This window comes from Ptychodera flava (assembly GCF_041260155.1).
Source record: "Ptychodera flava strain L36383 chromosome 23 unlocalized genomic scaffold, AS_Pfla_20210202 Scaffold_24__1_contigs__length_23054250_pilon, whole genome shotgun sequence".
NCBI lineage: Eukaryota > Metazoa > Hemichordata > Enteropneusta > Ptychoderidae > Ptychodera > Ptychodera flava.
In genome coordinates, this window is record NW_027248278.1 from 9,261,809 (window position 1) to 9,333,897 (window position 72,089).

General features: G+C 37.6%; 2 protein-coding genes and 1 long non-coding RNA gene across 3 annotated transcripts; all 3 read right to left on the bottom strand.

The window, feature by feature from the left end:
* Nucleotides 1-21,466: 21,466 nt before the first annotated feature.
* LOC139124789 (uncharacterized) lies at nucleotides 21,467-23,885 on the bottom strand. The gene is made up of 2 exons (XR_011550037.1): nucleotides 22,578-23,885; nucleotides 21,467-21,689 (listed from the first exon to the last, which is right to left on the bottom strand). It is a non-coding gene; the product is annotated as an uncharacterized lncRNA (long non-coding RNA).
* Nucleotides 23,886-29,696: 5,811 nt separating this feature from the next.
* LOC139124881 (uncharacterized) lies at nucleotides 29,697-31,875 on the bottom strand. The gene is made up of 3 exons (XM_070690984.1): nucleotides 31,715-31,875; nucleotides 30,829-31,001; nucleotides 29,697-30,100 (listed from the first exon to the last, which is right to left on the bottom strand). The coding sequence occupies exons 1-3, from the start codon at nucleotides 31,810-31,812 to the stop codon at nucleotides 29,970-29,972; spliced, it is 402 nt and encodes a 133-aa protein (XP_070547085.1). The 5' UTR covers nucleotides 31,813-31,875; the 3' UTR covers nucleotides 29,697-29,969.
* A 16,097-nt stretch (nucleotides 31,876-47,972) lies between these two features.
* LOC139124648 (uncharacterized) lies at nucleotides 47,973-52,249 on the bottom strand. The gene is made up of 3 exons (XM_070690774.1): nucleotides 52,120-52,249; nucleotides 51,716-51,870; nucleotides 47,973-48,963 (listed from the first exon to the last, which is right to left on the bottom strand). The coding sequence occupies exons 1-3, from the start codon at nucleotides 52,166-52,168 to the stop codon at nucleotides 48,598-48,600; spliced, it is 570 nt and encodes a 189-aa protein (XP_070546875.1). The 5' UTR covers nucleotides 52,169-52,249; the 3' UTR covers nucleotides 47,973-48,597.
* Nucleotides 52,250-72,089: the final 19,840 nt, after the last annotated feature.

Genomic DNA, 72,089 nt, shown 5'->3' on the forward strand with positions numbered 1-72,089 from the left:
AAATATGGTTCAAAAGATCCTGCTACATGTGATGAAATGTGTGTCAGTTGGCAACAAAGTCTTCAAAAGTTTACCGATTTAATAGTATCATATACCTTAGGTGAAAGTTTCGACGCATCCACCGCTATGCTGCAAGCCTTTCCTCTAAGAATAATTCATTATTTTACAATCCTTCTAAAGTGTATCAGAAGCAAGGGAGCCACACACAGACAAAGTATTATAAATTTCGGTCCAAAAGAGGAGACGATTTCGCTACATGTATTGATATACTTCAAGAAATCGACTATGGTTTTAAAGCAGTGAGTCGATTGAAAGCCAGAGAAAATCCTGCTATTGTATCTCGTAATATCTGAAAAGGTAGTAAGATAGAATTCTTGGCATTTAAACCGCGTTTAAATAAGCGTAATCTTTCTTTCACTATAGAGAGATTATTTTGTGCCACGCCTTATAAATCAGAAAATCAAGACGCGGAAGAACTAGTCGACTTAGAAAGATTAGACGAGATATATAAACAAATAAATGCTGCCAAAAATATTATATGGGATTTTGATGACTGAGAATAAATATTTTTCTTTTTAGAATTTTCCTAGAAGTATATAGGAACAGTTACGATGGAGCCAGTCGTGAATGAATATAAGATAAGCCAATTGGCCGATATACTTAAACTCAATTTAAATAGAGAGCTAGACACTCAGAATTATTTATGCACCATGACTCACACAGATTTAACATATTCTTCAGGCCAAGGATTTACTCTTGAAAATCCCTTCGGTAAAACACCGAGGATAGATTTCAATGATCTTAGAGAAGAATTAATAAAGAAATTGGAGGAAATGGTGCCGCCGCAGTTTATTCCAAGGAGACTTACTGTGCATTACAACATAAAAAAACGTCGCTTACGAAAAGCATTCAAAGGTGCATTTATAGAAAAAGATTTTCCCGAAGTCAAGCGAGTCGAGGACATCGAAACGATTGATATCGAAGGTATGACAGAAAAAAGAAAGATGTACCGCGTTTATACAGAAATGGAAGTCAAATTAAAAAATCCAAAAGATCAAAGTGTGCAAACTCGCACATACTATGTTAACTATGTAGGTATATACTCAAAAGAGATGGGAAGATCGGAATCTGATGTGAAACTAAAATTAGTAAAAGACTACAAAGAACAGCTTGATAAAACTAAAGCTGTTGAGGGTTCCGACCTAGTTCTCGAGGAGATACTTTATTTTAAAGTAAGACTGGTAGAAGTTCTACTTTGGGCCGGTGGCTTACGCGACAGCCCGATTCAACTGCCTGAATGGTTAAAAGATAAGAAATGTGTGAGCGATCTAATTCTACCTTTCAGTCCCGAGAACTGCTTCCAATACGCAGTCGTAGCAAGTTTAAAGTTACGTGATGCCGAGTTTTCAAAGAAGAAGGCTGGTCAGACTAGAAGAAACTGGAAGACGTATGGCCCGTTTCTTGCCGATTACTGTTTTGATGGTATTCCCTTTCCTACGCCCGCAGATCTGACTGTATTCAAGCACTTCAAGGAGCAAAATCCAGAGGTTAGACTTCAAGTATTTCAGATCTACGAAAATGATCCTGATCCTAAGGAAGTATGTCAATTGGAAGGACATAAGAAGAAGGTGTCCTGCCCCTACGTCGTGTATGCAGATACTGAGGCAATTATTGAGAAGGGCACTGGCTGCACATTCCAATTTGTATTTCTTACGTTATGATTGAACGATGGTCGGGCCCTAACGGTTCCAAGCCGAAAGTTTTTGATAAAAGAACAATCACAGGTATAGATTGTGTTACAGAATTTCTAAAGAATATGGAGAAAAGGGCTGAGAATTATTCGAAATCGTATTATTGGAAAATCAAACCGATGAAAGATAGATCTAATTACAACGATCCAGTCTGTATTGCATGTAAAGATCAAGCCGGATACCGAATAGTGAAGGATAAAAATACTTTTCATTGTGAAAAGTGCCGCCAATCAAGAACCATTCCTATCACAACCTCAAGGGATACGATGGTTCTTTTAGTTTGAATAAGTTACATGAAATCGATCCTTCGGAACAGGACGCTGGACAAGAGCCAAATATCATAGCTAAGACAGGTAATGGTGGAAATATGTGTCTTATTAAAACATTTATTTTGGTAACTCAATTGTTGTCGATGGTGAGACAGAGAAACGTTTCTGTTCTGTAAAGTTTATGGACAGTGCTCAGATGATGTCTGGCTTGCTCGCGAAGTTGGCAAAGACTGTGCCAGAGGATGAATGGACGGCAGTACCACTTTCGTACCAAGAGATTCAGCGGGCAAAAGGTTTCTTCCCGTACGAATATTTAGATTCTCAAGAGCGATTGGAAGAAGAGGATCTCCCACCTAGACACAAATTTTATAGCAAATTAACGGAAGAGGGGATGTCGGAGTCCGATCACGAACATGCATTGCGAGTATGGGATGAAGTTGGATGTCGGACGATTCGTGATTATATGGAATTCTATTGCGAGACCGACGTTCTCCTTCTTGCGAATATATTCGAAAATTTCCGTGACACATGTTTAGAAGCATATAAGTTAAATCCAGCCCACTATATGTCAGCGCCTGGCTTGACATGGGATGCTATGTTACTTTACACAGGTAATAAATTTAAACTCATTCAAGATGCTGAGCAGATGAATTTCATACAGAGACGAATTCGAAGTTGTATCAGTCATTACTTGAAGACAAATCATCCGGCCGTCGCTGGCGCGAATTATGATCTGGAGAAACCATTGTCTGAAATAAAATATCTCGATGCTAATAATCTTTACGGATATGCAATGAGTCAACCAATGCCAGTGGGCGGACTTCATTGGATGACGAGGGAAGAGTGGTTTGCTCGAACGGCTGACTTGCCTGACAGTGGAGCGTATAGCTTCCCACCCTGTTTTCTAGAAGTAGACTTAGAATACCCTACCGAATTACATGAAGAACATTCTGATCTACCTCTCGCACCACATCACTACGAATTTCTGAGGCAGGGCTGTCGACTGATTACAAGTCTTATGGACAGAGAGAGATACGTCTTACATTATAAGTTGCTTGAATCCTATCTTCGGATGGGAATGCGACTGAAAAAGATTCATCGGGCACTTGCCTTCAAAGAGGCGCTGTGTCTCGCGGAATATATTGACTTTAACACTAAAATGACAGCAAAGGGAAAAACTGACTTTGAAAAGAATTTCTATAAGCTTATGAATAATGCAATGTTCGGCAAGACAATAGAAGACGTTCGAAAGTACAGAGACTTTAAATTTGTTTCAGGCCACAGTAGTACGGATAGTGGTCGTAAAAAGATTCAGAAGTATAATCCAAAGATGAAACATATAACTCTCATAACTTCCGAAGAGGATGGCGATTCCTGCGACAGTGCCCTACTCGAACTGAAAAGGGATCAATATGAATATAAAAAGCCAGTTGTCATTGGCGCGGCAGTGCTTGAACTTTCTAAGCTGCTTATGTATGAGACGCATTACAATTACTTTCGAAAGCGATTCAAAGGAATACGATTAGCCTACATAGATACTGACAGTTTTATTTACATTGTACCTCTTCCTTCTGCAGACGTAACTTTCAATGATATAGTTCGGGAAGATGTGGAAAAGAATGGTAAGGAAACGATATATGATACTAGTGGGATGAAAGACGAGATAAGAATCCCGAAGATTAATAAAAAGTTGATAGGTAAATTTAAAGATGAGTTGAATGGAGTACCTATTCTTGATTTTGTTGGTATACGCTCAAAAGTGTATGCTTTTCAGACTCCAACTTCGGAGACGAAAAAAATAAAGGGATAAAAGATGTCTGTGTTAGAAAACATATAATCTTTAAAGACTATAATGATCTGTTTGAAACTGGTGCGTTCCAAAGGAAGGAGACCGAGCGGGCACATTTTGTTCAGTTTGTACGGAAAGCTGGTGAAATCCGTAGTGAAAACCGTAGTAAAATCATGATGGCGGCTAATGATATCAAATGTGTGCAGTTATATAATGAAGACACGGGTAAATGGCAGGCAGAAACAGATCCGATAGGACAGAATTCCTAACGGAGTCAACTTTCTTATCCATTTAATCCGTGATGTCGCATGTAACACTCTAGCGGTGGACTAAACCCTTCTTGTTTTTGTATTTCTATTGCCTGATGAAATATGTCCTGAATAAGTTCTGAGGCGTTTTCTGTTATTGCGCCTTTTTCTTGTATTTGTGTAAGCAGCTGTTTATATTGAACGTAATAATGTTTATATTTCTCTCGCCTCTTTGATACTCCTGTTTGTCCTTGTATTACATAAATAATAACACCTGGTATAGGAGTTAAAGCTAAAAGAACTGCAACTGTCGGAATCGCCGCTATGACAGCTGAACTTACAAGAATTCCCTTAGTCACATTAAGAGCCATATCAATTCGACCCATTAATTTGTAACTTCGCCGATATGCGGCGCTAGTTCTTTCGATATAGTCAGCCAACTGTTCAACGCTTTCAACAACTGAGAAGTGCATTTTTTTACTGTATATGTAAGGGATGATAAAAATAATTGTAGTAATATAGAGAAACAATATGGCAGAAGGAGGAGAAGATATAGAACTCCAGGATTTCGATGATGCAAATTAAAATGATGATGATGATGCTACTGCTGAAACATACTTTATAGACGACGATAATGCCCTTGCAGAAGCCGATCCTTTCCAGGCTGGCCCGCAGGTTGGTCGTTTGACTGAACTAAGAGTAGATAAAAAATTAATATGATTAATCAATTCTTAGACTATAATAAAATTGCTGATCCGGATGCACTAAATGTATTGGCTACGGATTCTGAGATTAGGGATGGAAAACTGTATTATAAAAACCTCAAGCTGTCTAAAGATAGAGGAGGTGGATTTTATAAGCTCATCACATTAATGAGAGAATAGGAGGAAATGAATTTATGAGAGAAGTATTCAGAGGCCGCTCTAGCACAGAGCCTGAATATGTGAGTTGTACATTGTATTCTGAAGATGTGAAAAACGATAAAATACCGGCTGAGAAGATGACACCAGAAGACATGGGTATATACAAAGATGAACTGACATTCTTACGGCAAGATGCTAGCGGTAATGCACATAAAATACAAGCTTTTGAAAATAAAATCGAAAAATGGAACAATCTAAACCCCGAATATAGAGTTGTCAATGACGAATTAAGGATTGCGAATATACGTCTTGACAAACTTAACAATGGAAAAGATAAAATAAGGCTAGAGAAAAGAGAAGTTGAAAAACAGTTAAAGGAAATTCCTGTAGAACGGGTCCAAGCAAAAGAAAAAGCTGAAAAACTACTAGCTCAACTCATAACAAGAGAAGCTAAAATTGATGATCGAATTGAATACGAACATGGTAAGATTAGTGAGGCACGTAAAAATCTGGCTACGACTAGGTCTCTTCGTGATGTAATTTCCGATCCAGAACTGTCACTCAGGCTGAAACTGACAGAATTATTTAAACGAAATGGTATTACAATCGCTGCAATACTGACTGCCCTTGGAGTTACAATATCAACAATTGTCCTGGCTGTAACTAAAGGAGGACGAGGAGGATCAGCAGAAACTGGCGGCTCTGGAGCAGGCCCGCCTAAACTATGCACAAAAGCGAAAGAATTTGTAAAGCAATTTGGCGAATGGTTAAAAACCTTGGCTGCAAAAAGTGCTGCTGCAATACCAGGTTTAATCGGGTCCCTTGTCAGTTTTCTATTAAGGACAGCAGGATCAGTCGTCGGATTTGTTGGAGAACAGCTATGGATATTTTAACTGGTTTAACATTAGTCATAATAAATAAAATTATGTATTGATATATGACCAAGCATGTTTGGTGAAAAGAATATTACAAAGTTTCTTTGTAAATATAAAGATCTGTTTGGTTTCTCTGTCGAATTGGAATTGTGCAAACTCCGACGAGTTAATCGACATATCCTTCGAGCAAATCCAGGTGTCCGACTCAAAGATGATAGTCTATATCATAACATATTAGCTTTCGTGAAGGAATGTCAAAAGACTAACTTCTTTAAGCGACTAGAATTCATAAACGTATTCCAAGAGGTTAATAATGATGAAATGGAAGAATATTGGGTTCTTTGATTGATTCGCGACACAGGTAATCGATTTATCTTTCAGTCAGATGGAAATATTTATGTAAAGATGTGATTTATTTTTGATATTTTTTTCTTCTGAGTTACTATATACATTACACGAAAATGGGGTACGATAGATCATTATTACCAACTTTCAGCAACTGAATACCAAATGGAACGAAGGCAGAAAGGACCTGTCATATGGTTACTCATAATCCAAGTAATGCACAGCCAGGTCAGAGGCTTTACGTAAGATGCCCGAAGTTAGAAAGTGGGGTAGTTTTAGTTCCAGATACTTTCGACCTGGTTTTTGATCTCGTAGTAACGGGTCATGAAAATAATCGAGTAGTACAAAATGTTGCAAAAAAATTACTGGAGCGTATGGTTTTAAAATTTGAGGGAGGGGGGGGGAACTTTTCAATCTGAGTAACTACCACCTCATTGAATGCTATTGTGATCTCTACAAACATAAACAGGAGAGAACCACTGCATGAAAACCCAATAATTCAGATAAATTCACATTAATGAGTAGACTGTATTATAGTATAATACAAGTGAATTCACATGAATCCACATGAATACAGGCTTGCTGAATACAAATAATGGATTCTTGACTGTATTCATCTGTATATGCACTCTTCAGTTAAAATACAGGCAATAATCCATGTTAATACAGTAAGTATTATAGGGTTTTCATGCAGTGAACAAACATGACGCTTTACGGAATTCAGAATGAGAATCTAAGAAAATTGAGAAGTGGTGCGAAAGATGCAGATGTTAATGTCACTGATGATAATTTACTTGTAAATGTATATAAAACAAAATATTCCATTCGATTGACCCATCCCTTCATCACAGGCCATGGGGTAGCCTATCTAGCTGCATTAGGTAGTCATATAGAATGGGAAATTACACTTGCACCCTCTCACCAATTAATTAAATCATCCAGTATAGTCGGCGAACATGGGTATTCTTTGCAAAACATTCAGATGGAGTATGAAACTGTTAAGGATGATACCCTTGCACGAAATACAGCTGGGTATTATAACAATGGGAAAAGTTTTCTCTACGAAGATGTACTTTATTTTAGAACGATCCCATTCAAAGAATTGGACACCATTATCAATGAAAATGTTAATGTGCCACGTCGTAGCATGAGAGGTATATTAATACTCTTCACTAAAAATCAGTTAATAATGGAACGGGATAGCGAATTGTTCCTTAATCCATCTATTGAATCTGTGTCAGTAACGATTGAGGGTATTGCAAATAAAATATATGCTCAAAAGATGTTACCAAGACATTTTTGGTCCGAAGCACGACGGTACTTTGCTGAAGATAAAGATTGGTGTGGAATTGATATGGATGAATCTGACTTTTTGAAGAATAAATTTTGTCGGTTTATCGATCTGCGTAGTTTTAAAGATATTGAATTTCGTGGAAATGGACTGAGAGTAATGAACACAAAAGATGGTATACAACTTGAAATCAGAAAAAAGATATATCATCAGTGAAAGGTACCGACGAAGACCATGATGATAAAATGTTTGCCCAGATTTATGTTATTAGTGATACAATGGTCTCCGTTGAGAATAGTAGATTAAACTCTATACTATTTTAGTTAACTCCCGAGTTCAGAAAAAACCTACCGGAACGATTCCATGATAAAAAAAAAATCATGAAAACTGTAGAATGTCAGACCTCAGTTATGACATCACAGGCTGCTAAGCAATATTCGAAGTTATTACGAAAGCGGTATTGCGAAAGTCCTACTGGAAAGCCCCTGCTGGAAAGGTATTGCGCAAAAGTGTTTTGGTAGGGTAGGGGAAAATCTAACATAAGTGTCGCTCCCGTTCCGATAGGCGCAGGAAAAAACATAGTGAATTCACACAACACAGCCAGAAGACGAGTAAGGTATAAAATTATATCTATATACTTAAATCCAGAAGACAAAAATAGCCTTCGGAACGGGCACGGGAACTGAAGAGTAGCAGCACAGTCAGAATCTATCAACAAATGACTCTGTAGGGAACTCAGCTGTTGTTATTGGAATTCCCCGCTGAGTTCATATATAGGTCACTCAGACTCGCTAGCTATGACTCATCACTGCTCATGCTGTGTAAACACTGAAGTCAGTACTCAACCAGCTGTCGCAGAGGGAATATACAGGTCACTTTATGTTATTTTTTAGCTACAGGGAGTGAATTTTTCCTTCACTCCCTGTAGCTAAAATTGATAAAATGGGTGTAAATATTCGTATTGTCCTGGAAAGGAACTTTTACTAACTACTAGAGTAAACAACACAAAAACCGGTTACTATCAATTTCTAAACCACATAGTCGATTGATTAGGACAAAATCCTGTCAATTTCTGCTTATTTCTGCAAATAAAGGGGAAGACGTCACGTACCACAAGCTGTGTTTTCTTGCATACCGAGGTCAAATTTGTTCACCTTGGAGAAAATTCGACCAAACTCTAAAATGAAAATACTCGTCATAATCAAAGTAATTAGTTGTGTCAGAAATTCTGACTATGACAACAAAATTATTAGAGGAGCTAAAATAATGACTTTGACTAAAAGTACTTCGCACAGCAAGATGTCGCCTAACGTCACTGATGACATACCCAAGTGAGCTTTCACATCCGCAACGCGCTTCATATTTAGGAGCTAAAATAATGACTTTGACTAAAAGTACTTCGCACAGTAAGATGTCGCCTAACGTCACTGATGACATACCCAAGTGAGCTTTCACATCCGCAACGCGCTTCATATTTATAGTACAGCCATTAACACCTAAAAAGAAGAGCGCACGCGCTGTGTTTCTAGACCAATTTGTTGAGGGACTGTGTTGAAATCACTACAACTGTATTTTCATGCGGTAGCTTAATGAGGCTACAGGAGTATATTGTTTTTATTTCATACCTGTAACTAATTAATTCAATGTGTGTAACGTTTATTTCATACCTGTAATTTTTATTCCATACCATGCCTATAATTTTAATTTAATGTAACCATGTAATTTGTATTTCCTATATGGTTAGAGAGAGAGAGAGAGAGAGAGAGAGAGAGAGAGAGAGAGAGATCCCCTTTCGACTCGGACAAGCCATATAGCTGTAGTTTATACTGAACTTTCGGCAACTTTAGGCAACATTTTCCCCTCTGGGGAAATAAACATGATGTAAACAATAAGACGATATTTTACTTGGCCTATTTGATACATGAAAAGATATTTAGATTCTGGAAGTATGCGTCCTATTAATTTCTATTACGGTGGCCCAAAACTACCTGTTCTCCGCATTCAAAGTCTGCGTCGCATTCAATTGTTTTTCTCTCACATATGTCTCCGCATTCAAAGTCTGCGTCGCATTCAATTGTTTTTCTCTCACATATGTCTCCGCATTCAAAGTCTGCGTCGCAATCAAATGTTTTTCTCTCACATAAGCTTATGTCTCCGCATTCAAAGTCTGCGTCGCAATCAAATGTTTTTCTCTCACATATGTCTCCGCATTCAAAGTCTGCGTCGCATTCAATTGTTTTTCTCTCACATATGTCTCCGCATTCAAGTCTGCGTCGCAATCAAATGTTTTTCTCTCACATAAGCTTATGTCTCCGCATTCAAAGTCTGCGTCGCAATCAAATGTTTTTCTCTCACATATGTCTCCACATTCAAAGTCTGCGTCGCAATCAAATGTTTTTCTCTCACATATGTCTCCGCATTCCAAGTCTGCGTCGCATTCAATTGTTTTTCTCTCACATATGTCTCCGAGGTATGCCTCAGTGTACGTTATTCCGCGAAGCATAATTTCTATCGAACAGCGCTCTCAGACGGTCGCTATTGACAACGACGAACATTGTATCAAGTTATTTTCAATAGATTATCGATCGAAAATTTGTTTGGACGCCGCTTGTGCCAGGCGCTCGTGTGTTGAGGTCACGTCATAAACATTTCCACAATAACCCATATATTGACTTATACACTTAAATATCAACATTGAAGGTATCCGTTGGTTTCCTGTACTGAAATTAAATCGACGACAATTTTTTTAGTTTTGGTGATACTTTTACGTACGTTTCGGCACATTTTGGCGCACCTCGGCGTAGTTTGGCACCATTGTGAACGGGGGGGGGGGGGTGAGCGAGACAACAATGTATCAATTTCGGACAAAAGGATATCGATCGATAACGTTCACTGCACGATTACAGTGGAGACTCTACGCCCGTTCGCCTCTGTTCTGTGTTATTCTTGCAGTTTACTGGGATTTTCATAGTTAATATTCGCCAAAATTTGGTATAAATTACAACAACCTGACTGGTATTTGGTCTGTATAATTTAAGAGACGCTAACCGATTTTTTTTCCGATCGCTGAATTTTTGCTCTTGCCCTCAATAAAATGGCGATCTTACAGCGTTTGCATATGCAGAATCAGGGTCTAATATTGACCCATTTTAATCGGTTAGCGTCTCTTAAATTATACAGACCAAATACCAGTCAGGTTGTTGTAATTTATACCAAATTTTGGCGAATATTAACTATAAAAATCCCAGTAAACTGCAAGAATAACACAGAACAGAGGCGAACGGGCGTAGAGTCTCCACTGTAATCGTGCAGTGAACGTTATCGATCGATATCCTTTTGTCCGAAATTGATACATTGTTGTCTCGCTCACTCGCGTGTAGTCCCCCGTTCACAATGGCGCCAAACTACGCCGAGGTGCGCCAAAATGTGCCGAAACGTACGTAAAAGTATCACCAAAACTAAAAAAATTGTCGTCGATTTAATTTCAGTACAGGAAACCAACGGATACCTTCAATGTTGATATTTAAGTGTATAAGTCAATATATGGGTTATTGTGGAAATGTTTATGACGTGACCTCAACACACGAGCGCCCGGCACAAGCGGCGTCCAAACAAATTTTCGATCGATAATCTATTGAAAATAACTTGATACAATGTTCGTCGTTGTCAATAGCGACCGTCTGAGAGCGCTGTTCGATAGAAATTATGCTTCGCGGAATAACGTACACTGAGGCATACCTCGGAGACATATGTGAGAGAAAAACAATTGAATGCGACGCAGACTTGGAATGCGGAGACATATGTGAGAGAAAAACATTTGATTGCGACGCAGACTTTGAATGTGGAGACATATGTGAGAGAAAAACATTTGATTGCGACGCAGACTTTGAATGCGGAGACATAAGCTTATGTGAGAGAAAAACATTTGATTGCGACGCAGACTTTGAATGCGGAGACATATGTGAGAGAAAAACAATTGAATGCGAGGCAGACTTTGAATGCGGAGACATATGTGAGAGAAAAACATTTGATTGCGACGCAGACTTTGAATGCGGAGACATAAGCTTATGTGAGAGAAAAACATTTGATTGCGACGCAGACTTTGAATGCGGAGACATATGTGAGAGAAAAACAATTGAATGCGAGGCAGACTTTGAATGCGGAGACATATGTGAGAGAAAAACAATTGAATGCGACGCAGACTTTGAATGCGGAGAAAGGTAGTTTTGGGCCACCGTATTCTATCGTAATAATCGTTGTTGTCCATACCTTCGTTTACATTCGCTGCACACAATGGATTTGGCAGTGCACATGCACTCACTGCAATTAAGTCTCGGTGATTTTCTTCCACTACAACTCTCTTCAACCTATTATTATCATCATAATCGAAAGCAAAGTCAATGATGTCACCACTGTTGATATCATGCAGCTGAAGAAATTCAGATGAGTCATTCTTAAGTTTAAGTATGTGCTTACCATCAGCTGAGAGAGCAAAAAAACATTTATGAAACCACACGACAGTGCGAATACCATTGAGTTTATCAAGCACATACCATTTACTTGAAATAGATAGACGCACAACGAAATTGTTCTCCACATTTACTCCAACAACTCTCTGCCCAAACCACGTCGCACTGATAACACAACAGCTGCCCGATATCGATGTCCATCCATATGTATCCATAGAATCCTTTACCTGAAGTTCGTATGATGTGCTCACTCCAAGCAACAAATTATTGCCAGGGTCAACATCTATGGTTGCGAACGTGCCTTTAAGAGGACCAATATATCTCTTTTCACGACTTTCAAAGAGAATCAGCTGCCTGTCAGTAGTCACCATAATGAAATCTGCATTTTCATGAATTATTGTAGAACTAGATCGTGACAGTCGACCATTAAATCGCTTTGCGTGCAGGAAACCGTCAGAAACAAGACCTGCAAAGTAATATATATATATATATATATATATATATATATATATATATATATATATATATATATATATATATATATATATATATATATATATATATATATATATATATATATATATATATATATATATATATATATATATATATATATATAATATATATATTATATATATATATATATATATATATATATATATATATATATCTTCAGCAGCGAAGACGACACGAAAACACTGCACCGCCATGGGACCGGCCGTGAACGATGGCAGGTGTCGGCAAATGATACAAATTTTCAATACGTTTGTTTGAATGTTTTTGTTACATCTGTACTTGTACCTAAGTGCAATGCCCATGAAGTGATTGCAAACAACAGAATTTTGACCATAACCATAATGACGTTTCGGATTGCCATTTGTCTTATTCGCTCAGCTATTTTATATGTACATATATCGACGAAGGTCAAGCATACCAGCAAAGGTCAAGCGCGCGCGTCGCTGTAAGTAGTTCGGTTACAGTGAAAATATAATTCGTATTTTTACCCGTTAAAACATCGGTTCTTATCAGTACAGTCTGAAAAACAGGAGAATGGCAATACAGACATAGCATGTATGATAACACAAATTACTTCAAGTACAAAATAATGATTTCTATTGCTTAAGTTTCATGCATTTGGCAATCTTCAGACAGATCTAATATATATATATATATATATATATATATATATATATATATATATATATATATATATATATATATATATATATATATATAATCCTCATTTGGTATAACATTGAGTATAACAGTGATCGACGCCAAAACCGAAGTGTCAAATTATGATCCAAAGTCACAATACCTATTACTTAAACGTTTGTGCATCCTACGATTCTCAGATAGACAGATGTAATTTTTCTCGAGGTCTTGCCTCTTATTTATTTGATTTGGATGTACCGTTATAATACTGTCGTAATTTGCTGATAATATTTGTTTTGAATCCAACTCAGAACGTTTGTTTAACGAATTAGCTTCATCCACCAGGATTACGTGTAGTTTTTCTGATTGGCAAAGATTACATCGCTTGCTTAATTAAAGTATCTTGATGCCCTGAAAATGATTGAATATGATGCATCAAAAATCCCGTCCCGCTTCTTCAAAGACCAAAATAGACCTTACTAGATGGTTGCTGTTCTTATACATTAGTTCCGAAACGATTGCATGTGATTAGCCGAGCGTATCTTGAAGGTCTTTGAAGACTATGTAAACCAGCTAGTTGATCAACACCACGAAGAAGTATCTAAACTATACAAGATCTCCAATGAAAACACAATTACAGTGAGTTACAGTTGCAGGGAGAGTATAACCTGGATCATCATATCGCATAATAAGGGGTAGTATGCGGAAACAAGCATATAGATAGACCAGCTGTTTGTGATTGCCGGAAAAAATCTTCGAGCCCTTTTAAAGCTGACTTACTAGGCCAAAGTGTCAACAGAAGTGGGTTTATATCGTCCTGCCTGATATCACCGTGAATGCATGCTTTGCTTATCATATAAGATCGTTCCGTAATGTGAGTATTAGAAAATTATGAAACAGTACTGAACCATCAAACTTTATTTTGTCTCTCAAGAACAAAGACCTAGGTGGTGTCATTGACAATGCTTACATACGCATCGAGTTACTGTTAGAATCGTAAGACAGCGATGTAAAATTTGTCTATCAGAAAAGCTATACATAATCATTGCTGGTGCATCTGTGCTTTTAAAATTCGCTTTTGGTGATTAACAAATGTCGTCACACAAAGAAATACCATTTGTCGAATTTCAACTCCATCTTAAAATGTACAATGGTAAAAGATTATTTTTGCCTAAACATCATCGACCTGCTTTTGGCAAGACAGAAAAGAAAAGTAACAGACATGCAACACCGAAGTGTTTGAAATACGAACATACAACAGCACCATTCTCATTGTAAGTACTTACAGTAAATACATAGTTATTTATGTATTTACATTACTATATGGATATTGTAGGACATTACCATTTTCGTTGCCTTGACTTTCTGACTGCATATTGTCTGCTGCTCTTACATTCAAAATAACAACGATCAAACGCAGGAGCACTGTAACTTTGGCAAAGTCCATGACGAAGCTTACTTTGGTTGGCTAATAAGAAAAGAACAAAATAAAAGTTTCAATATTTAATGTTTGCAAATTTCCCCTATATGTGCACAAAGCATACTACCCTGGGTCCCTGCAATTGTTAACAAAATATACGTGTGTTTACGCGAATTACTCCGAAGAACCGACAAGAGGTTTAATATCATACCGTCAGCTATGCAGTCCCTGAGTTTGAGTTCACTGCAATTCTACTTCATGAAAGCTGTGTACATGCTGACTTAAATGTGTGTGCTATCAATCTTGTCACTGGTTGTATAAAAATCGTTCGGATTTGATAATCTGACGTTTTAGCTTCAGAAAATGCCGAGACAAACAAATTAAAGAAACTGTTATAATTGCAATTACAACTAAGGACAATGGGATTTTTAGTGCTAATTGTTTGGCCTTACACGCCACATGCGAACTTATGCGTATTGACATTGCGCATGTCTTCGTTCACTGATGAATTTACTTTTGTTCAAAGCTTAAATTCATTGTGATCATCACATCACATTATGTTCATCCCTATGTGAATGATTCGGTGTCGATTGTCTCATCTTTTCAAGATTATTCAGCCACTTTGGTCAGAATAATGATTTACAACAAAATACTTTTGCGCCAATTTGAGGATAATGACACAACTTTCAAGAAGTGTTATTATATTTTGCTGTAAAAAATCTATAAAAAGCCGGTTTGAACTTGCCCTGTTTTTTACTATGTAGAAGTATCGGAGAATACTCAGTCTTAGCTTAAAATTGAACTATCTCCGTTTTAGTTTATCATCTGGCCTGTGTGGCGTCGACGCGTACATGAGGCGCTCACAATTGAAATAGCTTGAATGCATTTGTGAATAATTCGAAAGACTTGTTCACTGGAATACGATGCCTGTAAGAAAAATTAGTCCAACGACGAACATAAGTATTTCACTCGTCTCTTAATCCTGTATGGTTCAGTTATAAACGTATGTCGTCGGAGACGAAATCTGTAAATTAATTCGTATCGTCTATTTTTTTTCTGTGGCGACGATAAATTTCTTCAGATGGTCGTCATACTCTTATACCCCCTTGTCAAATAATTGCCTTATTTGATAAAATAATTTCAAAAAGAGAATAGCTATGCAAGCAAACAGATCATAGATTTAACAAGCAATTCAGAATTTCAATGCGCCTGTTTGTACTACAGGTATAGCTTCTTATTTATGTTTTGTGTTTAGTACTCTAAGATAAAAATCGGTACAGTTAGAACATTGTCCGATAAAATTTAAAAACAAATCTTTCTAACAGGCTTTGATATCCGCATTTACGAATGTTGTTAGTTTAATCAATCTTCAACCGAACATGTCTTTGATGGAAGACACTCCATTACGAGAACTGTAACGGTAGGTGTATTGCTATAAAGTCTATAGTATGTGCTCTCTGGTGTTAAAACAATTTGAATTTAGGAAATAAATGAAACAAGAAGGAAATGAATATTTTACATTTTATAGGCCATTCCTGAGTATAGACTGAAAGGTTTAAATACAGTACCTCGAGACCATGTCCTATCTTAAACCTTGAATAGTTTGGAAATTAACAAGACACATTAGTAGTGAAATCAAGGTGACGAAATATGTTAGCAGAGGCAGGAGTAACGTGGATTGATACTTTCGTGTTGTCACAATAGCCGTATATTAAATATGACTTTGCAATATGGTATAATATAGAATCAGTAATCAATATCATTCAATTTAAATATCAAATAATTTACAGAGTCCAAGAAGATGACGATAACACAAGGGTTATCAGTAACCCCCACTTAGTGGTGGTACAGATGTATGGATCGGGTAAGCCCTGCTAGCACCCACACCGGTCAAGAATGACGAAAAGTGACAAATTTAACAAAAGTGACAAAGTATGTAATTCGGAAAACCATTAAATTAATTAAGCCAGGGTGAACATTTCTCATCATTTTAGAAACAAATGTGCCGTATGTTTATCAAACGTATCCGTATCAACCATGGAATATCTGATGTGAATCAGATTTCAGTGAGTAATACTATAACTGTGACTTTAATTATATCGCAGAAATTGAGATTCACTTACATTCCGTATACTCTTCGTCTTTGAGTCAGAGTTCCAATTTCGTAGTAGTCACCTGTTCGATGTCTATTCGACAGAAATGCCAAACGCTTCACAAATTAATGGCCGTATGCAGTCACAATGGTTGATGTAAGCTACACGTTTTTTCTTCCTTCAATCAATTTAGAGACTGAAGCCTAATAGAGCAGAGTCAGACGACAATATGAATCTCTGGGCATCGGAGTAACTTGATCGTTTGACAGAAGTAAAAGGCAACCGAGAAACAGTATCGAATGAGCAGTATCTCGTTAAAATGAATACCTGGCGATGACGTGGGCACCATCCATTCACCGAAGACATCTGTTACTTTAAATGCTCTGCATTTTTAATCATCACTGGCATTAACTGTTTAATCATGTACCGAGGTTAGCACTCATTTTCTAGTGACAGAATGGTATTGTCGAAAGCTGTCTTATTCCCACAGCTCTGGCTATGAAAAAAATGCTTTGATTTGCGTTTATACATTAGTCCCCAGAAGGAGGTTGATGACAGTTTGTTGTTTCAAGTATTCATAGTAAAGCGACCCCTTCTTTGCTACTCTAAGTAATTTGAAACATAATATAAAATGGGCTGGAGTCCATACAGTAAACTTTACTTTACAATAAGAGGACCTCCGAATGGTTTGTTATCGGTAAACCTACAAGCAAAATTTCTTGGAATCGGGAAACGTTCATTAATATGCCGAAGTTCATGATATATACTAATTACTGTCGAACTGTGGAGGTTCAAGTGAGTGTATTGACGTCTTTTAGATGACACTGAACAGATGTATACTATCTACCGGATTATATTTGAATTTATATTAGCCCATAGCCATCTATTTAAAAACATTAGCGTTTTTTGGTCCCAAAGGGGACGGTTATGAATCTTTCTTGCTGTTCACTTACGTTCCTTATTCCTGAATGATAGCAAGCTTTTTGTACAAGAACACGCATGTAACAACCATACCTAGTACCATTATCCAGGCTAACAAATAATTAAACGTGAATCACACATAAAATCTGACCAATGAGTATATTCTATTCCACTTATATTCTATTCCACTACATGTACTCTGGCCCAGGATCATTAACACTCGTTCAAAACATGGTGTTATAAGTCCAAACCAAATATTTACTGGCATTTAGAGACCGTACCTTGCAAATCCTGAAATGTTGAACCCCTTTCAGTTCATGATCAATGTTGAGTGACATATAATCTGACACCATTCCAACAGCCCATAGACTATTTACAAACTTTAGGCGTAAGCCTCTCTGAAAGTTATCCTGTCGGAGCTTAAAACACGTGGTGGAAACGTAAGGTTGCTTTGCTCTGTATGTTTTTTAGAACAAATTTGGAGATTGTATTACCAAACGTAGCCTTTAATAGTCTGTTTCTTGTCATTCGCTTTAACTGTGTCACCTTATTCAGCCAATCTTTCTATACATGTCCATTTATCCTGGTAAATAGACAGAAATCAATAAAAAAAATCTTGAAAATAAAGCTTCTGAAAATCATAATTGCAGTCAATGGATCCAGACTGGACAAAATGATTGATATACAATCAGTATATTTACGTATATTGACGTATGGAACACAATAATTATATTCATTGCATTCGTAACGTATATCTTTGTATACGGAAAATGCCAATACGTTGATATGCATAGTGTATATCTATGCACATCATGAGTAAACGTAGTGTGGATCTTTGCACACCAAGTGTACATTTTAATTTTCCAGTTTACTAGTATACGTACGAATCCGTGGCACAAATCGGCCAACCAATAAACCAATTTGCATTTTCAAAAAAAGAAAATCGAAATGGAGCTAATTTTCAATTTTCAAATGGTTTTACCATCTTCATTATTAACTTTTAGGCCTATTTCTAAATTTAAAATCTTTGGGCTGAGATTGAAATATATGAAACAGGTGTATACTGCTGTGAGGATGGCACTTTACGGCCATTCAAATTTCCCTCTGAAAAACTCTATTTCCCACAAATCGTATTTCCGGGTTTTTTTTTCAATTTCCAATATACCAAATGTCCGATTTTCACATTTCATTTGGGGCGTGGCAGCTAATAGTATCTATCTTTGGCCTAGCAATGCATCAAATTGTGACAGTTATTTGCGCGGGCAACTCGTTCAATGCATCGAGTAACGAACATACAAACAACAATAGTGTTGCGGCCGCCGGAAAGGAAAGTCCGATATAATCAGTTTGACCTGACCTGCTGAAGTTTTGCGCGTTTCCCGTCAACGTCGCAAACTGGAACATTGTGTAAATTGTGACAGTCATCAGCCCATTCAGAGCGCGGCATCCACATTTAATTTTATCTGATCTATTTAGGGACCGAGCACAATTAACGGCAGGGGGGCCGGAAGAGAAAATGGGGGGCCACGAAAAAAAATGAGTGTTCTTGGGGTGGGCCATGAAAATTCCAGGGAAGGTAAGGGGTGGGCCACCAAAATTTTTTACACCATGACAGACAGAGAATATTTTTCAGCATTTTTATTCCTTGTTGAAGCTGGAGTTCCTTGTTAAACTTCTTGTAGCATGATGAAATACCAAGTCTTAAACCTCACAATGCAGTTGTTATGTGTAAAATGAGCAATATTATTATTGAAAATTGACTTCATTTGTCAACAGCAATAATTGTTGGTAATGATACAGAGGCTCGGTTGAAACTGGTTATTTCATCATGCTATAGGAAATTAACCCTTATAGAACAGGAATGCCTGTCAGTACCATTTGAAACAAGTCATCGTTGATGACACAGTCCCCACTTGTTAATGGGTACTTTGATTACATGTCCTCAGAGAGGATAGAGTCCTCTTCATTAATTAGGTCTGTGATAAAAATACTTTGATACAGATAGCGCTCAATGGCCAAGAATGACCTACATACAAGAAAGACCTACATATGTATGACATAGGTTAATGTCCTTGTACCAACTTTGAATAAAATCAGTTGAGATATGCCTGAGTATTATGGCTCTGTACATGAAAAAATCGTAACAACCATATTGGATCGTATCACATAACAAATTGACATGCATATGTATGACAGTAGTCAATCTCCTTGTACCAACTTTGAATAAATTCGCTTGATACATGTCTGAGTATTATGGCTCTGTACATGAAAACATCGTAATAAAATGGCTGCCTAGCGGCCATATTGGATCGTATCACAAAACAAATAGTACATATGTATGACATAGGTCAATGTCCTTGTACCAACTTTGAATAAAATCGGTTGAGATACGCCTGAGTTTTGGCTCATGCATGAAAAAATTGTAATAAAATGGCCGCCTGGCGGCCATATTGGATCATATCACAAAACAAATCGACGTGCATATCTATGACATTGGTCAATGTCCTTGTACCAACTTTGAATAAAATTGGTTGAAACATGTCTGAGTTATGGCTCTGTACATGAAAAAATTGTAATAAAATGGCCGCCTGGCGGCCATACTGGATTGTATCACAAAACAAATTGACATGCATATCTATGACATTGGTCAATGTCCTTGTACCAACTTTGAATAAAATCGGTTCAAACATGTCTGAGTTATGGCTCTGTACATGAAAAAATCGTAATAAAATGGCCGCCAGGCAGCCATATTGGATCGTATCACAAAACAAATAGACTTGCATATCTATGACATTGGTCAATGTCCTTGTACCAACTTTGAATAAAATTGGTTGAAACATGTCTGAGTTATGGCTCTGTACATGAAAAATTGTAATAACATGGCCGCCTGGCGGCCATATTGGATTGTGTCACAAAACAAATCAATGTGCATATCTATGACATTGGTCAATGTCCTTGTACCAAGTTTGAATAAAATCGGTGAAACGTGTCTGAGTTATGGCTCTGTACATGAAAAATTTGTAATAAAATGGCCGCCTGGCGGCCATATTGGATCGTATCACAAAACAAATCGACATGCATATCTATGACATTGATCAATGTCCTTGTACCAACTTTGAATAAAATCGGTTCAAACATGTTGAGTTATGGCTCTGTACATGAAAAAATTGTAATAAAATGGCCGCCTGGCGGCCATATTGGATTGTATCACAAAACAAATCGACGTGCATCTGTATGACATATGAAGTAATCCTTGTACCAAGTTTGAATGAAATCGCTCCTTGCATCTCTGAGATATCTGCGTGAACGGACGGACGCACGGACGGACGGACGCACGCACGCACGGACACACGCACGGACATGACCAAACCTATAAGTCCCCCCGGACGGTGTCCGTGGGGACTAATTAGCATTCACACGGCTAGTTGGCATGGCGTAATGCATGTGCATAGGGAATAGGCAGTCAGGAAGTCCACATTCATTTCAGAAGCACGTGGGTAACATGTGTATAGGCCGAAATATTTAAATGAGCTAGCCATTCACATACATGTGAACGAATGGTTATTCTGAATCCACTCACATGTATGTGAACGAATGGTTATTTGAATGCATATATGAATGACAGGGTCATCCTGGCAGAAAAAGAGCACCATGAAAAGTACTGATTTGAAACCCGATTTTACTTATTTTGATGTTGCCGTTATGAATTTGGTAAACATTGTTACATTTGCATGTTTGCAAGGTGTAAGCAAACATCAAATAAGTGAAATCAAATTCCAGTAAAATCAAGTACTTTTACACAGCCTCTTTCGGTGAATTATATGATACAATTGGTTGGAGATGTAATTTAACCATATTTGGCCTAAAACTAAGACAGGCCAAACAGAGTTAAAGCAACTCTGACTCACCTGAACACAGCAAACACAAGCAGACTCACCTTTCCAAACGTTCAAATTAAAAAGCACAAAACATATCCGTAAGTCTGATGACCAATTTAATAAATTTTTGGCTTCAACAAATTTCATAGACACAGTGAAAAGTGATTTAGTCAAAGATTAGTTTTTAAAAGAGTTCATTTAACTCTGGCCAAGTCTCGTCTTTCATGTCCTATTTTGTTTTGAAATTTGACATTGAAGACTTCTTTACGTAAGTCATGATTATTCTTGCCAAAATTCTCTTGGGCCTTGGCTGACATGCACACTGAAATGAAACAGAAAGAAGAGAATGAACTAAGCAACATTTATTAAGACAACAACTTCACAATAAAGTTTCAGAAAATGTGTGTAATTTGTTACATACAAATAAAGGAATTTTTTACATACATCTTTGCGAGTGCAAAATTAATACATTGAAAATGTAACATATATGTCCAGAAATGTATTGGGCTTGTGTACGTTGTATTGACTTGACTAGTTGCCACAACCACTATTCTGATTAATTTATGTACATCTTTACAAAGTGAGGGCAACACAATTCATAATTTGAATCAATACAAGAAAGTATGTTAATACATGAGGCAAACAAGTTATTGAACTCATTAAAAATTACAGCTGCTGTCCCTTGAAAATTAAGACGTATCACATTTCTAAATATTTTTTCTGTCTTTCAATACAAGGCTTCTTACCTGGCAATATCATATTAACAATGGTTTTTAAAAGTAACCATGTACAAAAGAAGTAAAAAATGCAAGTAAGACCGGGTGGTACAAACAATCATAAGTTTACATAGCCATGTTCATCCTACGATCTACCGGTAGTTTGGTTTTCTTTTAATATTTTCATTTCGCCTATTTTTTATAGCAGTGTTTTTGCACTGAGTGAGACCATGGACGCAAACTAAGCTTTATAGGCGTTGTTCAAGCCCAGCTTTGTTTTGCGTTAATCAATGGCCACACTGTACACCTCCCTCCGCCCTGTCCAGGTATACAGATACGTACTTTCTTTTCACCCCTAAAGCTCAGGTTAAAAATGCCGGGCCATATACAAAACCAAGCTTCCCAGGAAAACATCAATGTGCAGAGAAAAGCCTCTCTATAAGGCATACTAATTTCGTAATTGCCCTTTATAAATATGCATTTCAAATACTTACCGGATGAATGGAAAATTATCGTCCACGACGACTTGCTATCTCGGTCACTGCATCTAACACTGTCGCGGGGAAATACACTTTACCTTCATGCCAACTGAAACATTACCACTTAGACCTAACTCACTTGCTGTTTTGACTCAAAATGTGTCGTCACTGGGGGAAGAAATGACCGAGAAATCAGCCATAATTCGTAAGATTCAGCTGGTCTGAACAGCCATTACTTCAAAAAAATCTGCGCAATCTCATTTGAGAGATGCAATGTGATCGTGTGGGAACACAAAGCATTGGTCAAATTCGAAAGGTCAAGGGTCGTGTTCGTAGCAAAATTTTGACATTTCAAGTACGCGTAAACTGTTCTTTTAGATTTTTCTAATAAGCAAAAATTGACTTTATATGAATAGATCAGTTAAAATACGGACGTCCAACACACTAAGTGAACCCTGTTGCAATTCTGATCAGCCTCGTTAAATCCAAGCATACTCATTTACGGGACCCTTACGTTCATACCCTGTTGCGTCCCGTCCACTCTTCCAACACAACTCTTTCCAAAGTCACGACATTATACATCGTCAGAACCGTTAGTCCATCCGGCTCGACTTTTGAACGGTTTGGGGATGAACAGTACCTGTACTGCGTTTCCATTAAGTTTTATGTAAGTTGTAATCGCGAAAGTTTTACAATGGCAGATGCAGAACCGTCGCAAGTGTGTTCGTCGTTGTGTGATGATCTGACGTACTACATGTACATGACTGCACATCATAGCCAGTTGCTGACGGACGTACGCGAAAACGTGGACCGTATGAGAAAAATTTAATGACAGATCCAACCATATTACGTCTGGAAATGTGAGTACCTTTCAATAGAATGCAGGTTCCGATCATATGGAATATTTAGCGGTGAACATGTGTTTATTATTGCACATTTTGAAAATAAAAATAAACGATGTTTAAAATTTGATCTGTTCTGATTTAATTTAGAGGCTGCTCACAGACGTTTGCAGCCATCTGCATGACTTCCCTCTTGTCATATTCATTGGTTTATACTGAAAATCCCTGGTCTCGTTTTTTGAATGGAGATGAATGAAACCAATGCTAATTATATTTAAAGGATAGGCTGTAACTTCATAATTTTGGCAGAAATTGTGTTCTTCGTACATCGACTACAGGTTTTTCTCCTTTTTCAAAGTCATGTTAGCCAGTATTGCTAATGTTATTCTATTTTCTAAAACACGTTCAAATATCCAGTCTTCACAACCTGTATTATGTACAGTCAGCATTGTTATTGTTGGTAAACACATTTTGGTCTGGACTAAACTTCTATTGAACACAATAACAGTGAACTTTTATAATATACATGCACACTAAGTGTATTGATAATATCAACGAGCTAATTCAACTTAAATTTGTGAACCAATGAAGTAAGTGCAGTTGATACATAACAAAAAATATTAACAAAATCAAAAAATTACAGCTTTATACTGTCACTTTAAAATGGCAAACCGTTGCTTCTGTAGCCACTAAATATTTAAGTCTATGAACAATTTAACTGGTAAATGTGACCCATGTGGCATTTCTATAGTGCAAACATGAGTAATTTCACCTGAAAAACTTAACCCAAGTAAAATCAACTCTACACATGAGTGCCGCCTAATTTATTTAAATTAAATAGACAATAGGGATGTGAAAATATGAGAATTGACAACAAGTCAGTCCTTGGAGTTTATTTATGCATGTCTAAATTTTTACCGCCACATGTGTAAGCTACCATTCAATCCATTGACAATCTTCCCTTCTATCATGAATTCAATAGGACTGCTAATGAATGGTTACTTAACATGGCTGAGTCTGATTTCACATTCATAGCCAGTGATGAATGTTAAAATTTAAACATGTCATATTTCCAATACTGGCATGTGGCAGGTTGGACTGCTATGGACTGCCTAGTTTTCCTCAAATAACCATTCAACCTGTTCCACACAGGAATGTGGACTGGCTAATAGGCAGTTCAGAACTAGAATACGTAGTGGACACACAGGAAAAAAATACTGAAAAAAGGAGGAAAAAATGGCATTAATGGGTCTTTTATAGTTAGCCCATGAAGGACTATTCCAATGGCAGACTGTCATTACAGTGGAGTAACATTGAATATCTTGGGTAGTCATAGAAAGGCAGACACTGGGTTGTGGAAAGTGCATTGAAATCACAACGGTCATGTTATACATTTTTCCCCAACATCTGAAAAACATCATACAGATACTCAGTTGAAGTAAAGTTATTTTATTTGTTTATTATTTATATATTTATTTGTTTATTATTTATTTCAAGAATGCAAGAATGTTGTTTTCACTAAAGCATATATTATATATATATATATGTGTACAACTTTGTACCTATGTAATCTTTCTTTTTTGGGGAGGGGGGGCCACAAAAATTTTGTTGCCGGTGATGGGGGGCCACTAAAATTTTTGCTGGTGTTAGGGGGGGGGCTGTAAAAAATATATGCACCACATATTTTCTCTTCCGGCCCCCCTGCCGTTAATTGTGCTCGTTCCCTTATTCAGCTGTCAATCTTTGTGCGCAATGATGTTCTCCTCATAACCAATCATAGTTTTAATCCGTATGCCGGCTCACTTTATAAATTGCACCTGTTCCAACCCGATCAAAATCTTGACCTTAAAGGCGTTTGATATATCATGTTTGAGACATCATCGTCTAACAGTTCGTTCAGAGATACCACTTGCCCTGGGCAAAACATTTTGGAGATGAACATCTACTTCGAGGTGACTTCTTCCTTTATTACCCATTTCTTGAATTTCTTGCGGCTGAAGGCACCAACTTAAATTCATTGCCTGAAGTGCACGCGCAGTCTACCAACCAAAGAACAGTTTTTTTTCTTGTCTTCCAGTATGATGTTAGACGATGTTAGGGACTGGCCAGTTTGCTCAGCCTGGCGCACTCTGTACGTACGTGTGTAGTACTAGTACACAACTCCAGAGCTTGTAGAAGCCGTCTGAGATAGCGTTCTACATTTGCAATATATAAATCGGAGGAAAAAATGTTGATATTGCACTAAAACGGTCACTACTCTGACAATTTGTAGCTGTGGAAACGCAGCTATTGTTGGCGCATGGCGGGGTAGCGTGCACCGCTATGAGGGTCATCAAAAGGTGGGGTCGACCTTTTGATGGCCTGCATAGCCATGCACCTTACCCCGCCAACAGATAGCTGCACAGCTAGACAATTTGATGTCCAAGTACAGTGAAGATGTAAGATGTAATAAGATTATCACGAAAATACCGCAAAGGATGCACTATGACATCGGCGCCGTGCATCAGCCTCCGCTTGGCGTCGAGCAATACGCTGCGTCATTGTCCTCGTGCATCCTTTGCGGTATTTTCGTAAACCTCATAATAGAGAGGTTTAGTTACACGTTTTAACGCGTACGCGTACGACTAAACAGTCGCGTTTGAGTACGCGTTGGAACGTGTGGGCGAAATGGTTTAGTTACACGGACCGCTTTGTTTACGTGTGACTTGACTGCACAAAATGAAAGTATTTTACTATCACGTCATAGAGGGCGCATCGGTGTTGAGTTAGCAGACGACAGGCGCAGTAACTTATACTTCCGCAATTTGGTAAGTAAATTTCGCTATTTCCTTTTTTGTGGATTTAATCATGTACTCAAAACTGACACGCTATGGCAATTGCGAAGTTTATTTCAGTACAAACTTTTCCACCGATATAATTTTTAAACTGATATGCAGTTCATGATTTCCGTATTTTGGACGGCAGACTTGTACTTTTTATAGAATCACTGCCCGGTATAGGTCTCTTCGGACTCAAATTCATGTTGCTCTTCTGTTTGTTTACAATTGGCTGTATTTATTTTTTAATCGTCTTCTTGGTGACAAAGGAAATTAGGGAGTGTCCTGCCAGATGCTTCTGTCGCTTCATAGAATCAGACTGTTTGTTTATCTCAAGCGACAAGGTAGCCTTGGTTACAGTGCTGACCTTGGTCACACAGGGTCATTCAGAATTTGCATCTTCTGCATCAATGCCGGTTCACTCGGACACTTTTCATTTAGTCCTTAAACAGGAAAGAATTGTTATAGATATATATATTTATATAAGAAATCACCTTAAAAATTGAATCTTATGTCAGTGAGAAATAACATTGAATGAGATATTCAAAAATGTAATCTTTATTATTTCACTAGCTAACAAACCACCCTAAAATAAGAGCTGAGATGAAAATGAATGTGGTGCAATAAATAATGCAAGATGTGATTATCATGAACAATGTAATTTGAAATTATACAATCTGACAACTGAATTATTTTTATCTATTTATTGATAGAATAATCAAAATGGACCTGTTTTTAGCGGGAGCATTGGATGATGACGGTGACCTTTGTCTGCTTACTACCTTACTGAGAAACCAGCCACCTCCTCTTACGCAATACAGGCTTGATGTTGATTCACTTGATGACAGTCAATGCTTAAGTCTGTTTAGATTTCTCAAAGATGATCTGATTCGCTTGAAGACTGCCCTCAGAATACCGGAGCGGATTGTTGGTCCAAATAAGACAGTTGCAACAGGATTGGAGGGGCTATGCATACTTTTAAGACGGCTGGCCTATCCAAACAGGCTTGAAGATCTAATTTCAGATTTTGGTCGTTCAAAGTCTGAATTGAGTATAATCATCAATGAAGTCCTAGAGCACATATACTCAAATTGTGGTCATCTAATTCAGACACTTGATAAGTCCTGGCTGCAACAGGAGCACCTTCAAGTCTTCAGTGATGCAGTCCATCAGCATGGTGCACCATTGTCCAACTGTTGGGGATTCATTGACGGCACAGTAAGACCTGTCTCAAGACCCATTCAAAGCAAGAGGTTGGTTTTCAGTAGACATAAAAGAGTACATGCCTTGAAATTCCAGTCTGTTACCACTCCAAATGGTCTAGTTGCCCATATGTTTGGACCTGTTGAAGGCAGACGACATGATGCGGCCATGTTGGCAGAGAGTGGCTTGTTACCAGAGTTTCAGCGGTTACCCAATTCTCCACCTGGACACCCATACTATGTATATGGTGACCCTGCCTATCCACTGCGACAGCATTTACTGAAACCCTTTAGTGGAGCAAGATTGTCACCTGAAGAGTTGGACTTTAACAAAAGAATGAGCTCAGTACGGGAATGTGTTGAATGGAGCTTTGGGAAGATAATTACTTATTTTGCTTTCCTTGATTTCAAAAACAATCTTAAAATTTTCCTTCAACTCGTTGCAAAGTATTATCTTGTTGGCACATTACTTACCAATTGTCACACTTGTCTTTATGGAAGTCAGACCGGAACTTATTTTAATTTACAACCTCCTACACTAGAACAATATTTAAATGACTGAATCAGAAATTAAAGCTCCATTGCGCTCATTCCTGTACTGAGCTCTTAACATATATGTATGTTCTGAAATAAATTCTCATTTTCCTCAACACACAAAGCCACATCCTAAAAATCAAGGTCAATGAACTTCTGAAGTTACTTTTATCGTTTCTTGTTTTGCAAAATTTCTAGCCATGTATCTTGAGAACAGCATAAATTGAAAGAGAGCCATGAAAAAAATTGATATTTGACCTTATTTTGAAATGAGTAATAAATATATGCTTATTCTCTGATTTAGAAAGAATTTGTGTTTGCAGAATTGTGAAAATGATAAACAGTGAAATGAGTAACACGTTTATGCTCATATTCTTAGATTTAGAAGGAATTTGTCAGTCATTGCAAAATTGTGTAGATGATAAAGCTATTTTGCAAATACTGACAAATTTTTTCTAAATCTGAGAATGAGTATGTTTAATGACTGTACTGATTTTGATGTTTGGTTTGAAATAAAAAAGTAAAGAGAATGAAACATCTTTGCACGTTTGATAATTTTACTTAATTTTTAATCTTCATATAATCTTCATAACAATCTTACGCTAATTTGAAAATTGGAAAATGGTCTCGTGAAAGTAACATTGGATAAAAGGGGATGGCAGAAGAGGCCAGTGTGACTCGCGGGTACATATGTGTGGAAGGCAGCAAGTATACAGGAATTAGTTCGAAATAATGGAATGTAGTTCTACTATGCACACTGATTCAAAGATTAATTTACTGTTTGCATTTCATGTGGTTAAATCAGTACTATAGGTAAGATAAACATATCACAGAGGTGAAAGGTGAAGAGTATGATTTGTGGATAGCACGAAATTTTGAAAATCACAGCAGATTCAATTAAGGTAGGAGAAAACAGAGAAACTGGTTTACCAAAGTACCGCTGCACAAAATCTGAGGTGAAAATGTTAGCACAAACTACAACATGACTTGTCTGAAATCTTATTACTCACGTAATCTTTAAATAATCATGGGAAAACTAAAAATATAATTGATTAATTCATAATAATATATAAACTTGTTAATATTATATAAATATTCGAAAAACACAGAACTACTTTTAAAATACAATAACTTTTTATAAAAGCCAAGTATAATTAAGTAATAATGCACTATCAGTGATGGTACGCCATGAGATTTTGACAAGTTCACGACATATATGTACGTCGAGCAATAGCGAGTGCAAATATGAAGTGAATGGTCAAAACCGAGTGATATACCGTCGCTGGGTGTGCTTTATTGCTATTATATCATGACAATATATTGAAATTCTGGCATTGAATGTCAAAAAAAAGGATTATACTCATGCCGAGAGCTCGTGTTTGAACCAGCCGTGATATATCATGACTAAACCACTGTTCTTTTTGCGTCTCAACCAATCAGATCACTGTATTTGCACCATCAATACACTGGTATAATATAATATTCATCACATATACCAATCAGATTAGTCAAGACAAAAAAAGAACCAAGGTATGTTCACAATATACCGTTGCTGGTACAAGTGCAAGCTCTCGTCAAGAGCAAAAATCCTTTTTTTGTATTTCATACCAGAATTACAATATACTGTTATTATAACAAAGCACACCAAGCCACGATACACCACTCAGTTTTGACCAGTTCACTTCATATATGCACTCGCTATTGCTCATGCATATATATTGTGAACTGGTCAAAATTTTGTGGTATACAGTCATTTGGTGTGTTTTATTGCTTACATATATTAACTCTTGAATAGTAATAAATAACTGGTGAATGCTAAAATACTTTTCACAATAACTTTTTTTTAACAGGTCATGTATCACATTCCTTTCCTGACTTTCAAGACGAAACCGTTCCTCACGCTCCTTCTTCTCCATTTCCAATCTTTGTCTATCTAACTCAATGCGCTGCCTTTCGAATGTTAGTTCTTCTTTCTTCAATGAAATCTCTTGTCTCCTCAGCTCAGCATCACTTTCATGTTTCTCTTTCAAGGAACAAAAGCACATTTTGTGATGCTGCAGCAGAGGAGAGTCTAGAGCGCTTAGCTTTCCTGGATGGCATCTCGTCATCATCATTGTTGTTGTTGCTGTTGTCATTTTCAGCTCCTAAATTAACATGATATAAGATTTGCATTAGAATGATAGGCAACATTATCTAAAATTCTGTTACAGTTATGTCGCTGAATCTCAGCCAGAAAACAACAGACAATATGTGGATAATGTGTTCAGCCTAATTATCTCAAAATACAGCAAAGAATTGAATCAGAACAGAAATAGAAGTCTACACACAGCTGTAAGGTACCCTGGCATATAGAAACTAATGTATTACTTAGAACAAATATGCATGTAACTGTGCATATGGCTGCACCTACATTCACAGAAACATAGTTGTTTGTAATTCCAGTCATGTCAAGGAGTCGGTGTTACGTGTATGTTATATGCAGTTGTTCCAATCTACATTCTAATATGAACAATCAATAGTACATGTTTTCTTAAAAAGTTGTAAAGTAACATACTTATATTTATTTGAAGAAAGCATTAAAAGAAATACGACAAAAAGAAATTCCACCCTTTATTATCCAGTATTTTTGTTCATTTGAAAACATGTTTTTTAATAACCGGCCATGGAGTACTTAAACTAAAACGCCGCTGGACAATGTGCTTGTCAAATAATTATGTCGTTGACCCGTCAATGTTTGATGCATGGTTGCTGACTGATTGGAGGCTCCACTAATGAAAGTACTACGATCAACCAGGCTAAACAAAACTCTGACACTGCTAGAGTCTGAACTAAAATGATTATGCATCTAAACAAGAACATTAGAGCAACTTACCACTTTGTCTCAGTGTCTCCATGGCCCTCCTCCTGATTTCGCTTGCCTTCTCTCTGTCACTTTCAGTTGTTTTAGTGTTTTGCAACACCTGTAAAACACCTTTGTCTTGTTCCAGTTCTTTGATTTCTTGTAAAAGCTGTTCCTTTTCTTTGTATTCTTCTTCTGTTCCAGATCTGTCAATGTTAATATGATAATTACTAAAATTAGAGGTTTTCAATCACAAAAGCCTAACTGGCAAATACATTCATGTTATGGAAGAATTTAGGATCCATACTATCGATTTATTTACCAAGCTATTTATTCATTTGCTTATTTTTATTCATGATTTATTCATTCATAAAATGGCCAAATAATATGCACGAAATGGTAAGTAATTCTGTACTCTTTTTCTGATTCAGAAACAGGAAACAAAATGGACAAAGGGTAGAATTGCCAGGCTCAAAATTAACAGTAATGTCCATGTACTCAAGAGTGGTAACATGCATAATTGAAAGATGTACTCAGTTCTCACTGGGCAAAATTTGTCCATCACATTTTTGGAAGTTTCAATCACTGTCATGTAGTGCATTTACAGTAAAATCTTCTTCTCAGTTATGTCAGAAGGTAAAACAGGAAGTATAATAATCAAACTTGGAAGAGAATTCTTTTCAATGATTTAAAGAAGAATGGAAATGTTTTGATTGATTGATTGAAAGTGGTAACATGCCTATGAATAAACTTGCGCAACCATCAAGTTATCTCAGTGCATATCATGAACCGTGTTACAGAACAATCCCTTGCCACATCGCCGCGAATGACTTTGATCAAGATGTTATTGATGCAGTTCATTAAAATCCAAGACATGATCAATATATTTAATGTACAGGAGTAAAATATGAATGCCCACCTCCGCAAACTTCCAAGATCTTTCTTCTTGTAGTAGTCCAAAAGTAACATGGTGCGTTCTCGACACCGGCGACTATCAACGTGAAACGTGTCGTCCATGTCAACCAAGGCTTCTGCCACTCGCCCCCATGCTTTCCCAAATTCTCTGTGAGGAACTGCTATGGGGTTTGAGCAACTACCTCTAGCAGGAGGAGGATGTCATGGTGCGTTGTGAACCGGACACTGCGGCCCAAAGGCGCCCTATTTTGGGCAATATATATTTCGCCACGCATACGTTGAGTACGCGTACAGAGAGTAAAATCGACCTTCCGCGTCATGTTGAAAATTTCGCCGGATTTCCTCGCTGCACAACAAAATATTGAGGAAAAAGTTGCATACCCTATTTCCTTGACATGTTGCCCTTTCAATTATGTTATTTTGGCAAGAATATCACGGACAAATTGCTAAAATACCTAAGCGACAATAGTCATATGTAAAAGTACGTGAAAACACAGCCAACAGCACAAACGATGGTTAACTCGTCATTTCATAAAAATAAGACGGAAACTCAAAAAAATAAAACCATAGAGTTTTAGTTACCATTCATGAGATGTGTGATCTCAAATGTTGTAAAATATGACAGCGAAATGAAAGAGTTAAACCAACGTTTTTTCAGATGTATTTTTCATTTTACGATACGGCGAATAACCTCGAGTTCCCATAGAAAACAATGGTGTCTAATGTACACACACACATTGCAAACTTCTCGCCGGTTCAAATTCCTCAATTCTGAAACAATGGCGGTGAAAATTGGCGCTGTGACCCTCTGATTGATAAACAAAATTCTATTGGTTTTAGATTTTTGAATTTCTTGACGAAACTTGTTTTATTTGCATTGTATTTATTCCGATCACTGAAATTTACTCCTGCTGTCAATAAAATGGCGATCTGACAGCGTTTACATATACAGAAGGAGGGTCGTAAATGGACGCATTTTAATCAGTAAGCGTCTCGTAAGTTGTACAGACTAAATACCTGCCAAGTTGTTGTAGTGTATACAAAATTTGGGCGAATATGAACGATGAAAACTGCAGGAAATTGAAAAAATAACACAGAACGGAGGTGATCCGACACAGCGACTACACTGTCATCGTGCAGTGAACGTTATCGATCGATATTCATTTGTCTGAAATTGATACATTGTTGTCTTGCTCACTCGCAGGTCGTTCCCTGCTCACAATGGCGCCAAACTTGGCAAAGTGCGCCAAAATATGCTGAAACGCAAAAGTATTACCAAAACTAAAAAAGTGTCATCGATTTAATTTGAGTACAAGAAACCAACAGATATGTTGATGGTATGGCTTATGCGTCCATATATATATGGGTAAATGTGGAAATATTCATGGAGATGACCTGATTACACGAGCGGCACGCGAGCAGATGTCGATCGATATACTATTGAAAATAATTGATACAATGTTCACTGTCGTCAATAGCAACCGCCTGAAGCGCTCTCAGGTAGGAAATATGCTTCGCGGAATACTGCTCAAATAGGCATCCTTTGGCCCGCAGTGGCATGATCTTTTTCCGGATAACTGCAACAGCAGTGCTTTCGGTCGATACAGATCCAGACACATTTTGATTTTCATCGCCACTCGGGGTCGTAGTTTGCAGATTTTCCATTATTTCTGAAATATATTTAGGATAGAGTCATACTTTAGTTTAAAACATGTTACAAGGGAAAATTCAGCACAAAAAAGCACCAATTTCGAAAAGAAATCGATTACGTGAAGAAGAAAACTTACCCGTTTCAGAAGTTACGTGTAGAATGACCTCCAGCCGTTCAGGACGTCTGCCCCAGACGTAAACATCGTCTGCTTATCACGTGACCGTGACGTTACGCGTACTGATTGGACGTAATTACGTGTAACTAAACCTCTCTATTAGGAAAGTTACGCGCCCGAAGGGCGCGCCGAAAAATTAAACTGAATGATGAAATTCATGGCTAGCACGATGCATTTTAGGCAAGTATGAGCCCGTGTCGAAATTTAAAAACACACTGACCCCCTAACTGGGCATTTCAAAATAGGTGACCCCATCACCAAAGTGAAAAATGAATGCATCGGCCTCCAAGACCAAAGAAACTGACCAGTCCCTCATTCCAGCTAATGTTTAAAAGTATCTTGTGCTAATTATCGTAACCAAGCCCCGCCCCAGTACATTTGGTCACACTGAGATAAATTTTACACCTTAATTCGATACAATTATTTCCGCCGTAGTATGAAAAGATACTGGGCCACGCCCTAAATGAAATGGGAAAATCTGACATTTGGTATATTGGAAATTGATTATATCGGACTTTCCTTTCCGGCGGCCGCAACACTATTGTTGTTTGTATGTTCGTTACTCGATGCATTGAACGAGTTGCCCGCGCAAATAACTGTCACAATTTGATGCATTGCTAGGCCAAAGATAGATACTATTAGCTGCCACGCCCCAAATGAAATGTGAAAATCGGACATTTGGTATATTGGAAATTGAAAAAACGGAAATACGAATTGTGAGAAATAAAGTTTGTCAGAGGGAAATTTGAATGGCCGTAAAGTGCCATCCTCACAGCAGTATACACCTGTTTCCTATATTTCAATCTCAGCCCAAAGATTTTAAATTTAGAAATAGACCTTAAAGTTAATAATCAAGATGATAAAACCATTTGAAAATTGAAAATTAGCTCCATTTCCATGTTCTTTTTTGAAAATGCAAATTGGTTTATTGGTTGGCCGACTTGTGCCATGGATTCGTACGTGTATACTTAACGTATTTAACATATGTACAGAATCAGTATATATGTATATATTGTTTTATATCCAGCATTTTGTCCAGTGCCACATTGAGGTAGTTTGTGTATCGAAAATTAAAGACTTAAGATGTTGTATAAACTTTCCCGGAGAAGCTTTCAACAAGTCACCAAGCAAATATCGTTAGTTGAACAACAAAATACTCGACTCAAACTTCCCGATATTTCTAATTAATACCGCCAACTCTCTTGTATTGGTTAATAATTCAGTTTTCGATTTACAAAAAAGCTATAGACGATTAAAACTTTACTAGCTCAAACTCTTGAAAATCAGTCAACACGAGTGGTAGGCAAGAAGGGTATAGTAAAAGTTTGAGAATCCGTTTATTTGTCCCAGAGGCGCATATAACTTTAATGGTTACTAATGAATCCGTGACATTATTCGGCCAACCATTTTTCCATAAGAAAATCAAAGAGAGGATGTTGAATATGGGGTAAATGCCATCATTCAATTAGTTCATCTGGTTGTCGCGCATTGAAATTGGGCCATTTTTCGATATTCAATAAGCTTTCTTGACTTGAACTTGAGAATTAGAAATAACCCTCTGTGCGCGGTACATTATTCGGCCAACCTTAATTCTTGTCGACAATCGACAATGTGCAGTTACGAATTAGACTAAAAATGTCATTTCAGAAGTCAGGTGTTGGCATATAGGAGTACGCATAACGTCGTCGTGGAACATAAAAGTCTTCTTTAATCATCCATTGTTATCAGGAAATTAAAATTGGAAATTGGCTCCGACTTATTTAGATTTTCCTATATTCAACTACTTGCGTGGGACCTTGACATGACCTGGTTAATGTCAACACAATTACACAAGAAATACCGCTGGACATTAATGTAACAATTTTGTTGAAAGACGCAGCGCGGATTCTCGTTATGTTACAAAATGGATTAAAAGTAACAAAAAGTGATAGGTATGGTTCAGGGGAATCATTTCCCACGGGACATAATACATGCAGTGAAAGTACACCAATATTTTCCTGTTTGAGCACCCTTTTTCTATACGTTAGCTGACAACTAGAAGTCACAGAAGCAAAGCGGATACTCGCCATGGATTTAGAAAAGCTATCGCTTGACAGTGCTTACATCCAGTCATTTCTTGATAACGGCAAGAGTCACAAATACATCAGTTGCCACCTGCAAAGTCTCTACCCGAATGTTAGAGGGTTATCTGAGCGTAGTGTGCGGAGGTATTGCATTAAACATAACATTCAGCGTTTAAATGGTCCCGAACTTGATCGACGTGTTTCTAACGCAATTCAAGAAGTGGGACCAACGTATGGTGTCAAAACAATGCTGGGATATTTAGATGCTAATGGATTAAAGATCGGACGTGTTCGCCTTAGAAACAGCCTGAGACGGTCTCATCCTGATTTTCACGAAGACGAAGAAACGATACGGCAAGACAAACCAATCCGGTGCCGTATTATGCAGCGTACTTCGGACACAAACTTCATGTAGACCAAAACGAAAAACTTGTTGCATTTGGAGTTACTCACGTCTTATTCATTGATGGCTTCAGCCGTAAGATCGTTAAATCTGTGATAATGCCTATCAAAAACCCGATTGTAATTTACAAAGTTTACCGTGAAATACTACTTGAGTTTGGTATTTGGGACATGCTTCGCATCGATCATGGTCGAGAGTTCTGTTTGATGAACTTCGTTCAAAACAAGTTGCGAGACTACCGAAACTTCCGGGACTGTCCAGCCTATGTCCAATCCCGTTCGCGAGAAAATCTACGAGCGGAAAGGGCATGGCCAGAAGTCAACCAGCGGACGAATTATGATATTAAGGCGGCCTTGATAAGCATGCAGCGACGAATGCTCATCAACATGTACAACGAAACCGAGAAGTTTTGTGTATCTTTCATCGCCTGTAATGTTGCTCAAGTTGGGTTGCAACGCTTTTGTGCCAGCATGGAACAGGCACCCACTAGAAGGTAAAGTGAATATCTTCAAAGAGCTGTCAAAATCATTCAATGACAATACATACAAATTGCGTAGAAAAGTGGCCATGTACGCCACCTAACTTAAGTTTGTGAATTATTTGCTGAATTCACAAGCAGGTAATGATAACAGCAAAAATTCCACACGCGCGTAGTTCTCGCACATCCTTACCTATATTATAAGGGACAGACCATTAGAAATTGGGAGGGGTGGTCACGATCGGATTCTTAAAGTTTTTACGTCTGAAAATTTCAAATTTTATTTTTTTTCAAATGAAAATAGATTTACAATTTTTTTCTGAATCTTGCAGAAGTTTTTATTACTGGTTATGTTCTGAATATTTTTTTTATTTTGGAGAGAAGTCTGATTTTTTCCCCAAAACTTTCTGCTCTGAAATTTGTTTCCCGTTTCTGACCACCCCTCCCAAAGTGTAATGGCCACTTTGATCTGGCCATGAGCTGAAGCATCCCCATCCAAAACGTATTTATTACCTTGCAGTCCGATCCAAGTCAGGGACATATACCGTGCTTTTAGTGGCTTCACAGGGGCGCGCACTTTGTGACTTTAGCGAACTCTACTAACTGGGATTCGTTTTAGAAATTGACCGTTATTCTACCCTTTTAATTGAACAATTCTCTTGGAGTTAACAAGCTCTCACACCACCAAATTATACATTTTCTGAAAGCCTAGACATAGGAGAATATTTTGGTTACCACAGTCACACATTGTTTGCATAACTGTCACATGACAGTTTATTTGCATAATCTTTCAAAAAATCTATTTTCCGAATGTTTTGTTTCAATCCTTTAATTAAGATATGTGGCTGAAATTTGTGTGAGTACAAGATATCAAAACTGATCGTTAAAAGTGTGTCTCAGAATTTTTTTAAACCTTCTAAAAAGATTGTTTATGACAAAAAACTTACACACTAATAGTCTTTTTCCTTTCGGAGTGTGCTACAAAAAAAAACTAAGCAAAGTATAAAAATCTGAGACACTTTGGAAGAGCGTTATAACAGCTTGTATTTGTGCAAATTTGAGGCAGATAGATTGAATTGAAACAAAACATTAGGAAAACTGATTCTTGAAAGATTATGCAAATTACCTATCACATGATAGTTATGTAAACAGTGGTGACACTGTGGTTAACAAAATGTTCTCCTATAGGCTATCCAGGCTTTCAGAAAATATACAATTTGGTGGGGTTATGAGCTTGTTAAGAATTGTTCAATTAAAAGAGTCGAAAAATGGTCAATTTCTTATACTGGAACCTTAATTGATTTGCAATTTCTAGGTATTTCTCCTTTAGATTTCCCAAAACATACGAAATTCACAATAACCGTTATCACATGAACGGGCACGTGCACAGATCTCAACCTTTGTGACATGACAGATCAAAACCCGTATCCCTGGTCTACGTCACACGCGCACATCAATCCATGGCAAACCCTGCTGCTATTATTTTTCAACAATTCATGCCAACAAATTTCGGGAAGTCAAACGTGGCGCTAAAGTTAAACCATCGTGCATTCTATATAGACGAAACTCCCGGACGCAACAACATATGGACAGTAACGTGAGTAATAAAACTATAGCCGCTCTTCGTGAACCACCGGCAGCTCGTGATCGATCGGGTAGCGCACGTATCAGTATGACCACAAGGATATGAAACTGGCCACAGAAAGATATATTTTACTTTATTCTGTTGATAAATGAACAATAAATCTCTATTTCAAAACGCATTTGTGAATCTTGTTTTCTATGCGATCTGCCTGTGTAATAATTCCTTGCAGAAAGCTCGATTAATGCTCCAAAACTCCAAAATACCATAAGAAGACTGTTCATGTGATAAACATATAATCCCATGATATTTTTCTCTGTTAACGTCATCGTATACTCGTATTTTCGCGGAGCGCAGAAATTCTCGCCCACTGCTCGAATTTGTACTAATCCGCGAAAATACTCGTATACAATGACGTTATATTCTTGACTGCGGAATGACTTCACTTTCACCTCACTATTTGCGTAGGGATTGCGTTAACCCCATATTTTGCTTCCCGGACTTCTAATTTTGCAGTGGGACCCCTACTTTTGGTGAGGAGGGGTCCCATCCTTCATAGTAATACACATATAAGAATTCAAATGTAGTAGTGCTAAGCCTGCATTGCATGAGGTGAAATGAGATTTTACAATACAGGACGGCGAGCAAGAAATTAAGTGACAAAGGACAGAATGGTCACGATACACTGTGGGCAAAATGGCCTCTATATTGTTCACTCAAAGTGTGACAATTTTTTGCTTACATACGCTGAATGAGCGTAAAGAGAGCCAAATCAAGCTTCCGCGTAATGTGAAAACTTCGCCGAATTTCCTAGCCGCACAGCTAAATATTCAGGAAAGAGATGCAGATTCCATTTCCTCATATGTTCCTCTGTCCATTATGATATTTCGGCAATAATTTCATGAAGGAATTCTTAAAATACCGAAGCGAAAATACTCTATGTAAAAATAGGCGAAAACACGGCCAACAGCACAAACGATCGTAAACTCGTCATTTCAGAAAAATAAGAGGGAAATTCAAAAATCTAAAACCATAGAGTTTTAGTGAACCTTCATGAGATGCTTAATCTCAAATATTGTAAGAAATAACAGCGAAATGAAAAAGTTGGTCCGGCGGGTTTTTTTAGATGTATTTTTCATTTTACGATGTGCCGAATAATCTCGATTCCCATAGAAAACAATGGCGTTTATGCGCGTCCGATCGACCGAACACATTGCAAACTTCTCGCCGGTTCAAATTTTTCAATTCTGAACCAATGATAATGAAAATTGGTACAATGATCCTCTGACTAATAAGCAAAAATCGTATCGTTTTAGATTTTTGAATTTCTTCGTTAATTTTTTTTTATTGCCATTCTATTTATTCTGATCACTGAAATATACTGTTGCCGTCAACAATATGGCGATCTGACGGCGTTTACATGTGCAGAACAAGGGTCTGAAATTGACGCAAAATAATCAGCAAGTGTCTCCTAAATTGTACAGATCAAATACCTGTCAGGTTGTTGTCTTTTATACAAAATTTGGGTGAATATGAACCATGAATATCGCAGTAAATTGGTAAAAATAACACGAAACGAAAGCGAACTGGTGTAGAGTCTCCACTGTGAACGTGTAGTGAACGTTATCGATCGATATTCTTTTGTTGCGAATTGTTACAATGTCGTGTTGCATACCCGCGGATCGCATGGCGCCAAACTTGTCCAAAGAGCGCCAAAATATGCTGAGACATAAAAGTATCACCAAAACTAAACAAATTGTCTTCGATTCAATTTGAGTGGAAGAAAACAACCGATACGTTGATTTTATGGTACATAAGTCAATATATACGGGCTGTCATGGAAAAATTCATGGCGTAACCTGAAAATACGAGTGACAGGCGAGCAAATTTCGATCGATATTTTATTGAAATGAAATTGATACAATGTTCGCTGTCGTCACTAGCAACCAGCCCAAAGCGTTGTCCGGCGGGGGCGCTGTACCCCGCTGTACTGAACAATTTAGGGCTCTTTTTGCCCATAGTGATAGGATTCTGAATTTTTTTACGTCTGAATATTTCAAATTTTATTTTTTTCAAATGAAAATTGATTTACAATTTTTTTCTGAATTTTGCAGAAGTCTTATTACCCGGTATGTTCTGAATATATTTTTTTTATTTTAGAGAGAAGTCTGGAATTTGTTTTCCAAACTTTCTGCTCTGATTTTTGTCGTTTCTGACCACCCCCTCCCAACGTGGAATGGACCGTCCCCTAGTGTTTATCATCGACGTAATGTTGATGATGTAAAGATTGAGAAAGCCACACTTCAAAATTGTTTTCACCTCAGCGTGACGCAAAAATGACGTGACAAACCGCAAGTTCCCGGATGTCCTAGGTCAAGAATATAAGTACGTCATTAGTTGCTGAAAAACGAAATAATATGTCCTCTGATACTGTAATATTTTTTCCCATACCAGGTTTCAATTCTCGAGTGCCAGATGTCTTGGCCAGAGGTAACAACAGGATTGCACGTTTAACAGATGATGTGATACCTTCTGTCGACGATGCAGTGATTATGTACGAAAGAGCAGGGGGCAGTTTAACCAGGAGAGCCGTTTTGGTGACGACCCTCTAAAAGACGACCGACACAAAATCAGTCGCCGAGAGCAGCTTCACCACCAGCAAGCTCATTCTTTTGAATATATTTTTGGACGTTTGGTGAACGGAGACTGTGAACCCTTTGAAACGGCAATCGTTTCATTCATTAACATTACACTTTCCTTGATCTAGGCCAGTGATTCGCTGTGTGTTGAGGTGTTTTAATATTCTTATCAAATATACATCGAATGGACGAGTAGGGATAATTGTGATTTCGAATTCTATATGAAAAGTTGTTTGCCTGAAAATGCCACGGATTGTTACAACTCACCTGTATTTGCAAGATATATGCATCTTTTCTGATGCTTTGATACGCATATGCACCTCGAAAGTGAAAGACTTAAACTTTTGATTAATAGTATCAAAATATCTGTCCCAGATGTACATTTCACCTTCGATGGCCAACTTTGTGATAGATCGATGTTCCATGTGAAGAGAACAGAAGCAAATTACACTGTAATAGGAGTAGGGTGAATAAGCACCAGGAGAACTATCTTTTCGCATCGAATACTGAAATTGAAAACCTAAATGGTGGTAATGAAGGAAATAAAGCCTTTTGTCGTTTCATTTGTTTATTCTAGTCAATCAGGCGTAAACTTCATATTCATACAGGACGAAATTCATATTACATATGTAAAAGATCCATTTGGTCATTTTCCATTAGAGGAAAACAAAAGAGAGATGGGCTATGACATGTTTCAAAGTTATTTCAATCGATTCGTCATGGTGAGCTATTCTAGCATATCTTCGCATACATTATAACTTATTTCAGTCTTGTGCTTTGAGTTTTGATTCACTATATACATTTCGAACTATTCATGTTAGTCTTATGGTTCCAGTACATGGCTAAAGTTGTGTGGTCATATGAGCACTATCTGCAGCTTTAAAGTTGGGTTTGGTGAACTTTCAGTTATTTAACAGTCCCTCTTATCAAGAACTGTGATTATTCCTACACGGGTTATTTCACAAAGAGAACACGTTCTATTAGTACAGTTATTTAGATATTTGCATTTTTCAATAATTGTATTATGGAGAAATGTCATTTTTAGGTATAGTTTTGAGAAGATCGAAACATCATAGACTTCCGTTCCTTGTGGAATAATATTTTCATGGACTCAATTTGATGGTTTTTCTTGATTTGCATAGTTACCAGACCTCTTGATTTGCATAATTAAATGAGAAGAATAAATTTCTCATCGTCTTGATGTGCATAAAAAAGAACCACTTATCAAGCAGTTTCTTGATTTGCAGTGAGTGCGGATCTACTTTCTATCAAAACGATCTACAGTCCAGTTAAAAAAACTAACTTTCTCAGTGGCTTTAGCCACCAATTACACCGTATTAAAAGTTTGTAGGTATCCTGAAAATGAAATAATTCAATTTCGACTCAAGCGAAGGAAGTGAGAATCGGTTGCAAACGACAAGTGTGGTAAGACGCGTCATAAACAGATATAATTATTCAACCCGGCTTCAAAATTTCTGTATGATATTGGATAAAATTAAGGTACACGGGGCACTGCATGCAACCAGCACGCTTGTTTTCAAAGCAACATTTCTTATAAAAGATGGGTTTTAGAAAGCTGAATATCTGAGGTTTTATAACTTGGCAAAATGTTATTCAATAACTGAGGTGGGTGAGTTTTGGGGTAAAAAACTTAAATTTTGGTATTATGTCATACAGTTTAATTTAAGTCAAAAACTTGAAGGGTCTTATTGAAAATTAAAATTTTATTTTAAAATTGAGTTTATGAAGGAAAAAGTGTATTTTTGTTTTGCGATATCTGCTCTCCTTGCTGATTGACAGCTTTCGAAAGATTGACTTGTCAAAAATCGCGGAAAAGGCCTTGATAAGAGAAACTAAATGCATGATTATTTTTGCTCTGATCGTGTTAACGACAAACAAAAATACCATTTTGGTGTAGGATACATATAAAATTACTTTTGAAATTTTCGAGCAATTTGACCTACGCTGAGCGAAGTTAAATTCATTCAAAAGTGGGGCGAAAATTTAACATTTTCCTACTGGTGCACAAATTTGCATAACAAATAAACAATGCAAACATCACGTGGACATGTCAACATTACATGCAAAAAAGAGGTTTATAGTAGTCAGTTACATTATTGACCAAGATGTCTTTGCTACTGTAGTGTAAGAGCAAGACAACCAAACTTGTCCGAATGTGTGAAATTTGACCGAAATCGCCGTGTTTCATGCAGTGCCACCTTAACAATATATTTGATATAGACTGAAAGATTCAACCGTCGGGCAGAGCTCCTGCACACGCCATGCCTTATTTTAAAAGTGATTAAATATACAAATGGGATTTAGAGTCAATCAGTACTAATTCTTACATGTAGTACGATAAGAATGCCTGCGAAATCATAACAAAATGACGTCGTTTCTGCATTTCGAGCGATGTTGGCCAACTGATAAAATCCCCAATTGGCTTACGTCAATGGATTAGCATGAGCAGAGCGCCCGCACACGACTGAATCTTTCAGTCTAGTACCAGTTTAATAGGCGTTGTTTGGGTGAGGGCTGGGAATTAAACTATTAACTTTAACAAAGCAGTTTTTTTGACAAAACACGATTGGAACTAATTTGGGATAATTGGATTGGAAACATTTCTCAAGAATTTTAGAAATTTGTCGAATATTACACCATATTTGCTTACCATCTCTAAGATTTTATTCAAAATTTACGATGCTGTTGAAATGTTATGAGTAAGAATCAGTGCATGATAGTATCTAATGCAATATTGTTCAAAACATATGAACAATATTCAAATTTGAATGAAAATATGAGAGTTGTCTGTAGTTTCTTCATTTCTGAAACAATAGTAATAATCTCAGTTTGTCACTTTTCCTCGACCAAAATGAAGCTTTTCGATTGATTCACAGTTAAGTCAGTCAGGGTCATTTAAAATGTGCCCTGACTCAATTTAATGTTTATGAAGCCTTAAATTCAGAAAAAAAGTCGGGGGCATTTCAAAAGTGCCCTGACTCAAAAGTCGTCAAGTAGTGAAATTTTAAGCATTTGTCTAATTTCTTTAGTACATTTACACAAAAATGAACTTTTTCCATGAAAATGAGTCCGATGAAAGAGTTATGCAATAATCGTTGTGTTTTCGTTGTTTTGTTCGATGAGAACAATATTCCAAATTTTACACTATTCAATAATTTTGTAAAATTTCAGCTGTAAAAATTTCGATTTCGTTACATTTCCTTTATAATTACTCTCATCCAATTTTCCCAAATTAGTTCCAATCGTGTTACAATGAACTGGACTAAGGGAACATTCGCTTTTCACGGGGGGGGGGGGGTGTTGACTTTAACAAAGAAGTTGTTTTGTTTTTCTTTTGGGGGGGGGGGGTTCCGATCTGTTATATGAATGAATGGTGGGAAGGGGAGTCAATTTTTACGCAGATTGTATGGAATTGTTGCAAAAGACACCAGAAGTGATCAAAACTTCAATTCTCCCCTGTAATTTTAATTCGGGGTGTAACATATCGCGACCTAGATGTCTTGAAAAGTCACCGATACAACAAGAATAGCATTCTTGACATTAAAACGCACGCCAAATTAAAGATAATGCTCAAATGTCCAGTATTCTGCTTGCCAATGTAGCCTATACTGTGGAATAACCGTTGTTATTGTTGATAATTAAATTCTGGTCCGGACTAGATTACACTTTCAACAATAACAATGCAGATTGTACTCATATGAGGTGTGTTGATGATCAAAATATTTTTTCATTCAATAATTTCTGTTTCGAAATACGTTTTGAAGAAAAGGCTATTGCCATTACCAAGACACGTATCGAAGCCACCGAATTATGTGAAAAACGAAAATCTGACAAAAATCGGCGTCCTTGGTTACTCGCCCCCTTAATAAATCGCTCTGATTTACTTTTGGTTTCGAATTCAGTCTCAGACAAATTCAGATTTTTGTTCGAGTGACCGAATGTAACTTTGCATTTTGAAGTCTAGTTATTTTTGCTGCTTTTGAGTCATAAATTTACCTACTTGCAATTAAAAATAAATGCAAGGCATTGCTGCATATTTAGTTTGTATTGATATTGCCAGTGCATCTTGGAAAGAATCGTTTTGTCAAAATTTTGAAGAAATTGTATGTTGAAAACAAACAACCGATGGACTCCACTATCATAAGTTGCAGAAATGGTGAGGTGACTTGATAACAGGAATAGTATGCAGGTTGTGATGACCAGCTACATATTTGCACCCAACTGACGTGTGTAAAGTAACTTTTAGATGTCTGGAGATGTTTAAATGTTATTACTTCAGGACAATTTGATTACAGTTTGACTGAATTGAGTTTTATTATAAAACAGGTAAAATGCCCCAGACGACAAGTATGCAAATTTCACCACATTTTGAACAAACCTGACTAAGGTCAACCCTACGAAGTTGCATGCGAACTTTCAAAGCATAGGGATGTCATTTCTGAGATGTTCTTAATTTTTTTTCGAAAAATAGAAACCCCTTCCAATCCTGCGACGCGTTATTTTAATGCCAAAAATGGATATTTGACGTTTCAATTACGCGCGGATCGTTCGATATCAATAAAAATATGTTATTTCCCGAGCGTATACGATCGTTTCCGATTTTAACTCGAAATACCCCGAAGGTTCGATTTTGTGTTTAACGCTATCCTAGTGAGTGACGTGAGCGGGTACACTGCATTCTCCATGCCAGGGGGGGGGGGGATGTGCACGACGTGATTGGCTTAAAATATTGGTTAATTTGCATAATATGAATAATTCATGAGTAATAAAATCTCGATTTTTTCTCAGAATTTCTTCTAATTATTTTGAATTTCACTCCAGATTCCAATTGCAAGTACTTGGGACACAACCAACACGAAATTGTAGAGTTGTTTTCATGTTAACCCTCCTTTTCAGATTGGCCGATTACGTTGTACGACGATGAAGAGATGTTGATAACATGCAGTTTTCTACTTTATTTTAATACCGCAAGTCTCAATACTGAAGTATGTTGTAGACAAATTGTCAGATTTCCGTCTAAAATGATTGCTCCAAATTGCTCCACCCTTATTTAGTCGCCCCTGATGTCTAAAGTTACCTAATAATATGCAATTTCGGCAACGTAAAGTACTTCTACTATACTACGTCTCGTGCGCCCAAGTTCGAATCAGGCGACCGTGACGTAAGATGACAACATTGCCGTCCGTGTGGTCACGAGCTCCGGGCCGTTGGCCAAAGTACAAAAATGAGCAAAAAATGAGTAAGAGTAAAGATTTACGGAGCTCTTCTGATGGAAAGAGTCTCGGACGGAGAGCAAAGTCAAGGAAAGTCTAGGCAGAAACCGCAATGCTGGAGTTTGCACAACATATTTTCACTTTGGCCTACGACAACCCGGAAGTTTTCACTACGACGTATCGCGACGGACTGACGGTACATGCGTTCGATCAACGCAATAACGCCCTCTCGTGCACATCCCCCTTGCTCCATGCAGAGTTCTTATCGCGCACTGTGTGTTCGATTCGAACGCGCGAGAAGAACGCATATGTACATGTACCCCCTAGCTTCGTTGACAACGGCCACTGTGCCGAACGTTCGATGTTCGGAAACTGCATATAGGTGGGCCACCAGAATTCAAATTTTTCGACACGTTTTTATTGATATCGCACGATCCGGGCGTAGTAGAAATGTCAAATTTCGACCTTTGGCATTAAAATAATGCGTTTTAAAACTAATACAAAGTGGGACTGCCACTTTAAGAACCTGCATAATAAATTTCAGAGCAATCTGAGTTTCAGACAAAATGATTTTGACCACAAACAGCAAAAGCTTTCCCCACCCAAAATATATTTCACCACAATTTGTACGGTACTAAGGCCATTCTAAGGTAGCTGCATACTGAATTTCAAAGCAATTTGACCAGGGGTTTCAGAGAAGACGATGAATGTTGACAGACAGTCCACCTATCTGATAACCTCCGCATCACTGACAGTGGAGCTCTAATGGTTACGCATTGAAGACTAAAGGATCATTTGTACTTATACGTATGTACTCGATTATACAATGAAATCAATTAATGGCGTCGCTGAGAATGTTCATCTACTTTCAGTGTCTCAAACCCGAAATTAACTTCAGCGACATCGTTTTGTCCACCAGAGGGCGTCCTACGCCTGCCCTTGTCGACAAGATTCATAATTTAGCATCAGCCTATATAGAGTTTAAAGGGGCTTCAAAGTTCATCTAGAATTTTAGATCACATTTTCATCAGTGATGCCCCTAAGCCGTAAATAGCATTTGTTACTTGACAAGACACGATGACACATTACTGATTGTGACTTTGCTAAATTTGAAGTTGCCAGGGCCTTGTCATCAGCCTGTTATTAAGACTCTAATGCAAAGAAGTCATACGCTAACAAGAAAATGAGAATATACTCATCTTTAATGCAACTTTGAAGAGATATAAAGTACAGTAAGTGTCTCACTATATGCAAAAGAATGCAATTCTTTAATACATTCCGTGTGACATAATTGCAGACTACACGTATATAGTGAAGTTATCCACTAGTTTTGAAATGTTCATAGTTTCAGTTTTTGATAACTTAGTCAGCATGATTGACGACAACAATAAATTGTGGCAAGCTCATTGATAAAGAATGATTATGTAATCACTACTCATCTCAGTATTTTTTTATCCACTTTGTGTTTTTCTGAAAGTATTGCATGGTTAACACTGATCATTCACAGCAGTTTTTGTTCAACAACATATTCCTGGAACCTCCATAATTTTTCCTTCCCCAAAACTTGAAAAAAGTCCACAATTGCAAAGGTTATGTTGCAACACTTGCACGTCTCTGAATATTTCTCCAATTTACATTTCTATTTGTGAAGATCAATTCTAGCCAGGCAATCCCATTCACTGTTATGTTCATCATATCTACTGATAAAATCATTGGGCTTTGAAAAGTCAGTGAAAATACTGGCAACTACTGGTATGTAGTATACAGGATGTGCTCAATTCCAAGATAAACTTGGCAAGATGACAACATGAATACTTCAACAACAAGAACTTGAAAACAGTGTATAATAATAGTAACACAACATTGACAACTTGAAAAAAATGTGAATCACTTCTATAACACTTAAGACGATATCGAAGGATTCAAATTGCTAAACAACGTTTGCTAAGGATAATTTTCAAAATAAATGAACATGCAAAGATTCGTTGATTTTTTCTTAATCAGAAAAAATAAACAACACCACATGAAAGAACCGGGTTCTATGCGCGTGACGTCAGAAATATGCAAATGACAACAAAAGTATTTCAAACCCTATCAGCTCCAACAAATTTGCACAGAATTTTCCAAAACTTCAGAATTTAATACATGAAATACCTGCTGATAGCCCCTAGCATGGATTAGGCTGTCTGTTCAGGCAGGAGCAATATTTGAAATGATGAATATTCGCTGTTTAATTTTATGAAATTTTGAAGGGTATTATGGCAATATCTCATAAACGATAATGAAGTTTTACAAAAGCATGCTTATCTATATTCTCCTTATTGACTTCAATAATTCTACCAAATATGGACTGAATTGATTGAAAATTGAGAGTTGAAAGGTTTTGAAAATTTTCAAAATATCAGGAGCATAAAATCCATAGAAAACAACGGAACAGTAAGATTTTGTACTTGCATGTGTGCGCCTTTAGAAGGTTTCTATCTTTAGCAACGCATGAGTTCCTTAAATCCTTCAGTATCGCCTTAACACTGACAAAGTTTTTTTTCAGTCAGTAATTCAAAGCTAACACCGGAACATAAATTTCCAGGTTTGACACAGCATAAAAAATTCCTCCATATATGAAAGCCATCTTGGACCCTTACACTATCAGATTCACATATGTTTACTGATTTCTGGTTTCAACAAAATCATCACTAGAATCATCATCTATTTCCACTACATGTGGGTGTGACTCTGTCTGAAACCTTTGGGCCAATGCAGCGGACAGTGTCTCTTCGGAGGACACATCATATCCTCCCTCATCTGCCAAATGATCTATACCACGCACGTGAGGAGGATTCTCTGGAATTGGTTCTCTACACTGGGGGCAGGACTCTAATGGCAGCACGCACTTCATACAGCCAATAATCCTGTTACAGGTTCCAGGACAGAAGTACAGAGGGAAATCGGGTTTGTCAAGACAAATCATGCACGATATTCCAAGTATATTGTCGGATGTCGAACTACCTGCGTGTGTTCCAGATGTAGACTGTAAAATACAATAATTTATTACTTTATTAGATCACGAAGAACCGTCTATTCCATACACAGAGCAGAAATTCAGCTAAAGTTACTTCCCAACATGATACATTCAAAGATTTTATTTTGATTACAGCATTTGAAAAAATGTCTGTTAAGCTATACTTCCATAGCCTAGGCATACATCACGAAATGTTACATGTGTCGATACATGTATTTTTAAACATGATCAAAATATGTGAGGTTTTATATGGAGTGTCTAAGAGTCGCAAAAATGAAGACAAACGGCCAGTTCCAAGTACGCTAACCTTAACCATTTCGGGTACCAATGAATTCAGTATAACACACAGAGCCAATTTCTAATTTCGATTTTCTGTTAACATTGATAACTAGAAGTTTGTCATTGAGGTCGCTTTCTTACTCGGGAAACCAACACTACATTCAGTATTTTACCCAATTCACAATTCCCATTTGCTGTATTGATTAGAAATACGGTTGGCTGACAAGTTGCTGTGCTGAAGTTCGTGTTATTCTTAAGGTAAAATGTACCTTGATTATTTCGTTATCTGAAAAGTTTCTTGATACAGTTTAACATGTACACAAACAAATATCTCCAGCAAGTTTAATTGAATTTACAGCAGGAGTTGTTAAATTCATTGAATATGCAAATAAGCTATTAATTAACAAAAGGCTGCTCAATGTCACATCAAAAGCCAGGTGTCTGTCATAAACACCCAGAAACAAACTGACCACGGAATGTCTGAGACATCTGCATGAACGTACACCCTATCTGACATGGTAAAGTATATGGTCAAAGTCAGTTATTTTCAGATTCAGATCAAGAGTAAATTTATTCCAAAAGTCCAGAGGTGCTCATACATGCAAGTCTATGGAGAGTGAAACTAAAACTTCCTCTAACATGGCCAAATTTAATCGCATTTTGAAACAATTGACGTGCATCTGTATGGGGTAGGGTACTATCCTAGTACAAACTTTGAAAGAAATTGACCCAGACCATGTCTGAGATATCTGTGTGAAAAGACGCATGCATGCATGCACGCACAGACAGAAGGCACTCTATAAGTCCCCTCGGACAACTAAAAATAGTGGGGAAAACGTCACATCACGGACAAAATTCTTTTTTTTTTTGGATGGTTTTATACTATTGTGAGTAAAATGTGTTGAACTAGAACTCTTGCCTAATAGAGGGCGCTTTTCTTCAAAATATAGCCGGGTGACCCTATATTGTTTTTTATGAACAACCACCTTAGGCAATATACAGTCAATAGCTGAAATTTTTAGACGAATCTGGGAAACTTAGATTTCAAGGTGCATACTTCCTTAATTCAGAATACAAGATATGAACTGAATATGCTCACGTGTTTTGAAAAATAAGTAATACACAAGAGAATGTAAGTAAATATGAAGTACAGCATCTTCTATTGCAGTATAATTTGATAATGCTCAATGCATTACAGTACAGAGATATCTGTCAACTCTATACCAGTAGCAGGTTTAATCACATTCGGTAAAGTAGTTTCCGAGTCATGTCACTAATTGCAAAACTTCTTTAATATGCAAATGAGCAGTTAGTTAATTGTACACTGTAAAATGCTTCACAGTAAAGTCAGATGTCTATTAGATCTGTACCAGTGGCAGGTTTCATTGAATTTGGTGCAGTAGTTTCCGAGTTACGTCTCTAATTACAAAACTTCATTAAATATGCAAATGAGCAGTTATTTGATTTCACACTATATAATGCTTCGCAGTACAGTCAGATGTCTATTAGATCTGTACCAGTGGCAGGTTTCATCAAATTTGGTGCAGCAGTTTCTGAGCTATGTCTCTAATTACAAAACTTCATTAAATATGCAAATGAGCAGTTAGTTAACTTTACAGTGCACAATGCTTCACAGTACAGTCAGATGTCTATAAGACCTTTACCAGTAGCAGGTTTCATCGAATTTGGTGCAGTAGTTTCTGAGTTATGTCCCTAATTATAGAACTTCATTAAATATGCAAATGAGCAGTTAGTTTACTTTACAGTCCACAATGCTTCACAGTACAGTCAGATGTCTACAAGATCGTTACTAGTAGCAGGTTTCATCAAATTTGGTGCAGTAGTTTCCGAGTTATATCGCTAATTACAAAAGTTCATTAAATATGCAAATGAGCAGATTATTGACATGACACTTATAACACATCATAATGTTATGAGACTGACATCAGTATGAAGTTTCTTGAACTTTTGTGCAGTAGTTCTTGATATATGTCAACACTGTCATTTATGTCTCCATAGGAAACCCATTATATCAAAAAATTAAATCTTTGATAATTTCATTAATATGCAAGCCACACCCACCAAAACCTTTTCAGTTCTTGCCATTTGTGATCTGAACCTGTGTACCAAATTTGGCTTAAATCTGTTCAGCCGTTCTTGAGATATCGTGTATACAGACAGACAGACAGACAGACATTGCTGAAACATTAGCTCACGTGTGTGACCCACGTGAGCTAAAAATCCTAGGCTAAAGAGAACAAATTCAAGATATGAAATTTGGTCCAATTTTAATGTAAATGGTAAAGCGAATGTTGACATTTAGCCTACGCATATTTCTACATTTATTCTTTGATTTCAGTGTGAAAAAATGGTTGGCCAAATAATGTCACGAATTTTTTCCCTCGGTATTAAAGTACAATGTACAAGTGTGCCAGAAAATGTGTAGCACATTGTCGGCTATTAATCTCGCTAAAGGACTTACGTGTAACTGCCTCTTGACAGACTCCAAAACTGTTCTTATGTCATCTAGCTCGCTGGACTTTCTTTTGTTGCCTCCACTGCGCTGTAGTTTCAAAACCTCGAAGTCCGAGACAGAAATGACGTAAAGTTTCCTTGCGCTACTCCAGTACGATAGCTCTATATCGGAAAAAAATTAAAAAATCAATTGTACAAATAAACACACATACTATACGAAGTGGGCTCGGGTATACCGCAGATATTTTGCTTGCAGTCTAACGCTGCGTAACGGTGAATCGGTCCAATATTACCTACGCTTATAACTTCAGGAAGTCTTCGCAAAAAGTATGCATACTTCACTAGGAATAACTCGGAATAATGTCTTCCAAAGCTGCCCTAGAGTAAAAAAATGCGATTTTCAATACTTACTTTGTGTAGCCTGAGTTTCTCTCAGTGGGATGTAATTCCTGTCAAGCATTTTCAGGTTTTCATCCAAACCCAACTCGCCTTTCAGCTTTTCACAAACAACATTTATTCCGCAGGAACTTGCTGTTACTGAGACGGGATTACCTCAGTGTCTTTCAAAACCATTTCTTCAAACTGCAGATATGTTACTGCCTTAGTTACACTGGACTCTTGACGTCGATTTTGCGAACTTGTGCTTGCCCCGATGTTAGCCAAGGTGCCGGGTGGCGGTACCCCTCCTTGTCTTGACGACTGAGGTCGCTGGTAAAACATGTTTGCCGGTGGTGTACCAGTTTCAGTGTTGTTACTGTTACTAGTAACTGTCGTGGCTGGGAGATTGTGTCGACTCGGACTTGACGATCCACTCGTCGGTATTATCCCCCGAACTTCATATGTTGTGTCAAGCTCCGATTCAGGAATTTCAAATAGGCCCGCCTCCGTTTGCCAATGCACCTTTCGCCCAGAGTCAGTTGTTTCGTCGGAAACGAGATACATTTCCTCTCATTAAATGTGTTCCCGGTCAAAACGTTTAATCTCGATGTGTGGAGGGGAAGTGGGAGCTGCAACACCTCACCCCCGATACGAACTTTTACCGACATGACGATCGCACAGAGGTTTCGATTCAAATGATCCGTGTTACGACAAACTTTGATCCGATCTCGAGTCCCACCAGAGGCGTTGCCTATACGACAGGATCCCCGTGGAAACTTTTCGTCCAATCACATCATTTTTCTCCAGCTGTCATTCCAGATTACTAATCATCGAACATTGTAGCAAATATTTTGTAAAGAAATGTGAGAAAACGGACTCAATGGCACACCTTCCGGTCTGAGGATTCCCACGACCTCGCGCGTTTCCAAACAGGCTAAGGGGCGGACCATTTAATATCTTGGGGTGGTTGTATCATAGACCCAAGGGTCTATGATTGTATGTAAGATTTTGGGGAAAAAATGCTTGACGTAAAAAACTCAGATGTAAAACTAAAGCTTAATATATCCTCGGTACTACTATGCAAGGTGGAGACAAACGAAGGGAAAATCTACAAAAACAAAATCTGCCCATGGAAAAAGTGTGTGGAAAAAAATCCGTCCAAACTTATAAGTTATAGGGGTTTGCAAAATTTTGATAAAATGGTTACATTTAGTACGGATTTTATAAAAAAAGTTACAAATTATGATTGCTTGGGTTCAAGTACTTTGTGTCACGTATACACCTAAACCATATCGGGTCAAGGACCCATGAAGTGATATTGAAAATGGGTCAGTAGAAATCATGCTGAGCCAATTTCTAATTTCTAATTTTGATTTGCTGTTCAACATCGCTCAACTAGAAGTTTAGTCGTTGAGGTCGCTATTCATTCTCGGAAAAATCAACACTTAATTCAGTATTGTACCTAATTCGTAATTCACATTTGCCGTATTGATTAAAAATAAGGTTGGCCGACAATGATACCTCGAAGAACGTGTTATTCTTAATTCAGAAATAGAATACTAACAGAACAAAGTCAAGATAGAAATCTGGTCCAATTTTAATGTAAATGGTTAAGCGAACGGATGAAATATTGAATTTTGCCCATATTTCTACTTTCATTCTTTGATTTCATTGTGAAAAAATGGTTGGCCGAATAATGTCACGGATTCTAAAGGTCTAACTGCACGTTGCCAACACAGTTTTAAAGAAATATTTTTCATCTAAGATGAAATGGAACCCCCCCCCCCCCCTCATACTATATATTTTCAAAAAAGCAGATAATCTAAGTTTAACATGGTACCGATAATTAACACGAAACTTTGGTATAATAACCAAAAATTAATTTGAATCCAAAACCTGATACATTTTTTTCTTATAAATGTTCTACGAAAAATGGAACAACAGTATACGTAGAAAAATGCCTATCCCAACCGTTTTAGATTTATGACAAGGGGCAAGTATACCAACGGATATCTCAATATCGTTAGAAAAACACTTATCACCAGGCATAACCAATACCAAATCATCGTACATGAATTTTTGCGTACATTCTAACTTTCATTTAACAATGTCATATTAAGTTTGGATGTCAATACATTTTGGTCAGTATTTTACGTCTATTCTTTTGTCACAGTAGACTAAAGAGAATGTTCTAGTTTTCTGCAATCTTCCGTTCCTTTTCCACTCAGATGGTCCGCACATGATTGCAGCATTTAGCGTTATCAACATCCCAGCAGAAAAACGGTAGGATAGTATAATTAAGTCCAACATATCTCAAATCACAGAATCGGTATATGCGTCTGAGACTCTAGTCCCTTTTGCTATGGCAAGGTTGAGTAAAGTACAAGAAAGATACCGACTTGCCATACATTAAACCTTTCTCCGTTTGAAACGGTAATGTTTGCTGATAAAATTGTTAGCTTGTTTACAAATCGGAAGAACGATTTTTTCATTGTCTTATGTTAACAAATCAACAAAATTAGTTTGTCATTATTGAGTGGTCATTACATGTAACAAAAAGTTTGGGTTCATATGTTGCATGCAGAATGTATTTTGGATTGACTTTGTTAGTCATACTACAAATGTCGTTATGTTACGCCTTTATATAATATACTTCAAATATGTGTGTCATTGATCAAAGTTTGTCTAATTTTACTTTTAAATGTAATTTCTTTGCAGATTTTGTATTCACAAGACTCGCTTTGGCGTGAAATAGGTTCAGCATGACAAGTTATGAGAGTTTCAAACCGCACCAGTGCACTAACTATGACAAACCACAGAATATGCGTATTCCTTCGTATCCAGCGGAGGACGGACTATATCTCGACGATAATATGGAAGCCCTTAGCAAAGGTAATTCTTTAAAAACACAGGAATACGATTGAATTTTCTTGCTGTCTATGTGGGACTCATTTTGGCACCATTTTACAAGTGGTATAGCCACAAACTGATGACGTCAAAATCGCCGTACACAAAACACAGACGCCCCGTAATTGCGGCACTGACTAACTAATAAGGTTAAAATAATATAAATTTGCACTTTCTTCAAATCACTGTCACAATCTCCGACTGCTTAGTTTTTGTATCGGGTGAAGTACAGTGGGGCCAGGAATCGGGGTAAGCTGACCAAATTGTCGGAACGGAGCGAGCAAAGCGAGCGGAGTCACGACAATTTGGTCACCTAACCCCAATTTCTGGCTCCCACTGTGCTTCACCCGACACAAAATCAAGCAAATGAAGACCATCACAGACTTTTTAGGGTTAGGGTTAGTTAGTTCATGTGATTGCAGCAATAATTCCGTTTCATTCCAGGTACAATATGTCCCCTCTCACATTTTATTCATCAAATTTGTTACCATCTACAAACTAACCCCGTCGGCAATGGCCATATTGACCCCTTTTCAATATAGCCGTTGCCAAAGACGGCACACAGTTACATAACAGAATTCAGAGTTCATTCAAATGCAAATAATAATCAATATGACGGTCGTAAAATCTTTGTATGTTTCATTTGCATTACTTCTTCTACAGACTGAAAATCACACCTGTACATTAGTTCAAACTCTGTTATTGATTGGTTTAATTTTTTATCCACAATTTTTCCCTTTATCTTTGCGATCATGCCTTCCAAAAGATTTTTAGCCAGGCTGTATTATGGAAATTTATGTATACACGGATGTAAAAACAACTATATAACGAGTCCAAATACGAGTCCAAGTCCAAATACAGCTTGCGTCGACACAGTGATAGACATTTGGTGATTGGAGTCATTGGTCGCGATATTTGTGCTTGCTTTTTAATTTCTGTTGACCGGCGTACGTAATGCCAATACTTTATCGCATTGTTCCTCCACGTTACAGTATTATTCTGATAGGTGACAGGGGCCTTATTATTCGTTGTCCAAGTCTCCTCAGTTCTCTCATTTCACCGCTAATCATTGTCTGCATTTTGTGGATCATAAAACCTTCGCCCACACCAACACCTTTGAAGGCATGTGGATGCATGTCATGCGAACTTGGATTGGCTTCACATCTTCAGACTTATTTCTAACTTATCTTTGTGAGTTCATGTGGCGGAGGCGTTTCGACGATAAAGCTGAGGCGTGGATTTTACTTGTTCAACGTATTTCAATTCTCTGCCCTTCAAGTTTACAGTCCCCTTCATCGATTCATTGGACCCTTCTTTTTCAATCATTTCCCCCTGTTTCCAAGCCCCCATTCCTAACTGTTACCCCCAAAATAATTTATCGCCCCTTTTAGAACTTAACCTTTGACCTTATTTCCATAAGTATGCAGATCTTTGACATCATCAGTTTATGGCTATACCACTTGTAAAATGGTGCCTCATATTTGTTTCCATCACTTACATAAACATAACTGTAATGATCTTTCAGCCATTAAATCTGAATGCGCAGACAATTGTAAATAAGAAGTAAGAAAGCTTTGAAAAGGAAAAAGAAAATCTGAAGAATGTTAGAATGTTAGGAGGCAGGCATTGGAGGATATAGATAATTTGTACACTGAGCAGGAAAGGGTTCTTAAAAAGCACACTCAAACTGTCATTGGACAACTGCATGCTGAAACATGAACTGTCAAACACTGAAAATTTCGCATGCCAGAAGCAAAGATAATATTGAAAAGGAAGCAGCCGAATTGCATTCCTGGGAGAATTCAATCGATGAAGATTAAGGACAACTATGTAGGTTGATCATTTATGGCACTCTCGCTAAAATTTTATGCCATTCAAAACTAGATAAAAGAAGCAATACAGACACAACACATTTATATTTAGCCTTTTACTCTTAATGTTGTTCCATCCAAAATTGTTCTCTGTAAGTATCGTTCGCGTATAGGGGATCTTGAAAATATAACTGTGCAATAATGACGTTTGGTGAGTAGGTTTCGAAAAACCTGAGATATAGGGGTACAATTCATAAAGATATAGCAATCGACTATTCAAACCACATGACATTAGGGATTTTAAGCTGGCCATAAAAAGAAGGTTGACTAACCATCTGTAGTAATAAAGTTAGACCAGAGGGGTCCCTACGAGTTGAGCGTGATGGTCACTGAACAAAATATTTGGAAATCACCGTGTAATTTAACTGTTAAATATTGTGTGAGACTACTTGATACTCTCGGAACCAGTGGAGAAAATCCCATTGACCTTCAGGATGAGGAAAAGGGTTGTAGTCGATATAAAGGGAAGAATTATTATTGCTGACACTGTCACAAAATGCATTAGAAAGGCAGACTTTAAAACGGGCACAGGTGGCACAACATCTACTAAAAACATAAGTGTGCTTCCATTCGAATCTGCAATTGCCCTCATTACATTGCGATATTGTCGGAAAATGAATACTTCTTTGCTTAATGGAGCATAGCCGAGTAAATGTCAGTGACTGCAAAGGTAAATTCAAGGTACTTCGGTAGTGCTGCTTTGAAATTCTCTGTCTGTGTTACCATCAATGAGGCAACAGATACAGTTAATGTCGCACACCAAGACGCAGAGAATGAGCAACAAATAATTGCATTTTGTAAGATGGCAGGCACGCGCTTAAAAACGTTTGGTAGTTTAATTATTTTATTTATTTTTATTTATTTATTCAGATCCAACAGGCGAAAGGCCAACTTATAGGTCTGACAATAAGAGCTAGGATAAAAATATGATACAAACATACACGTATACGAACCTATTACACACAAACATTATCTGTACAAAATGTCTTTGATGGTCCGACGAAAGGCAGACCTAGTAGTAAAAATGTCAACAGTATTATATTTACAAACTAAATCGTGATAAGCGGACATGGATCTTGGGACAAAGGAATACTTCCTGATGTTTAGCCGAGATCTCGCGGGTTTTAAAGACTCAGAGTGACGAATTGTCCTCATTGGAAAGTTGTAATTACCCTGTTCTACAAGATAGGGTGAGTCGACCTCGGAATGAACGCACTTGTGTGTAAAAAGTTAAGATCAGCGGCCTTGCGACGAGAGAATAGCTGGGGGAGGTGAAAATATTTACATGTCTGTTCATTTTGTTCTGATACATAGGGAATGTTTTGTTTAAAACAGAGCAATTTAATAAATTTCAGCTGAACAGTTTCAAGTCTTTCGACGACATATTTTTGGTTCGAAGACCCAACAGTAGAAGCATATTCAAGATTTGATCGAACTAAGGAATGTACAAAGTCCGCAAAGCCTGTATATTGGTGATAGATTTACAGGTGCGCTTAAGATAACCTAGCATTTTGTAAGATTTACTGATAATGGAGTTAATATGAATTTAAAGTTTAAATAGGATGTCAGGTTATACCTAGATCTTTACTAACTGAAGACATCCGCTGTAGCATAGAGCCGTTCAGTGAATAATCAGCGACTATTTTGTTTCTTTTGTTGGTGAACGATATAATACAGCATTTAGAAACATTAAGATTCAGATTCCATTTTGCACACCAATTCGATATATTGTTTAAATCTTGCTGAAGAATATACAGTCATCAACTGAGTCCAGACATTTGAACAATTTTGTATCGTCTGCATAAATAGACAAGGTTGAATGAGAAATAACAGTAGACACATCGTTCACATAAAGAATAAAAAGAAGAGGGCCAATTAAAGAGCCCTGGGATCACCAGAAAGAACTGGCTTCCAGGAAGACTGTTTACCGTTTAAAGTAGACTCTCGCCAGTCGCTTGTACTGCTTGGTCTCGCGTAGCTTCCGGTATTTATAGCTGGTACAAGCGACTGTTACGCCTCACGCAATCCCCCTTGCTATCACATATTCATGAGGTGTCGCGTCATAGTAATGGGTGGGGCAACAATACCATATTTGGATAGTGAAAGTTCATCCTTCAGGTCATACATTCATGTTGACTACAAGCTGTGGTTTCCAGGTTCTGCCGTGATCGTAAAAAGATTTAGAACTTACTGAATAAAATGAACCAATTTTCAAACTTTTAAAACTGATTTTGAGCATTGTATTAAAAACAATTGGGCTTCGGCCGTCCCTGTATTCTGTCTGAGTGTCGTCGGGCCGCGGGCCGCGCCGTCTACTGTCTCAGCCACACGGTTAAAGTGAAGTGCTGTGACGGGGAGACTGCCGTTGTTTGTAACGTCTTGTCGCGACCGTCGCGTTTTATTGCTCTTGCCCGTCATATATCCAGGGATACTGTGCCTGAAAACCTAACCCAACAACTTTCTATGTCAGTAAAACTACTTTTTGATTCCATGATCCCCACTAGCTGGGCCCTTCCCTTACCATGCACCAGCCGCGCTGTACTGTGTTGATCAACATCGCTGTCAGTCGTCGTCTGGGAATAGCGCTGCAGCTGGCGCGGCGATCATACGAGCTGTAAAATTTCCGGCTTTCCCCAATTTAATCTTAAGCAAGTGTTTTCGTTTCCTGTCGGCTCTAACTTTTTTTAACCCATTGCCAAACTGTATCGGGCAAATCTCCTCACATTGAGCAGGGTGCAGATGAAGACCAAGTGTACAATTGTACACTGTGTACCCTCCTCACACTATCATTACTCAGGTTAAATCACAATGATGCTATAAAACATGGTGATGGAGAGCGTATCCTTCGGTTGTACAAATACTTTTATCTGTATTAAAAAGTTTCAAATTGTCCGAAATATGCATATGCAACATTAGAGTTGCTAGCTCAAGTACAGTGCTTACTGTAACCACGGTTAGCCCATATAGGTTGACATGGAATAGATCTGTAAAATCGGCAGGGAAACATAGATACCAACCCTCCTATGAATTTAGACATAGAACATGATAACAAAGTGTTCAAAGATGATGTCACAAGTTACCGTGGGGAAATAACAGAGCGCACAATCAACAGAGTCAGCAGAAGTATCAATACAACAGAAGCGATATTGAATCATTATGACAAGGTAACTAAAATCAGAAAAGCCAGTGGAAAACACACTAGACAAGATACAACTGATGATGTTTACACACTAGTTGCACAATTTACTGATGCTAGACTGTTTGAGTTGACAACAGGGAGACATCATTCAGCTTTCCCACGTATACAGGCAAATCCACTCAGTAAATTAGATATGGTAGCATTTAAATCATGGTTGAGCAAATCTCTGAAAGCTTTTTCCAATAAGCACTACTACAAAACAGTGTGACAGTACATAGCAAGTACAGCGAGTAAACAATTAGATGTAGCAAAATGTTGATTCTCTATTCTCTGTATTCATAAAATGTTGCATTGTTGAAAATAATAAAAACACAATGCCACCATTATGTGAAGAAATACATGTTGTTGGTGTGTATTTATTTCACTTAAATAAACAGCTGGAAGTATAGCATCAACAAAAATCTACAAATGTTTATGCTGCACACAATGGAAATTACTCAATTAGACTCTGATGATGAGGACCAAACTCTCGCTCTGTGATGTCGGTACTGTGCAACAGCATCACTGTCATCACTGTCAATAATTTCAGAATCACCCTCTACTATTGTGCAGACTTGCTCATCATTGCTACTGTACTCACAACCTAGAGTTTCAAGATCATCAGCGCAACTGCTATCATTTAAAATTTCAGTGATCATATCCCAAACTCTATCAATATGATCTGGAGAGAAAAAGCTAAAATTGGTTTCCAGAAAACACGATTGGAACTAATTTGGATAATTGGATGGGGCGCAATTTCTCAAGAATTTTAGAAATTTGTCTAATATTACCCCATATTTGCTTATCATCTTTAAAATTTTATTCAAAATTTATGATGCTGTTGAAATGTTATGGGTAAGAATCAGCGCATGATAGTATCTAATGCAATATTGTTCAAAACATAGGAACAATATTTATATTTGAATGGAAATGTGTGAGTTTGTCTATAGTTTCTTCATTACTGAAACACTAGTACTAATATCAGTTTGTCACTTTGCCTCGACCAAAATGAAGTCTTTTGATTGATTTACAGTTAAGTCAGTCACGGTTATTTAAAGTGTGCCCTGACTGAATTTAATGTTTATGAAGCCTTAAATTCACGAAAAAGTCAGGGGCATTTCAAAAGTGCCCTGACTCAAAAGTCGTCAATTCGAGAAATTTTAAGCATTTTGTCTCGTTTCTTCGGTACATTTACACAAAAATCAACATGTTTTCATAAAAATGAATCCGATTAAAGAGGTTACCAATAATCATTGTGTTTTCGTTGTTTTTTTAGATGAGAACAATATTTCAAATTTTACACTCTTCTATCATTTTGTAAAATTTCGGCTGTAAAAATTTCGATTTCGTTACATTTTCCTAATAATTACTCTCATCCAATTTTCCCAAAATAGTTCCAATCGTGTTAGAATTACCTTGCTGTCAATAAATTCAACATATTTCACAATATTATTTATTAATGACATTGGAAACCCTAAAACTATATCAGCTCCACCAAAAACCTTCTCCTCACTAATATTTTTTAGCAAATCTGATCTGTACATCAAAGCCAGGATTTCAGCAAATTTTTCTGTTGCGAAGTCCATAAACCTTTTGGTAAAATATTCTGAAATGCAAATTGTATTTTGTCTTGCACAACATCACATTTTTGTGACACTTCTTGTAAAGATAATTCAGCATGAGAAGTGTAGTCAAATTCTGAGATACAAAAAACTTCACAGTTGCAAGAAGTTTCTTTACAGGAGCACAGACATCTACAACTACGTGTGCACACATCACAACAAGTGTGCAAAATTTCATTTGGTATACCTTCATCTTCAAATTCCTTCAAAATGAGTTGCCTGCGACAGACAGAATTATATTTACAGTACTCTTTCATTGGTTTTGAAATTCGTGAACTTATACAGCAACCTTTATATGTTAGTAAAACAGCACTACTCATAAGGCTAGTGTCTCTACCAGCTCTGCCCGTCTCTTGTACATAATCATCAAGGTCATTTGATGGGCCATGATGAATTACCTGATGAACACCCTTAACATCCATTCCCATACTGAATGCTACAGTGGTGAAAACTACTCTCACAATTCAATCTGGCTCTTGAAATGATGATATAATGTGATTTTTGATGTCATCATCAGTCTTGGAGTGAAACATGCCAAATAATCTACCTTTGTAGTCAGTTTCCCCTGTTACACATTCATATCCTTTCTCACCAAGAGATGTGTTAAAAAATTCAAACAGCTCTGAACAATGTCGCTTTTTGCGACAAAATATCAATATCCTTGAGCCATTAGCAATGCCTTTATGAGTCCATGAGTCGCTGTCCGTAACGCACACAGCCTTGATACCTCGGCTCTCAAGATTATGAACCTGTTCTTTCATCAGTGCGATCAAAGGAGATACTACAAGCACGATAGATTTTGTGTTTGCCGTATCTATCATGCCCGCTGTAAACTTGATCGAGTCCAGAACAAAAGGGGCGACTTCGTAAGTCATTGACTTCCCACTTCCTGTCGGTACACTGACAAAAACATCTCTCCCATCAACATAGCCGTCTATAACTCTTCTTTGAAACTCTTTCAAATGTGAGTATCCGAGTTTTGTCAAAGCGTCAGAGTAGTCTCGCGACTCGGCGCTGCTCTGAAGTCGCCATATTGGCTTTAATTGACAGTTTAAGCCCACCCCTTTCCTTTCACTCGTTGTGACGTCACCGTCGCCTTTTTCATACGGTTCTGCGAGGGCGCATTCAAGGTATAACAGTCGCTCGTGCCTTCGGCACTCGACCTCGCGCCTTCGGCGCTCGATCGCCTACGTTGGATTGCTACCGCACTTAATAAAGTGACTCCGGTCAAAAGAAGGCACGAGGACTGTCGACAGTCTACGTTTAAAGCTACTCTTTGGGATCTACCTGAGAGATAGGATTTCAGCCACATTAGCAATGAGACCTGAAAATCCATAATATTTCATTTTATGAGTTTAAAGTTCGTGAGACACAGAGTCAAAGGCCTTACTGAGATCCAGATAAAGGGAATCGACTTGTTGCTTAGAGTCAAAAGCTTTGGACAAATGGTCAACATGTGAAATGAGGTTAGAAACGGTGTCTCTGTTCTTAATGAAACCGTGTTGCTCATGGATGAGAGTACTCTTGACATGCTCAAAAAGTTTTGTATATACAGATTTTTCAAAAATCTTGCTTATTAGTGACAGCAGGGATATCGGTCGATAGTTCGTAACATCATGACAATCTCCGTTCTTAAAAACCGGCATGACATTGGCTGTTTTAAAATGAGACGGAAAAACACCAGATGATAAACCTATATTAAAAATCATGGTCAGTGGTATAGCAAGTTCTTCGGCACAATTTCATAAAAAGATGCCGGAAATGTTATCCGGCCCACAGGCTTTGTGTATATTAATATCTTTAAGGTGGTTTTGTACAGTGTCAACCGTACCAGACAGGTAAGACAGTACGTCTTGTGTTAAATAGTTCAGTTCGGAGGTTTTTCAGATTATGGCGTTGTCAAGACGCTGTAAAATAATTCGTTGAACATTTCTAGTATTCCAATCCGATCACTTGTTTCTTTGTCACAATATTTCATGTGATTCGGGAGAGATGTAGAAGAACGCTTCGTTTTGACTAAACTCCGGAAGATTTTTTGGTTAGTTACAGACGTGGATTCTATGTTCTCGATATATTCAGCATATTTATCCCGTTTTGAACCTTTAAAATCTTTTTTCCGAATGTATCCAGTTGTTGACTTGAAACGTTTATAAGCGTTGTACGCTGTCTCCTTGTCTTTCAGGAGTGCTATGAGATCATTGTCCAATCATGGGGGTATTTCCGTTTTCGCGTCCTCGATTGTGATACTTTGGGCAAGGAGAGACTTGTCATGCCATATTGATTAGTGGTTACCAGTGAAGGAAATGTTGTAGTAACAGACAAAGTTACACATAAAGTAAATGTCTACGGTGATGATGGTTTGCCTTTGTTCTCCTTTGGTCCAAAGGGCACAGACTTGAGCAAACTCAATTGCCCGGGAGGTGTTGCAGTTGACGAAGCCAATAATATTTTTGATAATATTTTTAGATGGGATGAACAGATATTTTCTTGTACGTGATTTGCCATGTTAATTTTTATTCCATTAAAATACGCACACGCATTTGGAACTAAGCCCACCAGCGGTTTCCAATTTTGTTAGCGTTTAATTGTCGTGAAGGGGAAAAGAACAGAAAATATTTAATCATCAATATTAAAGTTGTTAGTAGCCTGCAACGATTAATTAGCTGCAACGTTGAATTGTGCAACCACAACTGAAGCAGTATTAATAATATTATTGTTAACAACCGTACTTTTTCTCCTAGGTTACATTATTACATTATATGTTGTACATAAAGCATTGCACTTGCATTGCTTACATTTAATTATGCTTAGTATTAATTACGTTTAAATTAGGGATTGTACTGCATTAAATGAACACTAATGCTGAACACTTTGTCATAAATCAAATGTATTATTAACTTCTAGCAAATTTTCATGGGTATATCATCATGCACAATACAAGCACAAAGTCCTCTCAGACATTATAGATATAAACTACGGTGGACGAAAACGACAATCGCCGCGCTGCGTAAAAAATATGACCGCGCTGTGTTAAAAAAAAGCGCCGCGCTGTGTTAAAAGCGCCGCGCTGTGTTAAAAAATCGCCGCGCTGTGTTAAAAAAATGTCCGCGCTGTGTTAGAAAAATGTCCGCGCTGTGTAAAAATCGCCGCGCTGTGTTAGAAAAATCTCTATAAATATATGTATTGTACTTCAGAAAGAGGTAAAAGGGGAGGGACTTTTCCATTTAAAACTTCTACTAAAAGGGGCAGTCTTAAATCCCTGGTTGTTGCATAGGTGGTTGTTGACATTGTCTGATTATGTGAATGTCGTGCATTCTCCTTTGCATTCTTCAATTTGCTCAGAGATAAAGTTGATAAAAAACCTGCACCTTTAACAAGTTCATATAAAACAGCAAATTTCTTGGGATGCTTGGAAACCAAAGTGCTAACAGCAAGCAATCCGAAATGATTTTTCTGCATATTGTTTAAATATTCAACAAAGGCTGAGCTATTCTCAAATCAACACACTTTGTGGCATTGACCTGCATGTTGAAGCATCTACACATGAACATCTCACGTGTTAAACTCACGCAAAATCTCCACTGGCAAAGCGTGCCAGCAATTTTAAAAATCACTGGCCTTTAACCGCTCTCAGGGGGCCTTGAACATTCTATTAAAAAAATAAAAACACACCACTTCAACATCCTAACATCAAACTTTTTTGTGCCTTTTAATTTATTGAAAGGGAAGCAAATGATGATGACTATCAAAACCAAAAGTTTGGGCAACTGATCTCAGTGCCAAAAACATATGAAATCAGTGAAAGGTTAAACACAAACACGTAAACGTTTGTATTTCTTAAAACAGCTGTCACAACAAATATTTCTAACACTGAGAAAACGAGCACAAGCTAGGGCTTGAAGTTGAAATATGTCCCAATATGAAAAAGCTAAGCGTCCAGAACTCCGATCAGGGATGGATAATGTTTGGCACTAAACACAGGATCACACGAAAATCCAGTCACTACAATAGTTGACTCTTTCAAAAATGATTCTGGCTTCTCTCGTCTTTGAGGGAAGATGACTATCATCAAATCCAAGAAAGGGAATACAAAAAATTTGGGCAAGTGATGAAGAGAAAAAATACCGAAGTGTCGAAACCCGCGTTAAAAGACGAATCACAAAAATTTAATCTTTACAGGCGACCAAGGCAAATGGCCATCAAGTTCAAATTACAATGAAGGCGCAATTTTGCACAATGTTTACATATCGGACATTTAGTTTCTAGTTTCGAAGTTTAGCAGTTTAAACACTATCGATTCACCGGTGTCTCGCCATGTTTTCCACAAAACATAAATGCAATGATCCTTTTATTCACCATATTGTAATATTAAACAAACTTGGTAGAGCCGATGTGTGAAGTTGCCCTCATTTTTCTTTATATCCGACTCTTATTCTATATTAGACGATACCATACTTGTCAGATTGCGGGTAAATATTAGATGTATATCTGGGATTTCACTATACCTTACAGATCTGGCCCCGCTGTCTGGCCAAGCCCGATTTCCGTAGTCCGACTCTAACTTAAATTATACGAGCCTGGACTTGTCTAAAACTGTGGGTAAATATCCTATATTGGCGATTTCACCAACTCACATATAATATATGACCAAACAATTCTAATTTCGATATTGTGTTGTCTAGTAGCTAAGTGTCCGATGTCATATAAAAGTGCAATGATGCGGTGTCCTTGAAATCCATTTTACCTTGACATACGCTAAACAATAACTCTTTTATGGCCACAAGGAGATCACGAACCGAAAGCAAATGGGGAGCTTATTGAATAGCGCCACTACTCTCGCGAGAAAAGGTGAGGTAAGGTTTTTCGCCTGGATGCAGTACCGATCAGTCTGTTCAGTTTTTATTTGCGAATTTCACGTTTTGCAAATCTCTTGAAAGAATAAATTTCGTATCTCTCAATAATTTTGTCTGGTATTTAGCTTGGAGAAACGTTTGTGTAAACTTACTTTCCATATAGTGAAAGTTACTGGCCCGCGTCTTTAGGAACTGCAGGACATTTTTCAGGAGTTACTGGTCCAGCATGAAAATAGCTGGTCTCGGGCCATCGGGTTAGCGTGAATTTCGCACGCTGGAACCAGTAAATCGGATTTTAAAAGATGTACATAAACTGTTTCCAGGAAAATTTAATGACTACCAATTAAAAATAAAGACCAAAAGTTATAGGAAAGTACAAAATGGAAGCGGTAACATTATCCATGATTTAAGTATATTAAAATAATCAGAAGTCTCAGCTAGGATGTGTTTTGGGAAGACCGGCACGATTTACCCACATGCTGAACACCAGTCCTGTCACTTCAAAATTAAGCTCTACTATACCATAGTATATGCCATGATGGATTATAGATTGAAAATACCGGAGAAGGCAGTGGCCAGCTGACAGCGTTGTACGCCTAAAGGACAATCCCCTCATGCCATGTGCATACATTCATGTATCTCTGGATTTATCACTAAAGGTTGTGTAACTTTGAAATAAAGTCAGTGATGTGCATGTGTAAACTAAGGTATATATACTTTAACATAACTAAGCGATTAAATGTTAAAGGCAAGTAATTGTCAGCATTTGCTGATTTAATTCAGTATTTTTGTCCACAATATTTTGTTTTTCAATGGACACACCAAGAATTACATCAGATTACATGTTCATTCAAGCGATAACCCCGCCGCAGGAGGGTATACACGAGATTTTGGTACAATGCGCAACATATAGCACGAGCCGATAGGCGAGTGCTATATGGAGCGAATTGTACCAAAATCGAGTGTATACCCGACTGCGAAGGGGGTTATTGCTATTATATTATATCAACTTGCGTGTCTTTGTTGTCTTACTTAGGTATTTTCATCACTCTAAGCCCCAAATGCAGAAAACGAACGTCCGACAGATCGAACGTAGGAAATTCTACTCCCGAGACCGAGCAATTTTAAAGTTGGGATTACGTACAGATATCGACATTACATTTTATTCGCATGCAACACGAACACTATACTTGTCAAAAAATACCTGCTGCAGTCACACAGAAAATGGGTCAAGAGTTCAAATCGAAAGAAAAAAGTAACAACTTTTTCGTAAATTTACATGAGAACAATAGTCCTGGCTTTTTTGGCACATTAAAAATAGATTTGTCTCATTCTGTACCGCGGTACGCGTATACGGTATCGACCGTCGCGACATTCAGAGGTGGCACAGTGTAGTTACAGGATCTATTTTTCATGGATAATTTGGAAGTTAATTTTGTACCAGAAAAAAAGCAGTTTTGAAAGAATCCAGACTTACGATGACTGCAACTGTGATGAACAGTTGTGCAGAGTGTGTTGCCCGATGCAGCCAGAGCTGGACGCTGATACTGCTCGTTGCATTTGATGTCAACTTTCGTCGCCGTCGCCAGGAGTCATCCCATTGTTATTTTGAACTTCTTGGTCTACATCGTTAGGACACCCTGGTCTGTTACAGCCCAAACTTTGGTAAAGAATATCTGACATACCGTTACTATGAGGAAGTGTGAATTTATTTGAGTATGAACGAATACTATCTTCATTTTAAAGAGAGGTGGGATATATCGCGTCTCAATAAATTTGCTGTTTTATATGAACTTCCTAAAGGTGCAGATTTTTTATCAACTTTATCTCTGAGCAAATTGAAGAATGCAAAGGAGAATGCACGACATTCGCATAATCAGAAAATGTCAACAACCACCTATGCAACAACCAGGGATTTAAGACTGCCCCTTTTAGTAGAAGTTTTAAATGGAAAATGGAAAAGTCCCTCCCCTTTTACCTCTTCTGAAGTACAATACATATATTTATAGAGATTTTTCAAACACAGCGCGGCGATTTTTACACAGCGCGGACATTTTTTTAACACAGCGCGGACGATTTTTACACAGCGCGGACATTTTTCAAACACAGCGCGGCGATTTTTACACAGCGCGGACATTTTTTTAACACAGCGCGGACAATTTTTTAACACAGCGCGGCGATTGTCGTTTTCGTCCACGGTAATTAACTCGATATTCATAAATAACTTTTCTCGTAGGGCCCTCTGGCATAGTATGGTAGCCTGACACATTTCTGCAGCTGGCTGTGCTGCTTTCGGAAATAAGGTCAGGGATGGACTAATTTTTCAGTCAGAATGTTGACTGCATATTAATTAGCATAGTCACCTGACAAGATCATTTTATCAGTAGATCTGTATAGTGGCGTGATAAGAAAACAAGATGACAAAATATTGATCGTTGAAGTTGATTGCACGGCTTTACTTTTAAGTCTCCGACTTTGTTCTTCTATGATGATATTAAGTAATGACAATTTTTCACTTGTGAACTTTTTTCCCAGAGGTAACCTTGTGACCATCGTGACCTTTGGCATGTACAGCAATGACTAAAAAATGATTTTATTTCGTTTTTTATTCAATTTCGACATATTATGCTTGGTTCGCTAAACTATGGAGTTAAATGATTCTATGGGCAAACGAAATCTTTATTTGAATGTAGCTCAAAGTTGGAAATAAATTCAACGCAAATCATAGACATGCTTACAATCAATAGCCATGCTTACAATAGTCCATACCTGACCCAATCCATCTACTGGACCTAGCGGTAGAAATAGGTCAGGGACCCAGACTACATATGGCAATGTAATATTTTGCTTACTCAAAGACTGTTTGTTAAATTTTGTGCTCATGTGCGCATATCATACAACCTGACGTTTCGCATCATGATACACTCGTATTTTTCCCAGAGTGAATGGAAATAATCTCCGTTTTTTTCTCTCTCCAGTGTTTTTTTTCCTGGATCTTTCTAATTTTATTTGCGCCAACCCTTTTAGAAACTGTATTCTCCTATCTTTCCTTTTTTCTGGATCCTCACAAATATCTTAACAACCAATTTTTATTTACATCAGCGCTAACCCCCTCCCCCCACTGTTTGTTTGATGACACAAACGATTTTCTAAAACTTGGACCTACCACTGCGATAGTACCCCTTTTTTACCCCAGTGTTTTTTTTTGGTGATATGACCCCCTCCCCCTTCTTTTATTTCAATACCCCAGATTTTGTTCAGGATGTAACCCCCCTTTTTTATTAACACAGGCGATTTTTCCCTATGTACCACAGAATACTCTCCTATTTTATTTACCCCAAGCGATTTTTTTTTATCTTGGATGACCCCCTTCGTTATTTTTAACACCAGCGATTTTCTGGATCCTTACAAATGTTTAAATTAATTTTGAAACAATCGGCTCGCCGTATTATATGCGGCTATTTATAAACGTTTTTCAATGTTATCAAAACCTTTGGCTGAACTTCAGACCCTCTCTACTCCTTCGATTTATGTGTTCAGCGATGGTTAACATCTGGAGAGTGTGTGCTTGTCTGTAAGTAATGTGTACGTTCTCCCGTTTTCATAAATTCACACCATAGAAACGATGTCATGACAATGTATTTAAATTACGAAATCGTTGGCAAAGGTTAACTGCCAGAGACACTTCGACTTTACTTTAAGCCAAGTGTGCTTTGTCTTCCGGGGGCTTGCTGTACGATACTCAATACAAGCAAAAACAAAACGTTTATTTTACACTATTTTTGAGTGGTTGGATGCGTAACTGTATATTTAAATAATAACACACGCCAGCAAGGGCAAGATCACGATTTGTTGCTCGCCCAAGGGATGGTGCTCATGACGGTAATATTGATGATGCCGAAGGCGATGGCATCATCAATATTACCGTCATGAGCACCAGCCCGAGGGCAGGCAACAAATCGTGATCTTGCCCGTGCTAGCGTGTGTTATTAATTTTATTACACCGAACAAACACTTGCTTTCGAAACTTTGCTCAGAATGCAGTCGAACGAGACTCGCCACAGTGAAACGTTCTATTTGTTGCTCGATCGTAATGCTACATGAAGTTGAATTAACGTCTAAAAACAAAGACAGCGTTCTTCAAGTTTTTCTTATTTAATGTACTAAACGTCGTCGTACACTTCAGGTCGAGCTAATTTCTTGTACCTTTTCAAAAGCCATTGCTTTACAGAAAATTCCAAGTAAATGTACGCGATGATGTGGTATGGTACGCGCAAAAAGGACGCGAAGTATTCCAGAACGTTGTAGCGGGCTATATCACTGCACGCAACAGGGCTATATCAGCGCACGCGACAGGGCTATATCACGTAAGCCATGTTCTATCACTTTTAGTTCTATATCACGTGAGTGAGGCTCAGCCAATCACAGTACCCGAATAATACGTGAGGTGTAATAAATATTGTTATGACAGGACAAGGGCTGTAAAGTAAGATATTTTCTTTAACCTTAATTTATTTAAAACTTATAACTAAATTTGAAGTGCAAATTAAATAAAAAGTACACTGCAGAACAAAAAGGGCGGCACAAAACTCCTTATAGTTTCCAGGAAATTGAGACCTGAGACACTGGTGAGCTGGCTTGAGATTGATCCGAGCCTTGCAGAGTTCACCAAGCAAATCCAGCGTGAGTGTGAAAAATAATGAAAATCTAAAATACCTTGAGTACACACTGACGTGATCCATTAGAGTCTGACTAAAATCTTTACCGTACTTTACCGTATACTAAGTGAAATTTGTCCAGAAAATATAACAATAGTCTAGAATTTTTTCTTTTGAAGTGCTAATCATTTTTTCTAAATATATCTTCACTTGTATTAAGCGATACCTTCTAGAACGTTCTAAAGATGACCTGTTAAAATCAAGGTCATGGAAGAGAATGACCTACATAACAATAAGTCATACTTCGTAGACATAAATTAGCAAAACTTCAAAACCCCATTGCCTTTGGCATCTAAAGTAACGTGGTGGCGATTTATTTCTGCTAAGGAATGGCCCGTTTGGTTATTAGCGGTTGGTGTAAACCACATGACGAGGCACAATGTGCTGACTAGTAATAGAAACGTAAGGATATATGACCTAACAAAACAAATGAATATTAACTTCTATCATGTGAATGTATGAAGAGACAAATAAAGTTATCAAATATGTCATTTAGGAAATACGTGCAGAAGAAATATCAAGTGCAATCATAATCCGAATCCGAACAATTTCTACATCAGTCTCTCACCAATGTGTTAATCATCTTCGGAAATACAGAAATGGCTGAAATAAAATAATACTTACTTGGCAGTATCTATAAAGCTTGTGTTCACTTCGATCCATATTAGTATTGTGAACTTAGCCATGGTATGTTGAATACGAATGAGAATACATCTAAGCGAGAGATATTGAACTTCCATATACGTATGCATTACTGTCTTAAGTTTACCACTTTTTGGTCGGGGTTGCTCATTTTGAAGCTCAAGGAGTAGATAGTTGCCACCTACTTATTGTTGCGAAAATCGAACATTTTA

Excerpts from the sequence above, each read along its gene's own strand:
- LOC139124881 (XM_070690984.1), bottom strand. The coding sequence starts at position 31,812 with ATGGACGACACGTTTCACGTTGATAGTCGCCGGTGTCGAGAACGCACC. Across the intron at positions 31,002-31,714 it reads GATCTTGGAAGTTTGCGGAG|ATCTGGAACAGAAGAAGAAT; the intron begins GTGGGCATTCAT and ends TAACATTGACAG. Across the intron at positions 30,101-30,828 it reads GGAGACACTGAGACAAAGTG|GAGCTGAAAATGACAACAGC; the intron begins GTAAGTTGCTCT and ends ATGTTAATTTAG.
- LOC139124648 (XM_070690774.1), bottom strand. The coding sequence starts at position 52,168 with ATGCTTGACAGGAATTACATCCCACTGAGAGAAACTCAGGCTACACAA. Across the intron at positions 51,871-52,119 it reads AGAAACTCAGGCTACACAAA|AGCTATCGTACTGGAGTAGC; the intron begins GTAAGTATTGAA and ends TTTCCGATATAG. Across the intron at positions 48,964-51,715 it reads CTGTCAAGAGGCAGTTACAC|TCTACATCTGGAACACACGC; the intron begins GTAAGTCCTTTA and ends TGTATTTTACAG.